The 72,089-nt window shown below is 38.1% G+C and overlaps 4 protein-coding genes across 4 annotated transcripts; 1 reads left to right on the top strand and 3 right to left on the bottom strand.

The window, feature by feature from the left end:
- Positions 1-8,159: 8,159 nt before the first annotated feature.
- On the bottom strand, positions 8,160-13,492 carry LOC134663527 (procathepsin L-like). The gene is made up of 5 exons (XM_063519920.1): positions 13,052-13,492; positions 10,622-10,748; positions 9,223-9,398; positions 8,759-8,863; positions 8,160-8,339 (listed from the first exon to the last, which is right to left on the bottom strand). The coding sequence occupies exons 1-5, from the start codon at positions 13,488-13,490 to the stop codon at positions 8,203-8,205; spliced, it is 984 nt and encodes a 327-aa protein (XP_063375990.1). The 5' UTR covers positions 13,491-13,492; the 3' UTR covers positions 8,160-8,202.
- Positions 13,493-15,701: 2,209 nt separating this feature from the next.
- On the top strand, positions 15,702-20,723 carry LOC134663533 (cathepsin L-like proteinase). Its single transcript, XM_063519928.1, has 5 exons — positions 15,702-16,139; positions 17,509-17,641; positions 17,986-18,164; positions 19,216-19,320; positions 20,583-20,723. Exons 1-5 carry the CDS (start codon positions 15,908-15,910, stop codon positions 20,717-20,719), a joined length of 786 nt encoding a protein of 261 aa, XP_063375998.1. The 5' UTR covers positions 15,702-15,907; the 3' UTR covers positions 20,720-20,723.
- Positions 20,724-23,203: 2,480 nt separating this feature from the next.
- On the bottom strand, positions 23,204-30,031 carry LOC134663397 (procathepsin L-like). The gene is made up of 5 exons (XM_063519761.1): positions 29,590-30,031; positions 27,681-27,816; positions 25,963-26,168; positions 24,843-24,953; positions 23,204-23,340 (listed from the first exon to the last, which is right to left on the bottom strand). Exons 1-5 carry the CDS (start codon positions 30,026-30,028, stop codon positions 23,204-23,206), a joined length of 1,029 nt encoding a protein of 342 aa, XP_063375831.1. The 5' UTR covers positions 30,029-30,031.
- A 12,037-nt stretch (positions 30,032-42,068) lies between these two features.
- LOC134663398 (digestive cysteine proteinase 1-like) lies at positions 42,069-56,943 on the bottom strand. Its single transcript, XM_063519762.1, has 6 exons — positions 56,463-56,943; positions 55,766-55,898; positions 45,549-45,780; positions 43,873-43,939; positions 43,336-43,443; positions 42,069-42,274 (listed from the first exon to the last, which is right to left on the bottom strand). The coding sequence occupies exons 1-6, from the start codon at positions 56,908-56,910 to the stop codon at positions 42,093-42,095; spliced, it is 1,170 nt and encodes a 389-aa protein (XP_063375832.1). The 5' UTR covers positions 56,911-56,943; the 3' UTR covers positions 42,069-42,092.
- Positions 56,944-72,089: the final 15,146 nt, after the last annotated feature.

A 72,089-nucleotide genomic window follows, 5' to 3' on the forward strand; every position in this document is an offset into this window, starting at 1 on the left:
GCCTGGATGGAAGTTATTCGAAAGTTTTTTTACGATTATTAGACAAACGGCCCAATTCGAACATCGTGTGACGACTGTGACGTCTTATAAGTATTGTTCGGATTGGGCCGAAAGGTAGATGTAATATTATTGGCCAACAATGAAAATACGAGTCCACCACCAGGCTACCACTAGTTTCCTTATTACCAAATGAGATACGAATGTCCCAAAAGACCCGTATGTTATTGCCCCCATTGCGGGATTTATTTGGGCCTCATGGCAACATTACTCGCATTATTCCCACATATGTTGCCACGTGGGAAAACAAGTCTAGTAAAGGCAATAAAGGTGTGTCCATTTCTAGATGAGGCTAGGGAAATTTTCCAGTGGTTTTGTGCTGTATGTTCAATTTTGACATAATTTCGTACGTGGCCGAACTATTGTAGCGATATAGGTATGGAATGTGCTTATCTGGTCGAAGTTAATTAATTAAGTAGGATCATATGTAGGTATACAGAAAACAATGTAGTTTAGTCTTATTAAAGAACTCAATAGTACTAATATTCTACTAAGTACTATTAGTGTAACTTTTGCTCTAATTTATATAGTTCGTTTTTTAGCATTAGAAAGAACTTGGAAGAAGATAAGCGATTTTGACATGTCTTTTAATTCAATGTCAGTCAAAAACTCTCTATAAAAATCAGTAACTATTACCAAGAAGAATAGATAGTATAGAGGGGTCCTGTCATTGTCAGTTTTGTAGTCACGGTACATTTACTGCCATCTATCGACACACGATTAAAACTTAAAATAAAATTTAAAATGTATAAATTAATCAAAACATGTTTACGGATAAATTATTTTTATTTTTTATTGTACCATATGGATATGTGTTAAAATTGTTGAATATCAAACGGTGTCGTCAACGCCATCTAGCCGACAATAGGCCAAAGGTATAAATTATAATGGTGCCATCGAGAATGACTTTCTCCACATCCGAGGCACGTTTTTTTCTTAGACTTTATTTATCTTAATACGAAGTTATATATATCTCTGCTATTACTTATGAATGCAGAAGAATATACCTAAATGATCGTATTAGATACATAAATGTTACATATTTGTCGTAGCTTATTTTTAAAATGTGTTTTTCAATTAAAAGACACATAAAGATTGTTTACCTTATTTCTAATGCTAAAAAAAATTAACTATAGAATTTAAATCAAGGAAAGGATGACTCACGTTAGACCGGGCCGTGTCCGGGCCGGAGCTTCCGGCGCATCGTTTTCTATGGAAAGCATCACGTGGTCTGTCATGTCATAGAAAAGTAAGCGCCGGAAGGGCCCGGACACGGCCCGGTCTAACGTAAGTCATCCTTTATTCGGTCTTCTGTCCGTGTCATGTGTAACTACGCACTATATCAAAAACGAATGCACATGGTTAAACTTTGTTTATACGCCATTTTAAATCTCCACGTCAGTCTTGTGCATATGTCTGTTTAGAAGTTTCTGCCGTATTCGAACTTCAAGATATTCACAAGAGACGACACGTACTAGATCCATTCTAGATACGTTATAGTTTAAATATCAACTAGTTCTCTTTTGCAGCGCAATTCGGGCAACCAATGTCACTTTTACGTTAGATAGAGTAAGATTGATGTGAATTGGATCTCTAAGTCATATCCTGTGGAAATCGTTCAAGAGTATCTCCAGAATGCATATGTCAAATTTGACAGGTTAGATCTTAAACATATCGTTATCGTATCTAGTGAGGATGTTAAGTGCAACAACCTTTTTTTGTTTGATTAAAGCATGAAACTTGGCACAGCAGTTCCTTATATCAAAATAAGCCGATTTAGATCGGTAGCCCGAAGGACCCCCCCCTCTGGGGCCAGGGAGGGGGGGTCAAAGAACCGCTCCGCCCGGCTTCATTCTAAAAAATCTAACAGGCCCCGTTTAGCTAATAGGTCATATTTGGTATCAATTTCGGATAAATCAATAACGTAGAATTCATTTCTGTTATTAAAAAATTGCAATTTGTCGAACAAAATTAAAAAAAAATAAAAATAATCTAATTTTTCAAGTGTAATTTTTATGTTTTATTTGGTGCCAAATTAAACTGCCTGGTTTTTCTACATACAAAAAATATGACAATAAAGCCTATTTAATGCAGATTTTAAAAACATAACTTTTATTTACCTTTATTAAAAGAAAATTGCATAAAAAAACTTATACCGTCTCGCGCCGGTGAATATCTTTTTACCGACATCGGCATCGTTATAGACAACATCCGAAGTACACACTCTGGAGACCGATTAAATGTATTGTTTATTGTTGTAGATCCTATTATAAAGATAGAAAAGCGTACATATATTATTATTTATGTGTCGTTCAGTGAAAAAAGGGACCTAGGAAAAAATTATCACAGAGCCTCGCGTTTGTATAGAAGCATACTCGTATTTAATTAGTGCCAACCACTCCAAGGACTCCATGGTCGCTGTTCTCAATGAATAAGAAATAAACTGTAAGTATATATGTCAGTTTCAATCATATTCTGGCCACAGTAGGGTTGTCAGAACAGTTTGGAAACAGTCATTTGCTTTTTGCTTCCATTCCCAAGAAGACAGACTGAGCGTTGAGGGGGCTTTTGACACAGCAACCTTCGAGGCCGTAGAGGAAAGTCTGAAGAGTGAGGGCATCTGACCGGCAATAGCGCAATGGATAGGGAAAATGCTAAAAGGTAGATCCATTACGGCGGAGCTGGGAGGAGTAACAAAGACGATTAGTCCAAGAAGAGGGTTCCCACAAGGGGGGTGCCTGTCCCCCCTGATGTGGTGCCCACTTCTAAACTCAATGGTAAAAGAGCTCAACAGAGGAGGCATGTACATGCAGGCTTACTCTGATGATGGAGTGCTGTTAGAGAGAGGAATGGTTGTCACTGCGATAAAAGATATAATGATAAGAAGTCTCAGACAGGTACTGAGATGGTGTAGAGAGAGAGGGTTGGATCTCAATCCATCGAAAACAAAGCTGGTGCTATTCACTAATAGAAGAATAAAGGAGATGAAACCCATAAAGATACAAAGTATAGAACTAGACATGGTGGAGGAGTTGAAATATCTGGGCGTTACTTTAGACAGTAAACTCAGGTACAAAACTTACATCAAGGAGCAGACGGCTAAAGCTATAAGAACACTGTTCCAATGCAAAAGGGCAATAGGAAAGAACTGGGGACTGAAGCCAGGAATGATCCACTGGATCTACAAGGCGATAATACTACCCAGGGTGCTATATGGAGCCGTGACATGGTGGTATAGAGCTCATATTAAAGAAAACCAAAGAGACCACCTAACCAAAGTCCAGAGATTAGCGTGCCTCATGATGACGAGGGCTATGAGAATGACCCCGACACACGCAATGGAGGTAATGCTAGGCTTGAAGCCACTCTGGATTGAGGTAGAGAAAAGAGCCACCGAACAGTGGTACAGAATGAAAGCATGCAACGAATCGAGAGGAAGCTGCGTAGACAAGAGACACGCGCTGATACAAAGAGAGGCTCTATCAAAACTTGAAATGTTGATGGCCAATAATGACCTTATAAAGAGGCAGGAGATATTTGACAAGAAATATAGAATACACATAGGAGACAGAGATAACTGGAAGGTGGAAGTCGGACACCCGACGACCATCTGCTTCACGGATGGCTCAAGAAGAAGCTCGATGAAACTAGCAGGAGCGGGCATAGTGATCCTCAAACTAGGAGAGAATCAGTACCACTGGGTAGATATGCTAGCGTGTTCCAAGCCGAGGTATGTGCTATAACGCGCTGCGCAAGCATAATCAAGAAGAGCGTAAAACAAGAGGGCGCTGTCGTATTATACACAGACAGCCAGGCAGCACTAAAGGCACTAAAGAAAATATCAGTTACCTCCTCTCTCGTGAGAGAATGTCGAGAGGAGCTCAACTTGATAGGCAAGCAAAGAAGTGTCACGGTGGCATGGGTTCCAGGACACCAGGGAGTAACGGGAAACGAGAAAGCTGACGAGCTGGCGAGGATAAGGGCGGAGACGGAATACATAGGTCCGGAACCGGCTCTGCCTATGTCAGCGGATGTCACGAAGGGAGTCATAGAGAAGGTAAAAGAGATGGAAGCACAGAGAGAATGGGAAGAAGAGACTGGATGCAGACAGTCGAAGATGATGATCAAAGGTATAGAGACCACAGGAGAACCAGGTATCTTCTGAAACTAGGTAAGAGCAGTCTGAGACTATTGACAGGTATCATTACAGGTCACAATACTCTCAACAGACACCTCAAGATAATGGAAATTAGTAGAGATGCCTCCTATCCACATTGTGGTAAGGAGGAGACTAGCTTACACTTACTAGCAGAATGTACTATGTACGCGGCACCGCGATATAATACATTCGGTAGAGACACACTAAAAGAAAACGAACTAAAGGACGTCGAACTCAAAGATGTCCTTTTATTCTGCAGGAAAACAAGAAGATTTGAGGAGAATAGTGTGGGAATGCCGCCGGGACAGTAACCTGAAGCTCCAACTCCAGGGAACTGGGCTGAATGAACGCGACAAGCGATCGACAGCCCGCCTGCTTCTGACCGGGCGTCCCTACACTACATCTTATCACGTTAGTCTATGAATTTACTAGAGTCGGTAGTGCTGCACTCTGGCGGCAGAACATTGCAGTAATATCCCATATTGAGAACAGCGACCATGGAGTCCATGGAGTGGTTGGCACTAACTAAATACGAGTATGCTTCTATACAAACGCGAGGCTCTGTGATAATTTGTTCCAAGGTCCCTTTTTTCACTGAACGACACATAAAAAAATATTTGTACGCTTTTCTATCTTTATAATAGGATCTACAACAATAAACAATACTTTTAATCGGTCTCCAGAGTGTGTACTTCGGATGTTGTCTATATCGATGCCGATGTCAGTAAAAAGATATTCACCGGCGCGAGACGATAAAAGTTTTTTTTATGCAATTTCCTCTAAATAAAGGTATGTAAAAGTTATGTTTTTAAAATCTGCATTAAATAGGCTTTATCATCATATTTTTTTAATGTAGAAAAACCAGGCAGTTTAATTTTGACAATAAATAAGAAACAAAAATTACACTTGAAAAATTTGATACTATGAGTTTTTTTTTAATTTTTTCTACAAATCGCTAAATTTTTATACCAGAAATGAATTCTACGTTATTGATTTATCCGAAATTGATACCAAATATGACCTATTAGCTAAACGGGGCCTGTTAGAATTTTAAGAATGAAGCCGGGCGGAGCGGTACTTTGACCCCCCCCTCTCGGGCCCCAGAGGGGAGGCTCCTTCGGGCTACCGATCGAAATCGGCTTGTTTTGATATAAGGAACAACTGTGCCAAGTTTCATGCTTTAATCAAGAAAAAAAAGGTTCGACCTTTTTTTGTCACTTAGAACCCTAGCTAATCTTGGTTATGTCTAAAAGATGTCTAATAGATGTCTATTTCAAAATCCGAATCGGGCCGTATATCAAAAATCGAATGCACATTGTTAAACTTTGTTTATACGCCATTTTAAATCTGCACGTCAGTCTGTGCATATGCCTGTTTAGAAGTTTGACCAAGTTGGAAGCAGGTTACTGCAACTCTTGTAAGCTACTTCTCATCAACGTGTATTTGAAGCGCTTCCGAACTTAGCAGTTTTGAAGCCGCTAGGACTTGGTAGAGATATTCTTTGGTATTTGGTTTGATATATTCTAGTATCATACTACTTATAATCCAGCTGACTTGGTCAATTACTTAGGCTGGTTTTAGTGTCACGCGGACCATCCGTGCCCCCAAATTGTATGAGAAATCTGTTACTCTATAACGCTCCCTGAACTTAATACATATTGGTCCGGTGCGGAGCGATCCGCAAAGTGACACTAAAACCAGCCTTACCTATGTCTTTGGGATCATCATTTTCCTCGCGTTATCCCGGCATTTTGCCACGGCTCATGGGAGCCTGGGGTCCACTTGATAACTAATCCCGAGAGTTGGCGTAGGCACTAGTTTAGGATACCTATATCTTTAGGATAATATGTAAAATCTCTACCAATAAAACCAATTGGAAACCTCAGAAACTCCTCAACAACTTCTATTTGCGGATTCTAAACCAAACAGTACTGTAAATTATGTTTTGTTTTGATTTCATTATACTAAGCTACCGCATTAGGCGGGCCCGAGACATAAACCGGACTGGCGGGCTTCCCGGGATTTCCCGCGGGACGGCGGGCTTCCGAAACATAATAAAACCGGGAACCGATGACAATGCTGGTTTATGCGATCATTGAACGGCAGAGACAGCAGTGTTTGTGGCTTATATTGGCTACGTTTGAAGTGTTTTTATTCTGTAAACAACAGTGTTGGGCAAAAAGTAATTGAATTACTAATTAACAATTGCAATTACAAAATGTAATTCCAACAAATAATTTCCATTACATGTGGAAAGTAATTAAAATTTTAATTACTAATTACAATTGCAAAATGTAATTAGTAATTAAATTATTAATTACATTTTGTAATTAAAATTTGTAATTTAATTACTTTTTTGAATTACAATTACTTTTATAGAATGCAAGTTTTTGATCAACTTTATTTCCAAAATCAGATGAACATTTTGAATGGTTTTACATTTGACTAAGCAACATTGTCAATGTTAACTTTGGTTGGACTGTAGCAAAGGGAGGGCTGGGACTTAGAATTTCTTTCTTATTAAGTGGTGTCATTAATCGTTAAGATACTATTTTTAAATGATTGTAATGTGTAGATCACGTCAAAATAAGCATCATTTACTGAAAAAACTTTTCTCTAAAATGAAAAATGGCTGAGTTAGACGCCTCCAAAGATTGATGTTTTTAAAGGGAGATGGGACTTAGAAAATTTTTTTTTCTCAAAAAAAAATTCCAAGTCCCAGAAACGGCCCCCCTTTGATAAAGTCCGCTATTTTCAATATTAGAAAAATGTTTTTCAAGTAAGTAAGTAGTCCTATTTTAACGTGTTCTGTACGTTACAATCATTTAAAATATATGTCATAATGACACCACTCGCGATGAAAATTTTCTAAGTCCCACCTCCCTTTAAAAACATCAATCTTTGGAGGCGTCTAACTCAGCCATTTTTTATTTTAGAGAAAAGTTTTTTCAGTAAAAGATGCTTATTTTGACGTGATCTACACATTACAATCATTTAAAAATAGTGTCATAATGACACCACTTTGTCAAAAAAAATTCTAAGTCCCAGCCCCCCCTTTGCTACAGTCCAACCCGAAAGGCACCATAGGTTGGCGCTTACGTCATTGTTAGCGGCGCCCCAATACTAATGCGGTGCTACGCGACGTAAGCGCCGACCGCCATATTCAACGTGGTTTGTCACATAGTACCCTGTAAAGGTATGATTCCAGGGACAAAAAATATGTTATAACGTTATCCAGCGTATAATGGAATTCATAAAAGTTTTTCTTTATAATTACTCCAAGTAAATTTGTTCATATTTGCATATTATTAAAAAGGTAAATGAAAAGTAATTGAGTAATTTAATTACTAATTAATGTAATTACAATTGCAAATTACACAGAAAATTTAATTACATGTAATTAAATTTTATGTAATTCAATTACATTGTAATTCAATTACATGTAATTCAATTAGTAATTAAATTACACGAGTAATTAATTACGCCCAACACTGGTAATAAACAACCTTTGGAGTTACACGAACAGATCCAATTATTTTATTTCATATTTTTTTAGATTATTCAAACAAAAAACTTGTAGTACGAGTATAGGTACTAAGCGACAATATAAAATTATACATATATGTACATATATAGGTAATTAAAGAGATAAATACATATTGTGATACATGTAACATTGCAAATTAAAAAACAACATCGTTACGATTAATATGAAAAATTATGTTTTAGTATACATGTATATATGTAATATATGCTAATGTTGTTTTATTGAACAACCGTAAAGATACAGTCTTCAAATAGGCAAACAAAACAAATGAAATGAGACACACACTCACATGTAAAAATAGCATAGGGAGGCGAACTCCAAATTTAAAATGACACTGACAGTTTCATGTATTTAATATACATACTTAAAAAATGTATATGCATGCATGTATACGATTATTGTTGTGTGTGTGACATCCCTCCAAGCATGAAATACAATATCATTCAACAGTGCAAGACATAGAATATTCGGTTCCCATGGAACACGCGTTGATTCCTCGGACCAGCTTGACGTAGCCCTGGTCTCTGACTTCAGGGCCATAAGAATCTTTGAGGATCCAATACTTGGTACCGTTTTCTGTAATATATCGGATTTTCATGCAGTTATAGTATTTACACATTAGAAAATGACAAAATAGTTATATCATTTCCACAACGAGCTTTAGTGTAGAAATATAAAAACGCCATTTAAAATTCAAAGAAAATTTCAGCTAGCTGGAAAAATGTTGTCTAAACTGAAAAGTGCAGATGTGGAACTTCTTTGCTTCTACTTTCCTTATGCGCACTGCCAAGGAATGGAATTCCTTGCCGGCGTCTATATTTCCGTGTTCTTATAACCCGGCAACCTTCAAATCAAGAGTGAACAGGCACCTTCTGGGCGAGCTCGCTCCATCGTAGCCCACGTCTACGCCTCGGCTAGTCTGTGGCCATGAGTAAGCCCATTCATAATAAAAAAAAAAACTACATTTACCCAAAACAAAATATTTCCATACACACCTACACCATAACCGACTAACAACACAGCATGACAAATATAGTCTTTGCAGTTTTTGGGGTATAGTATCCCCGAGTGATAGGTGGGGAAGTCCGCGGGATCAAGAGCTGAAACAAGAGAAAAAAAATCATACAATTTTGCAAAGCTTAAGTAAAAACAAAATAGATCAGCAGGCATATTATGGATGGTTTTATCCACGTGATAAAATAATCGACTCTTTTTAACACCACGGGATTGAAAGTGACGGACACTGTTTTATCATGCTGCCACGTAGACAAGAACGACCACCATAAGCGTACAGGAAGAATCGTACCATAATTATAATAATAGGTTTGATATGAATTTGTCATGGATGTCATATATTAGAGAAAAAGTGACGAACCCCTCCATTCGTTAAGGTTACAGTGTTATTTGATGAAAATAATTTGATTTATTTTCAAAATTGTCTTTGCTTCTACTTACATACCTACTGACAACGGCCCCTTTTCATATACAAGCTGTTTCAATGTTTCTTCATTCGTCTTATATACTACGAAACCCGTGACTTTGGTCACGACCTTCTTAGGATCCTCGGTACATGTTGATGGCTTTCCTGTGTACGGGTAATCTTTCTCTGGGACAACGCCAATTTTTTTGTGGTAACTGCGGAAAAGGCAAATCTTTTAAATATTATAATAAAGATACTATGAACAAGTAACTTTTTCCTTATGGATAAATATGAATAACAAGTACTTAACTTCATAACTTCGTTAAATTCTCCGAAAAATCGAAAGTTAAAAAAGTTAAATTAAAAGTATTGAATAGTTTTACGGTTTAGACTCACTTGTTTTAAGTCACTCGCGCGACATGTTTCGGAGAGCCTAGGTCTTCTTTCCGTAAAATTTCGTCTCAGAAGAGTTTAAATTCGATTAAAATTTGTACTTAATGATTTTCTGAAAAGGACGATATTGTTATCATTTTGATAATGAGGATTGAGGATCTACCACGGAATATCTTGTTGAACTGATCATTAAGACGACATTCTTACATTATCGCTTTAAATTGAATTATGATTATGATCATAGAGTTTAGTATTCTAGGTCCATGATTATGATTATGAATATTATGATTGTGTTAATCTGTTCAAAGTAAAAAAAAACAGTTGAAATCAGGAGACATAATTATCAATCGAAATACTACAACAACATTGACGATATTATTGCAATTTAATTATCAGAAGCCTTTAGTGTCCCAGTGCTGGGTCACCCCCATTTGTCCAGCCCTCCCGATCCTGTGCAGTCTCTGGACATTCCTTTAAAAACCGGACATGTACTAGTCGGACTTGCCCACCAAGGGTTCCGTACTTTTTAGTATTTGTTGTTAAGCGGCAACAGAAATACATCATATTATGTGAAAATTTGAACTGTCTAGCTATCACGGTTCATGAGATACAGCCTGGTGACTGGCAGAAGGATATACAGACAGACGAACAGTGGAGTCTTAGTAACGGGGTCCCGTTTTTACCCTTTGGGTACGGAAGCCTAAAAACTCTAAAAAGGAGTCTAACTCATCGCTCCATCGCCTACGTGGTCTACCAGATCCCTGTTTTGATGAGTTGGGCGGCGTCGGCATAATTATTTTATTAGGGTTCCGTACCTATCTCTCTATCTCCGAAACTTCTGGGTCTAAAATTCTGAAAAAATACACAAAATAGTCCTTTACCTAAAGATGACAGGAAAACCTATCAGAAATCTAGAGTCAAGTGTGATTTAAGAACAAAAATGCGGTTAACGTTTTTTTAGGGATAATTTTGAAAATTGTGTGATGTACGGAACCCTTGAAACGCGAGTCCGACTCGCACTTGACCAGTTTTATTTTATACTTACGCCGCTACTATGTCTGGATATCCTCCAGCACAATTATTCCCTAGAAATTTTATACAGTCCAAGCCCTGCTGTTCAGAAAAGGCGAGACTCTGGTTGTGCTTGATGGCATATTGGCTTTCAATAGCACCTGCGAATATTTTAACGAGTTAACAAAATATATTGAACGTGATAACAGTTTATTATTAATAAATGTGTACAGTAAACATGATAAAAAAGACTTGTGTGGATTTTTAAGTTGGTTTTTGTAATTCTACGTTGCAGTAAAAATAGTATTTGGGTTAGTAATAATTTGATAACATGTGAAACTTTACTGGCAAAATGTCTTTCTACGAAATTTCAAGTCTCTCAATCAAAAAAAAATCTTATTTATTTTGTTCTCGATAGGTAGAGGTAGACAAAGAGTTCAATATTATGTCTATTTATGCATTTGAAGCAACTTTAAGCTGCATTTTTAAGGGTTGAATTTTAAAAACGCTAACATTCCTGTTTTCTAATATAGTGTATTTCTACAAAGTTTAAGTTCCCTCATTAAAAAAATAATTCCCTGTACAATCCCCGTTATATACATTGATTAATTTAAAGGCCACTATCGCGTACAAAATATAGGTACTCAGTAGTACGTCAATATAGCAATAAAAAATAATTAATACAAAAACGTGACCATCCGAATATCGGGGGGCACGGCAGTGCCCCCGCCAAGTCGAGCGCGAAGCAAACACTGCCGTACCATATTTACTGGAACCATTTCGCCGCATTTTCAGGCCCCTATTTGAGAACCTCTGGATAAGACCAGAACGAAGAAATTTTGGTCATCCAGTAAGCTATAATCACATACTTAAAATCCAAAATTTCAAGTCTGTAGGTCATTTAGTTCCGAAGTTAAGCGAAAGCAAAGTTTCGCATTTATGAAACTCACTCATGATCATCAGAATAGAACTAGTACTTCCCATAAACTCAGAGAGCTGAAATTTGGTACAGAGTTAGGGTTTAATGGCCACATAAAGGGAAAACCTAAAAATATTGCAATATCAGTCACGTTTTAAAGATCTAAGAACTGCATAAGTAAGTTTGTAATCCCATATAAATATATGATATTACAAAGTTACTGTTGCAGTTCCTACAAATAGTAGGTAAAGTAAAGTAAAGGTACTCTACGATGTACGATGTGAGTATGAATGAAGATATGTTTAGTTATGATATGTGTATACATAGTATGGGTATGAGTACCCGAAAAGAAGGACTGCCTACAAAAAGAGATGAGATCCCATCAAAAACATTACATGTAAAAAGGTGCAAGTCTCGCAACGCTTTTACTACAAAAAAGTTTTGAGATGTAATGTGAAACCAAGTCGGTTATTTTAATCAGTGCCAGGGGGTGTTAAAACCGTATCAATAAGATATCTTTAATTTGTAATACGTATAATGACTTGGCCATCGCACGGCTGCATAATGACAAAAGGATCATCGTCACCTATTAAAAATAATTCTAATTGAACACAACGCTAGCGCTAATTGCAGTTTGAGCATTACACATATTTACGAGTACGGTACGAGTAAAGCATTATGTGCGATTGCCAAGTCATTATATGATGATTAGTGACGGATTACTGATTATTATTTAATTATTAGATTTAATGAATGGGCAATACGAAAAACTGTTGCTACTGTACAAGAATCAGAACCGGAAAAAAAGAAAAGAAAGATTTGTAATAATAAAAAAAACTACTCCTAAAAAGAAAAAAAATGTGTTAAATAAGAAAATCTAATAAAATAAATCAATATGCCCACGTTTCTACAAAAAGAAGTGAAATCCCACCAAAACATTCTGTAAAAAACTAGCCAAGTCTCGATGGAGCTGCTTGTTTATCTCTAAAAAGTAATGAAATCTAGACAAAGTCGTGCCAAGTCTAAGGTTCCTTACTGCGATTTCTTTATTATTATAGTTAATGTTGTGTGACTTGGCCGTTGAAGGGTACACAAGGGTACAAAACCAGGTGCTCCATGACACCATTGCACCAATCTGCCATTGCACCAAAAAGAAGTGTTTGTTTCAGGCTCGCCCATACATAAGTATTATTGAAATACGCAGCTTTATCAAGCCTACAATTGACTGGTTATTGAATCAACGTTTTCCAAGTGGCAATTTTCCATCGTCAATGGGTAGCGGTTCTGGCGACAGATTGGTGCAATGGTGTCACGGAGCACCTGGTTTTGTACCCTTGTGTACCCTTCAACGGCCAAGTCACACAACATTAACTATAATAATAAAGAAATCGCAGTAAGGAACCTTAGACTTGGCACGACTTTGTCTAGATTTCATTACTTTTTAGAGATAAACAAGCAGCTCCATCGAGACTTGGCTAGTTTTTTACAGAATGTTTTTGGTGGGATAAAATTATTCGGAAATAAGAAGGAATAAAAATAACTCACCAATAGCGCTAAAGATCCAACAACTACCGCATTCGCCTTGATTTTTGACGTGAGTGACCGCTCCATGATCCCTCCAGTCCCACTGCTCTGGGGCCGTGATCTCCTCGGGACGAAGACGAAGCTCAATCGCTATTTTATCTATATCTTCACCACGCATTTTCATACCATAACCAGCTTTTATTTCTTCGGGTGTCATATCAGCAAACCGTGTCACGTCAAATACGGTTTGCGGAAACATGGCATTGCGTTCATTGATGTCTGCTAAATTTTCAGTGAAAATCGCGAGTCTTTTCAAGTACTCTTCGGGATCGTATGTCTTACCATGTTTCTGAACGAAATTTTTGAAATGGTTGTGGGCATCGCTCAAGTCGTAATATGGTTTTTCGAGGAGTTGTTCAGCACTAATGCCAACCACTAGCAAGAGAAATAACGGGGACATATTGTTTTAGTAGATAAACCAATATGCTATACTCACTGAAGAAGAGTCTTTCTTTTTATACACTTTAACACATGTTGGTATTTAAGTAAATATTTTACCGCTCATTAATTATTAATTTTATTACAAAAATGGCAAGAATTACACATGTTCCTATTAAAAAGGTAAAACTACGCATTTAACAGGCACCAACACGTGTAATGCTTGAAATTCCTATTTAGTTAAATGCGGCAAAAAATTACGTCTAAATTTTGTCTACTGTACCTACTCTTTCTTTTTCTAAGGACTTTTCAGCGATAAAGAGTAAAAACGGGACCCTATGACTAACTGCCGTATTCGAAATTCAAGATATTCACAAGAGACGACACGTACTAGATCCATTCTAGATACATTATAGTTTAGATATCAACTGGTTCTCTTTTGCAGCGCAATTCGGACAACCAATGCTACTTTTATGTTAGATAGAGTAAGATATCTATTAGATGTGAATTAGATCTCTAAGTCATATCCTGTGGAAATCGTTCACGAGTATCTCCAGAATCGCGCAAATGTCAAATTTGACAGGTTAGATCTTAAAGGTATCTTGGTCACGACCAAGATCTAATAGATGTCAATTTCATAATCCGAATCGGGCCCCTATTCTACAAATCATAACATTTCATGAAAATAATGTCTTTAAGTTTATTTTTATTTAAGTAAGTTGCATGAGTTAAATAGACCTTGAGTCTTTGGAAGTCATCGAACAGCAAGCTCATTTAGCGCCAATTGCACAATCGCACTAAGCCGGGGTTAACCGGTTAAATCGTTAACCAAGTGTCAAATTGTACTGGTAACCATGGTAACTCCAAGTTTAACCAGTTAACCCCGGGTTAGTGAATGGTGCAAGAGGCCCTTACGTTTGTGCTATATGTCATTTCAGTTTGGGATGAGTCTCGTCGGCTGACAAATCGGCAACGCTCACATCCGGCTTTGTCATCTGAGGGAACTGTTTCCACAACCACACGATGAACACTGGCTTAGAGGTTATTTAGGGTTCCGTACCCAAAGGGTAAAAACGGGTCCCCTATGACTAAGACTCCGCTGTCCGTCTGTCTGCTGTCTGTCCGTCCGTCTACCGTAATAGTTAGGCAGTTTTTTTCACAGATGATGTATTTCTGTTGCCGCTATAACAACAAATACTAAGAATAATAACAAACATAATTTTTTGCGTAATATTTTCAGCTGTAAACAGACCATAATATTAATTAAATAAAACAAAATTAAATCTAGAAATGAAATTTATATGTCCCATCTCTCTCAACCCGTTGAAGCGAGAGAAGTATCGGATTTAGACTAAGTATACCAGCATTACTGCAGGCTTACAGCGTGACAATGACAATACTGCTGCAATACCTACCTGATGCTGGTTAAATTGTAATAAATGATATTATTTTATCTATCTCGTGTGACAATGGAGACCCAGTTCACTGTAAAATTTACATCCACTCTTCAATCCCGCGCACAGGATGGTCGGAAATTGTGCATTTCGCCGGGAGATTTATTCATACGTCGCCAGTTTTAACAACACCTTACTGGGTATTAGGATTGAGCGCAAACCGAGCGTGGTTTATATAACAGGGCGATTTTAAAATAATATTTGGGTTTAAAATAAAGTACGGCTAGAAACAATCAGCGCTAGCGCTAGATTTTTAAGGCAATTTATAGCTACTATTCGTGATTATTTTCTATTTCACGAACTCAGATTCTGAACCAATGAAATTACTATATAGGTAGAGGACTCAAGATTGCTATTCATATTTTTTGGCAATCGATCGTATCTATTATGCTCTAAAATCTCTGGGTACGATTATTTAAAAAACTTTGCTAGCTAAATCTGCTACACTTCTAAGTTGTCTACCATGTTTTTGATACGTTTTTTGGTAGTAATCAGCACTTCTGCTGAGAAATTCACAGATAATCCCATGGTAATAAGCGTGTAATAAATTTTCTTTTCAAGTAGGTACCCACTTAAGAATTTCAATGCTTGCACGTGTAACTTTGATTGACGCAAATTGTAAGTAACTTAACTTACATTCTTTGCTATGAAATTAGTGCTGAAATATTTTACTTAAGGTAATAAAACAATGGAAAGGGACGTAAATGGACTTGATAAATTTATATAAAAATAAATTATTTTACCAGTCTAGCGTATTGCTTGTCTTTACACTGACATCATGTTCCAACTATTTGTCTTGCTGGTACTCGTAGCTGGCACTACCGCTGTTGAATTATTTGAAAAACCATATTACGACTTGAGCGATGCACACAACCTTTTCGAAAACTTCATTCAAAAACATGGGAAAGTATACAATTCGGAAGAATACTTACAAAGGCTTGAGATTTTCAAGGAATCTTTAGTCGAAATCAATGAACGCAACGCAATGCATGCACAAAGCGTGTTTGAAGTAACCCGTTTTGCAGATTTGACAGTTGAAGAACGACGATCTCTTTTTGGTACTAGTTTAGTTGATGAGGAGCTTGAATTGGTAACTAAGCAACTTGGTCCCAAGGAGATTACGGCTCCTGAGAATTGGGACTGGAGGGACCATGGAGCGGTCACTCACGTAAAAGATCAATTAGGCTGTGGTTCTTGCTGGATTTTTGCTGCTACTGGTGAGTTAACTTTTATTAAATCTAAAAGTGTATGTCGTCTTGCGACCTAAAAGAAGAACTAAGCCTTGTTTGGGATTGGTTTGGATTCTTTACTATGCTTTCCTTTACTGATTATCTACTAGTAAATACATATCAGTGATATAGTGCTAGGTATATGTATATGTGTTCTTCGTTGTGTGTTCTGTTGCAAGTATTTTCTTTATTTATCTTTCGTCTTAAGTTAGGCATTTTTATAATATGAATATAAAAGTAAAATATAAAAACACTTACAAAACAATAAAAAATACATATAAACACATTATAAAAAACCTAACCTAGGGTGCCGCCGGCAGCGGGGCAGGGCCTGCGGGACATCTTGCTCCGCCCAAGTATTTTTATTATTATTTGTATCTCCGTTTTAAAACTCTCGGTTCTTTCGAGCCCGGTCATTTATAAGGCGTGCATGGGGATATGGATCCAACACGTAGAGGCCGTTTGGAGAGATTTGATATCATGTAGAACGCCTGCTGGAACCCATTCACGGGTACATCAATAAATATCCGTGAACCGGTTTCAGCAGGCATTGGAAGCTATTGTAATGAATATGGTCAGAATACTGGTCTATGGTTTAAGTTTGGGTGGAAAAAGACTGGGCTATTGCAAAGAAGTCCGGACACCTGCCATAACACTGTTTGCACAAGTTATCGAGACAGGTGGTGACTCGCCACTCGTTAGATGGGCACCTGATGCGCCATCGTAAAGACGGCCAGGTGCAACACCGACGTGAGCGGCTCAGGGGTGTCGAGAGGTAGTGCTGCGCTTTCTCCGAAGTTACTCGCGGCGTTATGCCCTTTAACACTTCCACCCCTGGAGCATATAGCTCTAACGACTCCTCTCTGGACGGCCAATGAAGGCAAGCCAGAGCTGAGAGTCCTGCGGGTCCCCTTGGGGTCCACTCCGGCCGACGAAGACACGCCGGAGACGGAGACCCTGACCGACTCTCGGGAGCACTCGGGTCCGTGGGGTCGTTACTCCCCAACAGCTCGCCACAAGCTGCCCTGCGGGCTTATTATTATTATTATTTATTAGATATTTAACAGGACGTGTCAATTTAAGGAACCAAATACTAAGGAATATAAAAAAAGCCAAAATAAAGCATGTTAGTACACGTAATTAAAGCCAAAATATTACAACAAGTTTTAAATATTTCTTACATGTTTCACTTGTTTCATGTTGTGATGTAGAAAAAACACGGCTACTTCAATATACTTATTGCGTAGGTATTTTGTAATATAAATTATAAATATCATTTTCACATTGATTACAGATCAATACAGATCATTATACAATGTATGTATATGTAGAAAGTTATTTTTTTTTATGTTTCCAGGAGTTATTGAAGGCCAGTACGCTATCAAACATAAAAAGCTCCTGTCCTTTTCTGAACAGCAGAGCTTAGACTGTATAGTTCGGAAAGGATGGCCGCATAATTGTGCAGGAGGAAATCCTTACATGGTCATGGAGTAAGATAACACTTTTCTGAATACTTATAATAATATATAGTCGGTCAAACAATTTTGTCAGTAGAAAAGGAGTGAAATTAAAATTTTCTGTGGGACGATAACCCTTGGCATCTGACATTTTTAAAATTTGCCACTTTTTTCTACTGACGGAAATAGCTTGACAAACTATAGTTTTAGCTGTTGTTCCTTTAATATCATTTGTGCCTAAAAAAAACAGCCGTGTCACTAAGTTATGATAATTAAGGTAAACGTTCCTCAAATGAATTTCATTGAATGCACTGTACAACTGAAATTTTGAAGTATTTTTAGTTTAAGGCAAACTATTTAAAATATGACTTTCGCAGTTACCACAAGAAATTTGGCGTAGTACTAGAAAAAGATTATCCGTATACAGGAAACGAATCAACGTGCCATGAAGACCACACAAAGGTCGTCACCAAGGTCACGGGATATACGATCTACAAAATTGTAGATGAGGAAACATTAAAACAACTTGTATATGAAACGGGACCTTTGTCAATAGGTACGTAAAACATAACCTTGAAATTATGGGGTCCCTTTGTTTGATTTAATTTTTGAAAGTCATAATGTAATGATTGTCAGAATCATTAGTCATAATGATTTCAGGATTTTCGTAAGGTTATCCTATTGATAGATTAAGTTTAATTGTTTTTTGGCAACCCTGAAAAGTTACGCGTTTCTGAAGAAAACCAAATTATTACTAACGAAAATGTGGACAAACAATACATTATGACTTACAACTAGCAATGTACAAATTGCAGAACATTCCCAAAAAGCGGAAACGTTCTCGAGAATGTTCTCAGAACATTCTGCAACATGGAAATTTATTGTTCCGCCATCTTGGATTTTTTCCAAAAAAAAATTTTGTCATAGGAATCTAGAGGCCTCTATCTCCCGCCATGCCAAATCTCAGCACGCTCGGACCAACTTGAAAAAAATAAAAAATAAAGTCGGCCTTTTTGATTTTTTTTAATGCAGTTCGTGTTGTCTCGGGGCCCTCTGACATTTGGTCAAGCACCCCCCACCTATCACGTACCGTTCAAAAGTTGCCATACAAAATAAAAGTGGCCAGTTTTCCCGCAAATGTAGCGTTTTAAAAAAAAAATTCATAGGTATCTAGGGGACCCCGAGATTCCGTGACCATTTCAGCGCGCTAGGACAAACTTGAAAAAATTAAAAAAAAAGTCGGCCATATTGAAAAACCATGGCTGCGTCAAAAACTGCCAGGGTCCCTCTAATATGACATTTGGTCGAGCACCCCTCACCTAGGTCTGACCGTTTGGCCGGGCCATCATACATTTTTCTGACCGGAAGCGGTAGACCAAAAGACGGAATTTTCTGGGGGTAAGGATACTACACCTAAACTATCGTGAATATTCATGGTATAAACTACGATAAATAAATAAATTCTCGTTCTCGAAATTCTCATGTGGAAAGTTTCGCAACTTTGGAAAGTTCTCGTGCGTGCATTGCTACTTACTACTTTATGGGAAACAATAGACACCCTGAAATTGTATTATAGATAATTTGTAATTTTTTTTATTCTGTTTCAGCTATAGATGACAGCGACTTAGCTTTCCATAAAAAAGGTATATTGTACCCCCAAAAGTGCAAGGATGATATTACGCACGCTCTTTTGCTGGTTGGATATGGAGTAGGTGTGTATGCAACCTTAATTTCAAACTTCTTCAACAAAGTTGAGAGTGATATTTGAAGGACGCGTTACATGTATAGTTTGTAGGTTTCTAATAGAGTCCGACGGCTAATCTTATTGTCTATTGTTAAGAAAACCGCACGTGCTACTTACCTGCAAAATAGGGTCTTAATTATTCTATTTGGCACCTGAGCGCGGGCTAGGCCAACGCTCAAAAAACCAGTGTAGGTGCGCTCTCCGATAACGCGCCTTTGTTACGTATCTCGATGACACATTTTAGACTGGTTCTGTAGCGTTCGACTCGCCGGCACTCAGTAACCGAAGTACCTTACGCATTTTTTATGCAGGTGGTGTGGCACGTGGCACGAGCGGTTTTACTTAACAATAGACAATAGGATTAGCCCTAGGGCTTTATTAGAAACCTACAAACTATACCTAACGTTCGGATATCAACTGCAGCTGAGTGCGTCGTCGTTGTTGCGGCCGCTGTTGAATGCAGTTGACATCCGGACGTCACCTTAAGCAGGCGTGGCTCACTCCGCGAATTCGTCGCTTTGCAAACAGGTAGCTACAAGTACATCCGTTCCCAGCAATTTTGGTGGCTTGCCATAAGCCGCGCGTGGCGCTGTCGCCACCTAGCGGCCATATCTGTCCTGATCGTAACAGACGCGTTTTGCTAGAGAGTGAGTTTTCTGTAACTAGTACTATTATTTATTCTGTGCCTTGTCACATGTCTTATAAATAATTATTCTTAATGCATGAACTGTTGCTACGTTAGGATAGGCTTTATTTTATTTTAAAGGAGAGTAGGTAGTTTATTCAAACGGGGCTCCCACACGTGATTTTTTTAATTGAACGTTATTTGCGTAATGGTAGGAACCCTTCGTGGGCGAGTCCGACTCGCACTTGGCCGGTTTTTTCATTTGTAGTCTGCCTCTTTCGCACTTTGGAAATGTTCGTATACTATTTGTAACCGTCATTCTAGATCTGTGGATTCGAAGCGGCACTTAAATTCTTATAATGCTTTAGATAGCACACAACAATGACCAATTCACACGAAGCGCTTTGCTTCTACTTTCCTTATGCGCACTGCCAAGGAATGGAATTCCTTGCCGGCGTCTATATTTCCGTGTTCTTATAACCCGGCAACCTTCAAATCAAGAGTGAACAGGCACCAGCTCGCTCCATCGTAGGCCACGTCTACGCCTCGGCTAGTCTGTGGCCATGAGTAAGCCCATTCATAATAAAAAAAAAAATCTCTTACAGAAAACGGCACCAAGTATTGGATCCTCAAGAACTCTTTCGGCATTGAGAATGGGGACCAGGGCTACTTTAAGCTGGTGCGGGGGATCAACGCTTGTTCTATTGGAATAACATACGCATTAACCTGTACTGTTGCCTAATTAATAAAAAAATAAAACTAAATTAGAGCTAGTAGAAAGAAAAAATATATAAAAAGAAGAACTATATACAAAATTTTTGTAACGAAGTTTTAAAAATAACACCCTATCCAAAAACTCAGCCAGCGGCATTGATCCCATAACGCTGGCTGCGTTACCACTCTGTACTGTCAGCTATATACGCTGAGCCTAGCCTAAGGTAAGCGCCTGGCCTATCTATGGTCTCTTGAAACGTCGACCAGCCATTAGATGAAACTTACATTATTAATGATTGTATTGTTTAGTTTTAAAATATATTTTTAGGGTTCCGTACCCAAAGGGTAAAACGGGACCTTATTACTAAAACTTCGCTGTCCGTCCGTCCGTCCGTCCGTCTGTCACCAGGCTGTATCTCACGAACCGTGATAGCTAGACAGTTGAATTTTTCACAGATGATGTATTTCTGTTGCCGCTATAACAACAAATACTAAAAACAGAATAAAATAAAGATTTAAATGGGGCTCCCATACAACAAACGTGATTTTTGACCAAAGTTAAGCAACGTCGGGAGTGGTCAGTACTTGGATGGGTGACCGTTTTTTTTTTGCATTATGGTACGGAACCCTTCGTGCGCGAGTCCGACTCGCACTTGCCCGGTTTTTTATAATATGTATGCTAGTTTTAAAGTATTTCGGTATGGGCCGTTAGGGCCTGAAATAAAAAAAATCATTTCATTTATTTAAGGCACAACAGAGACCTGTTGGGTGTTGGGATATTACAAGCATTAAACCTAACTAAAATACTTACATTTAAGAAAAATCTTGTACCTAGACAAACTCATGTAAAAACAGCTCTGAATATTATTTTTTTCATATTTTTAAATCTGTGGTTATCTCCTCATGCATGTTAATTATTGTTTATTATATGTATACCTAGTATAGTAATAGCAGAGATATATATAACTCCGTATAAGATAAATAAAGTCTAAGAAAAAAACGTGCCTCGAACGGCCAAGGAAAAGTCATTCACGAATAGATGGCGCCAATACCTTTGGCCTATTCTCGGCTAGATGGCGTTAACGACACCGTTTGGTATTTAACAATTTTAACACATATCAGTGAAAGAACATGGGTCAGTATGGAACAATAAAAATTAAGAATCATTTATCCGTAAACATATTTTGATTATTTTATACATTTTCAATTTTATTTTAAGTTTTAATCGTGTGTCGATAGATGGCAGTAAATGTACCGTGACTACAAAATTGACAATGACAGGACCCCTCTATACTATCTATTCTTTTTGGTAATAGTATAGGTTTTATATATAAATCTGAATTTCGTCACCTCCATTGCAATAAGGTGAAAAAATGTACGGACTAAAATTTATGAAGTCTACTCAAAGTCTACTTTATCATCACTTCATTGTTTTTATTTAAAAGTACGCACTTACTGATGCGATAATACCTGTGACATAAGTCTCTAAAAATGACTGAAATGATATGAATGAGGAAATGAATGACTGATTGACTAGCACGTTATCTTTTCTCGGATTTGCAAAGTAATATTTTTGGTTTTAACTCTAAAAAATGTTCTTGAAGACCCATATAGGTACGTTTTGAAAGACCTATCCAACGATACCGCTCATTATAAGATTAAAACGAAAAAAAACATCCTAAAATAAATTTTATTCCAGGTTTTATATTATTAATTTGTGCCGTAATTGATTTTTATACTCATATTTAATTACACAAACGGGTCTACCGCGATATAATATAATCAACAAACAACAACAAACAATAAACAATGAAATTATATCGCGGTAGACCCGTTTGTGTAATTAAATATGTGTACAAAACGCGAGAGTTTAAAGTGTTTTATACTCATGCCAAATTTTAGCTGTCTAGCACTACACTAGCGGTCAGCGAGCTAAACCGCGGACTGACAGACGGATAGAGAGTCAGACTGTAAGGGTTTCTACTTAGTTGACGACGAAGGAGTAGGGTTTATATTTATACCTATACAATATTTAAAAGAAATCGATAAATAAATTGATTAAATTACAAGTTAATAAAAAACATTTCTTTTAAAATGTCTTTATTGCATGTAGGTACAATATATAATTTTTGGTCGATTTAAAAGTAAATGGAAAGCGAAAATTTTAAATTTCATAGTTAGGGACTTACTTATTTTCAAAAATAATTTCATTACGTCTAACACCAACTCCATGGTTTGTGAATTGAGGAAGCTGGTGATGAATGGCAATTATGATTAAATTGTTCGATCAATTAGGTGGTGCGGACGCATTGGCATTTTAATCGGACAATTTAATCAGATTGGCGAAAAATTGGCCCCGTCTGGATACGCCTACACATGGACAAACGAATAGAATGTATTGGGATGACAGATACGATGAAAAGTTTCATGATTATTTCCATAAAATATTAAAATTTTGATTGGTGTGTGTTTTTATCAACGATTGCCATCGTTGCCAGCCCCTTTAGGTTGGTTAAGAGACAGTACACGTGGCCGTGTAGGTCATGCCCATGTGGCAGGCCTTTTTACCGCGAGCGAGACGGAAATAGCCCTTTTCTCCCCACTCTGTCCCCCACGAATTCTTCAGAATCCAGTACTTAGTGCCGTCCTCTGTCAAAACACAATTTCAGTTTAAATGGACATTATAAATAGATACTTCAAAAAAAGTGAACGCAAGTGAAAGTAGGTAGGTAAGTAAGATTCAGATTGTATAAAACTGTGTGATTACTATATAAATTAAGGATGACTCACCCTATAGTTCGTTTCTTTTAGCATTAGAAAGAACTCCACAGAAGCAAGCGTGCAGTTTTTATCAGGCTCTTTAATTGTTAATAATTATTGAATTATCTAATGTAGCATGGTCAATACATATAATTTACTTCAAATTATTACCGCTTAAAGTGCCGGATTTGGAACCACAAACTTACTTCTGCGAAGTTCTTTCTAATGCTAAAAAAAACGGACTATAAAAATAGTCTGGGTCCGGGCCGAGGCGTTCAAAACTTCGTATTCTATGACGGATTATCGGTGATCAAGTGGTACGGTGGGTTGCCTCGGCCCAGACCAGGACCGTCCTAGTATATCATCCTTTATAGGGATAATTTGGATATATAATTAATATTTTTTTACATTTCAAACTTTATTAGATTATAAATGGAATTGAACCGGACTACTTTTGTAAGGCCCCTGTACACACTGGGCCAGCGCCGGCCAGTCCAAGAAACGCAGCCATGCGGTAGAATGAGATATTGTCCCCCAGACTGGCCCACGCTGGCCCAGTGTGTATAGGGGCCTTTATGGGGAAGTGGTCACACCCCTTTCCTCTTAACGTGCAACCACGGCGCGGTAATTGCGTTGTAGTACCTATACACAGATAATTATGGTAGGCCACGGTGCCTAGCCAAGATGCCAATCGATTACGCCGTAGCGAACGAAACGCCAATGTCATTCTGTCGCCCTGATATGGAAGAGTGATATATTAAATATATATCCTTTATTCATTTAATATCTTGAGTCAGGTTATTTATAATATGAATATAAAAGTAAACTATGAAAACACTTACAAAACAATAAAAAATATGTATAAACATATTATAAAAAACCTAACCTAGGGTGCCGCCAGCAGCGGGGCATTGGCCCAAGCTGCCGGTGGTCAGTGCCGCAGAGAGAGGGACCGACGGACTATACGCGCCGTGTCCAAGACCACCGCCTTCTGCATCTGGCCCTTGATACAACCACCTAGGGAGAGTCTCTCAAGATTACCGCCTTCTGCATCTGGCCCTTGATCCAACCACCCAGCGAGAGTCTCTCAAGATTACCGCCTTCTGCTTCTGGCCCTTGATACAACCACCTAGGGAGAGTCTCTCAAGATGTTGGTCGAGACTCTTCGCTATTAGACCGTTCACTGAAACCACTATCGGGACAATGATCGTCGAATCAACATCCCACATGGCGTCCATGGCGGTTATCTCGTGAGCCAAGTCTAGGTACTTACTGGACTTGTCCTTCTCGGCTTTATTATTATATTATGATAGATAGAGATTACCGTTTCGTTTGCTACGGTGCAAACGATTGGCATCGTGGCAATATCTAGGCATTCAGATCGTATATACCTATTCCATAGCCAACTAATAGAGCGGTATGATCAGGCTCGTAGCTGCAGTCGAATTGACTGGGGTTGTAGATGCCTTTTGCGTATTCAAACAACTCGGAAGAATCAAAAGCTGTAACCAAATGCACAGTTAGATTAGTTAGGAGTTCACAAACATCTTAACAAGCCAACGTTCCAAAAATATATTTACACGACTCTTACAGGTCAATTCGAACGTGCAGTGTGTACCTGGCACCAAATGGCGACTGAGGTCATAATGCTATCTACTTTACCCTTAAGACAAACCAAGAGTGAAAGAGATGGAGTTATACCTGACTGGCCAAGTGGCCACTTAGTTTTGCTCACTGGGGGCGATTTTTGAATTTCGATCGCTGGATTTCGTGTCTGGAAAACGGCGAAATGCTTATTTTTGAAATGCGAGTGATATTAGAAAAATTTTATCTAGTGGTATTAACCACTCGTTTTCAAATCTATTAGTAGAATTTAAATGCTCAATAGCCTAATTAGTGGTTGATATTCAAAAATTGCCCCTCTAGAGAGCGATGAAATAACCGGTTGGGGGTTGAAAGTGGTCTTGCGGTTGCGTACCTATACGTAAGTTAAACCGAAAAAATGGGCTTGATGTGTGTGACACACAACAGTTTAAATTCGATGTTTCTTTATATTTGCATAACAGGCGCGTTTTGCGGGCGGCGCGTGAGCGGGACGTGTCGCTTTTACATATAAAACGATCACGCCGCGCCTGGAAAACGCGCCTATGTGACGGTACCTTTAGACTTACTGCCCAATTCGAATTTTAAGATACGTTAATTAATAGATTTAGAAACGATATGAATTAGATGTGTCACCGTCAAAAGTGACGTTTTTGTTTGAAGAAACGTCACATTGGACACTGACATATCTAATCCATATCGTAACTATATCTATTAACTGACGTATCTTAACCTCTAGCCGCCCAGAGACCTATGAAAAGGTCTCCTGTTCCATTCTAATTTGAACATTGTGTTGACAAAATACAATTTTATTTTGCTTGGCAAGGTTTGACGTATGGGCGGCTAGAGGTTAAAGTTCGAGTTGGGCTGTTAGACGCATCCTCTGCTTATCAATCCAATGTTACGTACCCACTGCCAAAGGTCCTGTATTGTACAATAACTGCTTTAACGTTTCTTCGTCTTTCGGGATAACAATTTGGAATGAGGTCACGTTAGTTACAGTTGAAATAGTTTGATTCGTATGGTTTGGACATTTATTCCGGTGTTCTCCGCCAGTATAAGGATATTCTTTTTCAGATACTACACCCCATAAAGATGAAATCATAAGATAATAACTGAAAATACGAATATAAAATTTATTTCAACCCCTAGTTGAAACGTAATTCTTAATTTTGAGCCTTTTTAACAAGGTTTATTCAAATAAATATTATTCTTAGGGGTCGTCCAGAAATCATTCCATCCCTTATTCTTGTTCTTATAACCCCTAGTGTAAATTTTATTCGATAGCATTCGAACACAACACTATGAGCCAACTATGAGTGACTATCTGCTGTATTCGAACTTCAAGATATTCACAAGAGACGACACGTACTAGATCCATTCTAGATACGTTATAGTTTAGATATCAACTAGCTCTCTTTTGCAGCGCAATTAGGGCAACCAATGTAACTTTTACGTTAGATAGAGTAAGATATGTGTTAGATGTGAATTGGATCTCTAAGTCATATCCTGTGGAAATCGTTCAAGAGTATCTCCAGAATCGCGCAAATGTCAAATTTGACAGGTTAGATCTTAAACATATCGTTATCGTATCTTGGTGATGTCTAAAAGATGTCCAATAGATGTCTATTTCAAAACCCGAATCGGGCCCTATGTGTGTGTGACAGTAAGCTACGGTACCCCTAGTGTAAATTTCATTCGATGGCGTGACGTGACGTTCGCGTTTGTGTTATGTCTATATTTGTATGAGTGATTGCAGACTACCGAAATCCGTTTTCTACTCCCAGCTATCAGCTGGTAAACGGAAGCAAGGTGGGCAGCACCTACGTTACAAGGATGTGCTTAAGCACCACCTAACTGCCTGCGGTATACCACCTGACAAATGGGAGGAGCTTGCTTCTCAGCGGCCAGAATGGCGTTCTCGCGTTAAGATGAGCGTAAAGAACTTTGAAGACGCTCGTCTCGTTGACCTTGATGCGAATCATCAGATACGTAAATCCCGGCCGAAACCCTCCTATAATTATACTTACAATAATTCTGGACAACTTTACTGCCCCACCTGCGATAGAGTTTTTAAAACTAAGTTCGGCTTTGCCAGCCATATCAGAGCTCACGCTCGTAATTAGCTAGGGTCGCCGTTGCCGTCGTTGCCGATTACGGCATGGATAACTATAACTATATATGTATGGGACGTTTTGGAAACTCAAAATCCCATACAATGTCACTTAACGCAAACGCGTACGTCACGTCACGCCATCGAATGAAATTAGACTAGGGGTACCGTAGCTTACTCCCGCCCACACATACAGGTTTATTTGGATTTCGAGATAATCACAAGATCTAGAGATGATTTAGAGATCAACTAGATCTACATTAGATATCGACTAGACTAGATCTGACTTGGATATCTAAGTCATAACTTGTCGAAATCGTTCAAGAGGACCTCCAGAATCGCGGAAACGTCAAATTTGACATATTTATCTTACAAATATCTTTAAATTATCCATATCGTAACTTGTTGAAGTCTAGTAAAAATCTAATTCATTTTCCGAATCGAGCCGATAGTCACTCATGTAGCGGTTAGCGAGCGAGCGAAGTCAGGGACAAAAAAGAAAATGTAAACTTACACCATAACATCATCAGGCCAGCCTTCCATGCACCTGCTGGGTTGTAGCGTAGATGGAGGCATGCAATCTATTGCCATTTGCTCAGATAGAGAGATCAGCTTCTTGTGCTTAATCGCGTACTGCCCCTCAATATTTCCTGTAAAACAATTCATTTCAATTTTAATTTTTAACAAGCAGCAACGTACTGACATTGTGATAATAGATCGATCTCATCTAGGTCTTCTAAACGCCGCTGCTTGTATCGTTCTACTGTTTAAAAACAGTTGCGCGCCATTCCGTTCTCTGCAACGTAATCTCCTCCCAGGAATCACTCGGTATACCGCAAGTTATTAGGTGAAGCTTGAGGACGTAAGACGCGACTGAAGCCCTCGTATACCTCATATACTGAAAATCCGTTATGGATACCTCCGCACCGCAGGGACAGCGCGGAGGTTATGTCGGACTTTCACCGACTAAAAACCTCTCAGTAGTCCTTCTCAGCGCATTTCGGACGGCTCTGGGATCTCCAGTGAACGCGCCAGTGCCGTCCTAGCGCTATGCCTCTTTGAGGGTCCTCTCTTTTTTTTTTTGGTCGCAGTCCCTAGCTGCGACCGTCTCCGACCCCGAGAACCCCTTTTAGTCGCCTTTTACGACAGGCAGGGGATACCGTAGCCGTATTCTTACGCCCGGGCTACAGGGCGCTGCCCTCGTATACCTACACCTACAACTCAGCCGGCCAGCTCCACTGCGCACCTTGCGATCGCATCTTCAAAACCAAGTTTGGCTTCGCAAGTCACATTAGAGCGTTCCATCTTCCTAATTAAAACATTTGGAGGAGTCGCCATCGTCGGACACGGCGAGGAGGACTTATTAGATCCATCTCAACGTCGGGCCGTGCTCGTTGACATCACCATCCCCCGTGATGAGAATCTCGTGAAAGCCGAGAAGGACAAGCCCAGTAAGTACCTAGACTTGGCTCACGAGATAACCGCCATGTGGGATGTTGAGCAACGTTCATTGTCCCGATAGTCGTTTTAGTGAACGGTCTAATAGCAAAGAGTCTCGACCAGCATCTTGAGAGACTCTCGCTAGGTGGTTGAATCAAGGGTCAGATGCAGAAGGCGGTGATCTTGGACACGGCGCGGATAGTTCGCCGGTTCCTCACTCTGTGACCCTGACCACCGGTAGCTTGGTCCTTGCCCTGCTGCTGGCGGCACCCTAGGTTAGGTTTTTTATAATGTGTTTATGTGTATTTTTTGTTTTGTGTTTTTATATTTTACTTTTATATTCATATCATAAAAACCCTAATCTAAGAAGGATGATGAATAAAGGAGAATGTAATAATTCATTTCAAGTTATCGTTGTTGCCGGATTGCTATCGCGTATTGCTATTTTTCCAATAATCAAAAATCTAAAAAATTCAAACGTAGCAACATCAAATTATGCAAAAATATCTTCCATTATGTCAATATCCAGAGAGGAAAATGAGGACTACCTTTGTATGGACACGCGTCCGTTCCCTTTCCTCTTTACTGTGTGATGTGATATAAATTATTTATCGATATTTTATTGAATTATTGACAAGTACCTAATCTATGTAGGGCAAACCTTGGCTATTCGGTGATACTTGGTTATCCGGTGATAGTCAGTTTTAATGTGTTTTATCCGCGTTACCTGGTTATTATATTACTTGAAACCATATTACACCACATTAGTCACATCCATGGTATCTCTTAAACATTGTTTTAAGCAATAAAATTACCGGGTAACTCGGCTAAAAGACAATAAAACTGACTATCACTGAATAACTACGTATCACCGAATGGCCAAGGTTTGCCCTAAGTACCTGTTATTTGGTTGCAATAGTATATGGTGTACTCTGAAAACAAATAGCTGTGTTTAATATAACATAAAAGGAAATAATGATTACCAATGGCAGTAAACACGTAGCTGGTCTGGCAGTGGCCCTGATCTTTCACGTGCGTGACCGCGTCGTGGTCGCGCCAGTCGAACTGGTCGGGCGCCGTGACCGCCTCGGCGGGGTACTCCAGCCTCATCGCGCGACCATCACTCGCGGCATCAAAGCGCTTAAAACCCAGATATTGTCGTCTTTCTTCTGTAGTCAAATCTGTGAAACGGTTGATTCCGACTTCGTTTTGTGGATTTCTTGCTTTGCGTTCATTGATGCGCTCTAGATTTTGCTTAAAAATTTCAAGTCGCTTCAAGTATTCTTCGGGATTGTATATTTTGTTGTGTTTCTGTACATATTCTTGGAACAGGTTGTGAGCATCGCCAATGTTGTAATATGGTTTAGGTGGTGACTGCGCAGAGGCGGCGATGACCGCCAACAAAGAAATCAGGAGAAACATAGTGTGCTGTGTGGTAAAACACTGCAGTAAAAACGATTGTCATTTCCTATATATGTATATGGACATTCGCTTTAGCCTTCAGGCTCTTTGGAATTAAACTTAGTTATTTTAGACCTAATGTGAAAAAAAAACTGGCCAAGTGCGAGTTGGACTCGCGCACGAAGGGTTTCGTACCATTACACAAAAAACGTTAAAAAAAGCCACGTTTGTTTTATGGGAGCCCCACTTATATATTTATTTTATTTTGTTTTTAATATTTGTTGTTATAGCGGCAATACATAATCTGTGAAAATTTCAACTGTCTAGCTATCAGGGTTCATAAGATATATAGCCTGATGACAGACTGACGGGCAGACTGACAGTGGAGTTTTAGTAATAGGGTCTCGATTTTACCCTTTCCTGCTGACTGTACCTACACGTTTTAAAAGACACTTAAGAATTATAGTCGGAGCCATTCATAAAATACTACGACATAATTTTCTCTTCTTCTTCCTCGCGTTATCCCGGCATTTTGCCACGGCTCGCATAGGAGCCTGGGGTCCGCTTGACAACTAATCCCATGATTTGACGTAGGCACTAGTTTTTATGAAAGCGACTGCCATCTGACCTTCCAACCCAGAGGGGAAACTAGGCCTTATTGGGATTAGTCCGGTTTCCTCACGATGTTTTCCTTCACCGAAAAGCGACTAGTGAATATCAACTGATATTTCGTACATAATTTCCGAAAAACTCATTGGTACGAGCCGGGGTTTGAACCCGCGACCTCCGGATTGCAAGTCGCTCGCTCTTACCGCTAGGCCATCAGCGCTTCAACATAACGACATAATTTTCTATGCCATAAATAAATAGGTGAAGGAAAACATCGTGAGGAAACCTGCATACATCTGCGAAGAAATTCAAAGGTGCATGTATGTGAAGTCCCTAATCGGCATTGGGCTAACGTGGGGACTATAGCCCAAGCCCTCTCACGCATGAGAGGAGGCCTATGCCCAGCAGGAGATGTATATAGGCTGAAATTATTCTTATTATTTATTTTGTTTCATTTTTCTCTTTTTTAAGTGGTATTTTATTTATTATGCAGGCCATGACCAAGCATAACAAATAATTATTGAGTGTTTTCTGTTATTGTACCTAGATGAAGTTTAAAATTTCCTAGTTAAGGATGACTCACGCTAGACCGGGCCGTGGCCGGGCCGGAGCTTGCGGAGCTTCGTTTTCTATGGAGAGCATCACAAGATCACCGGGGCTCGGGCGTGGCACGGTGCGGGCCCGGCCCGGTCAGGTCCCGGAGCCTACTGACAACCCGGAGACTCAATTTTTCTCTTCGGGTGGTATTCTACTTGATTACGATCTTTGTCCAATATGCATTGCGCCTCTTTCTTTCATTAAGCAAATTGTGAGCCGAAAATACACATAGGACCAATATTGGACAGATGGAATACCACCCTCCACAATATGCATGCCCGGCTGTGTCGGAATATATTTGCCAAAATAAGAAGGTTGCAAAACGTCATAAATTTGTTAAATATGATGGTATAGCTAACTCGTTACTTGGTCGGTTTATATTAGGTACTTGGCGTCATAACTCTGACGTGCCGGAGGCATGTGTTTAGGATTGTACCTTTTTGTAGGGTTTGTATGACTTGGGTTGGAATGTGCAGGATTTCGAGGCCGTTACTCAATGTAACACACATGACTATGGGGATTAATTATTATAAATTAATAGGCATTTCACACTATTTCCATAGGCAGCTCTCCCTACATAGTTAACAAAAATATACCAGAAAGAGACTGTGTCAAAGAACAGCATGGTTTCGCTCAATGGAAGAACAGAACCTTAAAGTTAATATGACTAGAAATATTTTAAGGTAGGTATTTTGTTATAATTCTATATTTAAGAGCTTTTGGAGTGTTGGCATTGTTATGCATATTTCTTTATCACTCATTTATATGAATACTTATTATTTTTATGAAAGAATGTCACCTTGAATGATGATTTATTAGTTTAAAGTTATTTTTGATTTATGACTTTTGTATTTTTCACATCGTTCCGTGGTCGTTATCGATTGCCAACTATGTCATCAATGTATTTGTTTTTATAACTTAATAATGGAAGATTACCCAAGAACTCGCCTAGGAACCTTGAAGTAGCTACAAATAAAAAACCCGACCAAGTGCGAGTCGGCCTCGCGTTTCAAGGGTTCCGTACATTAAGTCCGACTCACGCTTGCCTGCATATTTCATATAGGTTTTCCTGTCATCTACAGGTAAAGAACTATTTTATATATTTTTATCAAAATTTTAGACCCCGTAGTTTCAGAGATAAAGGGGGCGGAATGGTCATTTATTGGCTATCTTCTTAAATAACTTCTAAACTCTATAAGGGTTCCGATTTTTTCCTTTTGAGGTATGGAACCCTAAAACGATGATTAAGGTGGTGGTACTGGTGCTCGACGCGGTCCCAGTACCTACATGTCAACTTGAAACTTAAGTCATTGTGGTGTCAATAGAGGTGACAGGCAGGCTGTCATCTATTGGGGTATGTCGAGCAGTAGGTACCACTACCTTACAACTCCTCGAGTGTGTTAGTTGAGCTGTTCAAATCCAATTATGTATTTATTTCATTTATAAGAAGAATTCACTAAGAAGTGGATTACTAAATCCTACCGTTGCCTATAGTTTTAGTTTCGCCATGTCCGTCCGTCTGTCCGTCCACGGCTTTGCTCCATGATCGTTTGTGTTAGAAAGCTGCTTTTTGTATTTGACATTTATTTCTGTTTATTTTTGTACTTAATTCTGTGACAACCTGCTTAAAAACACTAATCAAGAAAATATGAAATAAAATAATTGGATCGGTTCACTCTAAAGGTTGTTTACAGAATAAAAACACTTAAAACGTAGCCACCGTAAGCCACAAACACCGCTGTCTCTGCCGTTTCAATGATCGCAGAGAACTCTCGTTTTTATTACAAAAAGAAATCGAAATGCATTATCTTTGTGTATAATTTGTAGATTAGATACATACATAAATCATACAATAACGCATAATTTCTTTAATGTTATATAGGAAAAACCTATAATTTTTTCACGGAGTCTTTATTTGAAGGTTCGAGTTCTTTTGAGTAGCTCTTAAAAAGGACTACAAAGAACACAACTCGGGAGAAGTTCTTTAAGCGCAAAGTCTTGTAAAAACGAGTTGTACATCAAATTCAGACTTAAAGGACTCGAGTTCCTACAAACACTAGAGGCTCGGACATTGCTCGGACATCACTAGTGTTAATATAATAAACTAGTGTCGGGTGGCCCTGACGCCCCGGCCCCGGAACGGCCCGCGGTCACGGTGGCTCTCCTGACAGCTCCTGTGTCGGCTCGCTCCGGGCCGCCCCGGTCCGGCCACGGCCCGGTCTAGCGTGAGTCATCCTTTAAACCAGCATTGTCATCGGTTCCCGGTTTTGTTATGTTTCGGAAGCCCGCCGTCCCGCGGGAAATCCCGGGAAGCCCGCCAGTCCGGTTTATGTCTCGGGCCCGCCTAATGCGGTAGCTTAGTATAATGAAATCAAAACAAAACATAATTTTAGTACTGTTTGACCAAGTGGTTCGTGTAATATTACACTCGGCGCTGGCTAGCCAGTCCTTTGCTTGAACTTGGCTTGACACGCTGCCGCGTGTCTAGATTTAGAATCCACAAATAGGATTTGTTGAGGAGTTTCTGAGGTTTCCAATTGGTTTTAGTGGTCTCGTTTTGAGAACACTCCCCTATTTACCACAGCCAGGATAGGAATCCTTGGCGTCAACCGTTTATAGTTAGCGAATTTTCGCAAAATTTTAACAATTTCAAAAAATCTCCTCTATATTTTTAACTTTTTATTCGGTACTTTCAAATATTTGGCAAATAACTTTTAGAGCTCTTTCAGCCCATGGACTTATAAGATGGACTGCATTGTCACTTTTTTTGCCATACTAAATTGAACTTTATCACCGAGCTCGAAAGACGTTCGTACCAGACTAGAGAAAACGGTCCACTTGAGATAGCAAAGGTGGGTCGCGGTGTCTCACTCGCACGTGTTGCCAATATTAAAAATATACCATTGTGGTAGTATTTATATCAATATACTACTCAAATTAAATAACTTCTTATATTATTTAAATGCTATATTCAGAGTAAGGTTCTGATATCTTTTAAGAAATTTGTAAATAAGTATGATGTCAATATTATTACCTGATTTAACCAAGCATGTGGACAACAAAAAAAAAACCTTTTATTTTGGTGTGGTAGACATTGTAGAAACTTTGAATGTTAATTGGTATCCCTATCGTCATGACATGTTATCAAAACACGTGAATGCAAAATTTCCTAAAAATGGTGAATAAATGTTGCGTTAAAGGTTGTGGGAGTGAAAGAATTTCTAATTGTGGAATATTGTTTCACCAGGAAGCCACAATTATTACATTTTGCGATAAAAATACAAGACAACAGTGTCAAACTCATTAGGGTGACTATGATGTCGGCACGATGAGAATCAGTGTTACACAATTTTTATTAGGTACTTAAGTAAGTTTATATAAATAGGTATGTATTTATTTCGTCATGTTTAAATTGGTGAAATGAGAGCCAATACAGAATAAATAATTGCCGAAATTGAAGAAAAATAGAACTTTATCGTAATTTACTGACTTTAGGGACGATACCAGAAACGTTACTGGGAATTTACCCTCTTTGGAAAATTTACTAAGAACGGCACATCACTAATTTCTTTACATTTCACGACTCTTCTCTTTTCGCACAGGTGGCCTAGCACCGTGAACACCGAAGTTCGCAAATTACGGGCATCTTTCTCTTTTACTCCTATAAAGGAGTAGTAATTACAGTAACAGAGAAAGATGCTCGCAATTTGCAAACTTCGATGTCTATGGTCCAGTGACAAGCGTCCTAGTTAAAAACGGTAGCAAGCGGGCGTAGCGGACCCACGCGACCCTCAGGCAGTTACGAATTTGCCCTAAGACCGAGTAGGCCCGGGCCTAGGGCGGCCAGATATTTTGGGCGGCAGTCTATATGATGGGTGCTGAGAAAGGGGGGGCGGCTAGAGCTTGCTATGTTGGGCTTGGGGCCGAAGGCGGCAAATACTGTATGTAATTCCTCCACTGTCCTGAGAGCCGACCCCGTTGCGTCTTTGTCGCACTTATAAATTCGTACGTAAGTGTGACAGAGAGGCAACACGTCAAACATGGTTCACAGTAGACCCTCTGGTTCTGTCAGCATATTTGTCTCTCTATCTCTCTCACTCATACCTGTGTTCTTGACAGACGTTACGGCGGACCACCTTCCTGACGATCGACCATGTTCGTGGTCCAATACCTACGCCTATTAGTAACAGCTTTTCTTCTTCACTTGGTCCCTCAATACTGAGGATCGTGACATCATATCCTTCTGTTGAAGACCAGGTTCCTCCATAGGGTTCTCTTCCTCGCCAAGCGCATGGCCTCGTGCAGTTTTAATTGCATAGGTGCCGTAATGTGAACACACCATTTAGAACAACTAAATTAAGTACCTAAGGTTGTGTGAAGCGTTTTACAGAAGAGAAAAAACTAAAGTCCATTCCAATAGAACTTGCTAACTTTGTAAACAAAGGACGTAACTTTGTTTTGTCACTGTTTTTCCTTGAATTTTCACATCATCTCATCAAACACCATTGAAACACATACACTATACACTATTAAAGCGGTCGTTACCGTAAAATACAACAATATATAACTGTATCTTGGATATTTCATTAAAAGTTTAAAATGGTTTCATAAGTTAGGTTATTAGGCGCTGATGTAATGACATTTTTGTTTCTTTTACATCCTACAATTGTCTATGATGGGTAGTGTTGTGACTAAAGTTGGTGATATACTCGTAAAGCCGCTACACACTACGCGACTCACGGTCTGTACCTGCCAACGCGGTTATATACACTACGCGGTAGTTTGACAATTTTAAATTTCAATAAATATGTAAACTCAGATTAATCGTTTTAATTCCTTTTTTTAAAATAACCTTTTCCATTCTTTCGCACCATTTTTAAACATTATTATTAAACTACGGAAAATTATAACTGGTAGTTTTGGACTGTTCATAAATAAAAATCTACCCTACATTTGACAAAATAATGACTGTTGAATGATTGACGCCTTCAATATTATTTTACTCGTTCACTGTTTCTCTTGGCATGTACGCGTATCTTACTTCTTTGTTATTGAATTTAAGAGATATCTGTTTCTCGCTCTCACTTATGGATGCGACGCACCAAGTTCGTGATGCAGTGCGATAGTGTGTTACGGCCTTAAGTAAAGGACTAAGTAAGACTCTTGCCCATCACTAGCAAATTCATCATTCAGAGACAATTTCAATATGGCGGTTTGTTGACATAGTTTGCAAGTTCTATTGGAATGGACTTTATATCCATCCCTTTTTAGGCGAAAAGACAGTATGATTTCTATTACTAATATAACTATGCACGATTAAGAAAAGATCCTGGTCAAACTATATATTTCAATGTTATCCTAATATCCCACATACATAACGCTACGTCTTACGTAGGCGAACAACGCGCGAACGCGGCGCGGCGCCTGACATTCGCGTGCAAATCGCGCCGCACCGCGTTCGCAACGAGATCGCTTACGTAGGACACTTCTATGGGCATCAAAGGATTGATTTCGCCGCGCCGCGCCGCGCCGCGTTCGCGCGTTGTTCGCCTACGTAAGACGTAGCGTAAGACGTATGGTCACCCTAATTAGAAAGAGATACAACGGCCCACCTTGTCTATCTCATGTGGACACACTTTTTGGCCAATGTCCGCCATCCAGTTATGTTTAATGTCCATGTTTCAGCCATATTCGAACAATGAGATACGTCAAATACTGGATATTGAAACGATATGTAATAGAAATGTCAGTGTCAAACAAGTGTCAAAAATGACGTTTTTGTTTGAGGAAATGACAATTTTGACACTTGTTTGACACTGACATATCTAATCCATAACGTTTCAATATCTAGTATTTGACGTATCTCATTGTTCGAATACGGCTGCATGTAATGTTTTCTTAAACTACCTACTGGATTTCACCCATTAGAGAATTAAAATATCATGACACGTTTTATCCCAAAGATAGGTAGGTAAGTCATTGACTAGCTGCCGTATTCGAACTTCAAGATATTCACAAGAGACGACACGTACTAGATCCATTCTAGATACGTTATAGTTCAGATATCAACTAGTTCTCTTACTAACGCAGCGCAATTCGGGCAACCAATGCCACTTTTACGTTAGATAGAATAAGATATCTGTTAGATGTGAATTGGATCTCTAAGTCATATCCTGTGGAAATCTTTCAAGAGTATCTCCAGAATCGCGCAAATGTCGAATTTGACAGGTTAGATCTTAAACATATCGTTATCGTATCTTGGTGATGTCTAAAAGATGCCTAATAGATGTCTATTTCAAAACCCGAATCGGGCCCAAAGTCAGCTAGACTATAAGCAGTATTTTCAAACCAAATACTAAAGAATATATCTACCAAGTCCTAGGCACCAAAACTGTGACCAAAACTATACTAAGTTCGGAAGCGCTTCACACACACGCCTGGCCCCAATTTCACCACGGAGACAGGTGCGACAATTGTAAAACATCACTGTTGCTGACGTCACAGGCATCCATGGGCTACAGTTACCGCTTACCATCGGGCGGGCCGTATTCCCGTTTGCCACCATCATTGTATTATTAGAAAAAACTTTATTATATCGGAAAAAAACGCATTTATGCGTTAGAGGGAGCAAGTGATATTACTATCTCATTCTACCGCATGGCAGCGTCCCTTGGAATGGCCGGCGTTGGCCCATCGTGTAGTGGAACCATTAAACAGGCATATGCACAAGACTGACGTGCATATTTAAAATGTCGTATAAGCAAAGTTTAACCATGTCACACCATGTGTATTCGATTTTTGATATAAGTACCTTAGTGCGAGTTACACATGACATGGACAGAAGGCAGAATAACTCGACTTGCATCCTTGATTTAAATTCCATAAATTAGAGCAAAAGTTGCACTAATAGGTAGTAGCAGAATATTAGATCAGTCAGCAGCAGTTAAGTCGGCGAGGTGTTCTAAATAGACATGCCACGAATATTCGGCAACTATTCGGTATTCGGCCTATTCGGCCACTTTGCCGAATATTCGGTATTCGGCCGAATGTTGCCTACTATTTGGCCGAATACCGAATATCTGTTGCACCTACCTAAACCAAAAACTAGGTATATTTAATATTTAAAATGTATTTTTGGAAAGTAGTTTTAGACACGATGGTACGTTTTTGAGCATTTGTTGATTCCAAAATATTTTATTTTTATCATGGGTCTGATTTGATTGACTCTAACTACATTCATTAATTCTGTTCAACATGGTTCAACATAAAAATATATCTTAGCAAACGTTGTGCTTTGTTGGCGAACAATTTTCATAATAATCGTGTCTCAAAATGTTCGCATATCATGTCGAATATTCGGTCGCTGAATATTCGGTATTCGGTATTCGGCCAAATTCACTATTCGCAAGCTCTAGTTCTAAATGATCTTGACGCGACTTTATCGTTAAGAGAAGAAGAGCGTGTCAAGGAGTACTATTATTTATTCTGTGATCAAGGTAATTTTGAACTAATTTGAACACCTCGCCCGCTTAGCAACTTCTGCTGCTGACTGTACTATTGACTTCCTTAATAAGAATAAAGAATAAAAATAAGAATAATTTATTGAGAATAACCTTATTTCTAATGTTACATTGAACGTGAACTTTTACTTTTTACGTACATTGTTACGTGCGCCTGAACTAGGAATATAATCCTGTATCTCAGGCAAAGAGATAATATTCTAATTTAAAGAACAATAAACAAATTAAAATCATGAACATTCAGATATAAATATGTAGGTATTGCATTATCTTACACATAGTAACCAAGTATTGCTGTGTCAGGGGTCCATATTGGGTTGCATACATGTTTAGGTCATATCTTTGATAGTAGGGTCAGTAAGGTCATTTAGCATGCACTTTAGTCTCAGGCGATGCCGCTTGGCACGATTGTTCCTTAGGTCAAACAAAGTTGATCTGGCCCGGTAGACAGGAGATCGTACCATGCAGACCCCCCAAAAAGGGGGGGTGAAAGGGTCGGCTCCCCAGGTCCAATCTATGCTATAGTCCTTCCTAGTCTTAGCAACTAGGTCAAGTTATATATCATTTTCGTATAAATTAGGGACGAGGAATTCATTTTTGAAAGAATTATTATGCCTTTCCATACAAAAAAAAATGATTTTCGTATAAAACATGAAAATGTTATGTAATTTTTTGTGACAATTTTGGATGGTACAATCACAGTGTGACGTTTTGCACTAAATAAAAAATTGGACGATGTAGCCCATGTATTCTTTATTCTGGAAAATATCACTTTAAAGTAGGCATTGATACATTTTTTTGTAGTAAAAAAATAATTTATAGCGCGTGGCGGTAACGATTTCCATACAAATGGAACTATGCCCAAAGTCAAAGATTAAAAATGTTTACTAAAACACTGAATTTGGCATTTTAAAAGTTTAAATATAATGTTTGAATATTTTTTCCATGCGTTTTAGCCCTTTTTTGGTACAAATTTGTTGTTTTTATTTTTCTTCCATACAAACTTTCTCCCCCCGATTTCCCCCCTTAAGGGTAGATATTTTTAAATTTGTTTTTATAACTAACTTATACCTTTTGTAATTAATCGATGTTCAAACTTTCAGGTTAAAATGTTCAGTAGTTTGGGATCTACATGTGTTTGAGCTAAAGACATTTTATTTCATAATATCGCATACATTATAATATCTAACAAAACTCTGCTTACTTCCAGACATCATACAATCTAAACCCCTGAAGATATAAAGCTGAAATTTTCAACATCAATTAAATGCAACAGGTTTAAGTTTAAGATAAAATAAAATTTTATAAAATCAACGCTTAAGGGGGGCAAATAGGGGGGAGAAAGTTTGTATGGAAGAAAAATATAAACAACAAATTTGTACCAAAAAAGGGCAAAAACGCATGGAAAAATTATTAAAATATTATATATAAACTTTTAAAATGTCAAATTCAGTGTTTTAGTAAACATTTTTAAACTTTGATTTTGGGCATAGTTCCATTTGTATGGAAATCGTTACCGCCACGCACTATAATTTATTTTTTTATTAGATAAAAATGTATGAATGCCTACTTTAAAGTGATATTTTCCAAAATAAAGAATATATAGGCTACATCGTCCAATTTTTTATCTAGTGCAAATCGCCACACTATGATTGTAAGATCCAAAATTCTCACAAATAATTACATAACATTTTCATGTTTTGTACAAAAATTATTTTTTTTGTATGGAAAGGCATAATAATTATTTCAAAAATGAATTCCTCGTCCCTAATTTATACGAAAATGATATATAACTTGCCCTAGTTGCTAAGACTAAGAAGGAATATAACATAGATTGGACCTGGGAGCCGACCCTTTCACCCCCCCTCCCTTTTTGGGGGGTCTGCATGGTACGATCTCCTGGCTACCGGGCCAGATCAACTTTGTTTGACCTAAGGAACAATCGTGCCAAGCGGCATCGCCTGAGACTAAACTGCATGCACTTCCATACATTTGTGTTCCTTACTAACCCTACTATTGATGCGCATAACAACTTGTGTCATAATCATCATTGCGCATACAAATGAAAAGTCATATTATATTGTGTCATACATTTTTAGCCATAAGATTTGATGACATACTCAGCAGTTGTTATATATTTTTTGTGCATATAGGTTTTGATTATAATGAATCAAAGGTCATACCACCTAAAAGCATATTTGTCGATACTTATAATGTTTTTACGTATAACGTTTTGTAGCATAATAATTTTCAACCATAATGGTTTACATAAATAATTTAAGAAACTAATTTTAGCCTCTCAACAACTCCTCGAAAAATAGCTTTTTCCTAATCTCCGTCCAAACACTTAATTCGACGGAGCCCCGCTCACGCGGGGCTCCTATTTCTGCGTAGTTTGCCCTTCGGGCATCTAAAGAAACCTAACGAACCTAACCTACCCTACCTATTATGATTAGTTTTTTTTTATAAAACCGTTATTCCTACTGGAGGGGGCTCCTCTCCTTTGATCTCCTCTTTTATACGGTCTTTGTGTCGTTATGATTATGTCTTTTAAGACTAAAGTAATATTTGCTTCATAGGTTGCTCACATCAACCATACATATTTATTATTCATGCTTTGTAACATCTATTATTATGACCACTAAATATATGACTTAATTTTTTATGTCTATATTAACACTATGCACTGCAATACTTCGAACGAAAAACCATTATGGATATCAAGCAGATGACTTAAAATGTTATGCAAATTAAATTAATGACTATAAAAATTATGACATAACTCATTTATGACAAAAACCCAGTTATGCTCAGGAATAATTCTGACTAAAGATTTTTATGACTTACAATTTTATGCATAAAGTGTTATGACAATTAAAAATATGACAAAAGTTGTTATGCGACCAGAGGGAGTCCCCTGTGGTCAGTGTCTATAATATATATAAAGTAGGTCGATCGTGTTTATTTCATTATTAAGTTGTTATTAGTTTACCTTAAAAATAATTACGAGGCAAGATAATAGGATTACGATAATAGGATTAATAAGACTAAACTACGTTGTTTTCCGTATGCATATGATCCTACTTAATTAATTTATTTCAACCAGATATGCACATTTCATACCTATATCGCGACAATAGTTCGGCCACGCACGAAATCATCAAAAAACTTTCGAATAACTTCCATCCAGGCCGCTTATCACCAGGTGGGCTGTACCCTTGTACGCCAGTGTCAGGTTGTTAGGTTCAATGGGGGAAGGATAAAGAAAGGTAAATTCAACATCTTTAATCAGTATTGTATGAATACAGAAACAAAAACTTTAGATGCGAGTTGTATTGTTTGAATGTCTATAGCAGACGTCACACCGTATGCGTGGAGTGCGCTGTGACGTACGGTTTTTTATGTTGAGCCACAGTGGTCATAGCAGTGTATTGTACGCCTATACCACACGCTCCCACTCCTCGTAGAATGCGGAAGTAGCCATGTTCTCCCCAATAAGGGCCAAAGGAGTTCTTGACAAGCCAATACGGGGTACCGTTTTCTGTAAAAATTAATAAGATTTTAATATCTAAAGAAGCGATTTACACTATTTTCACATTATTCTCCACCATCACCGCATACTAGCTTAGGTATTGTCATTTGTCATGCCACAAGAGAATTTTGGGCCACCTATATACCGTTAGTATTCATGATCACACGTCACACCATCGGTTAATATTACCATAATATTACAACGTCACTATTATGGTCACGTAGGTATGTTAAATTGATGTATCGAAAACAGGGACATTTAACTTGCAAGATGGAGAGAGAAATTCAAACGGACAAGCGTAACAAGCTAACAAGGCTGGCAAACCCATTGCGCGCCGCGCCGAGTTAAATATGTATAAAAATCTTTTCTCAAAAAATGAGTAGGTATACAAGCGTTTTCACATTGTCCGGTCCGATAGCGGATGTAGGATTCCATAGTTCGTAGCTTTGTAACAGAGCCCGGCAGCTAATCCTATTGTCTACCTATTGTTAAGTAAAACCGCACGTGCTATTTACCTGCAAATAAGGGTCATACTTAGGTAGGGTTAGGTAGGGTGGTTAGGGTTCTATTTGGCACCTGAGCGCGGGCTAGTCCAACGCTCAAAAAACCAGTGTAGGTGCGCTCTCCGATAACGCGCCTTTGTTACGCATCTCGATGACACATTTTAGACTGGTTCTGTACCTAGTGTTCGACTCGCCGGCACTCAGTAACCGAAGCACGCAGGTTTTTATGCAGGTGTTTTGTGGCACGTGGCACGAGCGATTTTACTTAACAATAGACAATTAATAGGATTAGCTCGGGCTCTATTAGAAACCTACGAACTATGCATGCGCGTAGTCAGGCCGCGGGGGCGTCCGGGGGTCGTCTTTAGCGGTCACGCAAACTAAAATAAACATTATGCCTAAACATACGCACACAAACAAATATTATAGGTCCGACAGCTGGCGGGGTGCTCCGACATAGCTGAATTTATCTGAAGCCCCTTTTCGATATCGGGTGTCGGAAGGCGCCTATGAGAACAGCTGCAGGAGAGGCCATATGATATAATTGGTAATTTGCATGATAATTACCTATACCGTATCCAACTAACAGCACAGCGTGGTTCATGCTGTAGTTAGTACACTTGTGTGGGTGAACGATGCCGTTCTGGTAGCCATCCAAGTCCTCCATATCGAGAACTAAAACAAGAGTTCATACTTTTAGGATTTCGTGTCAAAGAAATTGTCTCAATCAACCCGCAAAGGATGAGTCACGTTATAGTTCTTTTTTTTAGCATTAGAAAGAACTCCACAGAAGCAAGCGTGCAGTTTTTATCAGGCTTTTTAATTGTTGATAATTATTGAATTATCTAATCTAGCATGGTCATTTGGTCAATACATATAATTTACTTCAAATTATTACCGCTAAAAGTGCCGGATTTAGAAGCACAAGCTTACTTCTGCGAAGTTCTTTCTAATGCTAAAAAAAATGGACTATAGACCAGGCCCTGCGCGGGCCCAGGCGTCCGACATGTCATTTTCTATGACGGCTGGTCGATTTCGATTACGTGTTGTTTTCCATAGAATTCGAAACGCCGGAAGCTCCGGCCCGAGCCTGGCTCGGTCTACCGTGAGTCATCCTTAAGGGGCTTCCTGTGGTTTTCATCGATTTATGACAAGTTTTGAGTCGTATCCACTACATTTGCAATACAGATAGTTTTATAAGACAAACGGCTATCGGTTCTTCAATCTTTTAGGCACTGGTCCCACCACGAGCTAGTAAGCTATGAGCTATCGGCTATAAACACGAACAAAAGATAAGCACTCCCGTGTAAATAAAAGAGACACGGCGATATTTATAGCTCACCGCTGGGCGAGTAACTATAAATATCGCCGTGTCTCTTCTATTTAGATGGGAGTGCTTATCTTTTGTTCGTGTTTATAGCCGATAGCTCATAGCTTACTAGCTCGCGGTGGGACCAGTGCCTTATCTCCGGATCTATATCTGAATCCCTAAAATCTTTTGTCCTATCTTTGCATTCCCTAATATTGTTTGTCAAAATGATCAGTTGTCCTAACACTCGTATACCCTAATTTTGGTTTCCCTATTATCGAATGGACGATTTTTTTTTGTCCTAATATGTTCTTCCCTAATGACACTTTCCGTATTGAATATTTATCCTAATGTTATGTAGCATAATTCCTTTTTTGCCTAATTATTGTTAGTCCTAAAAATTATTTATCCTAACCATCATGTTACCTAATTTTACTTAGCCTATCGTTGCTTGAGCTAACATTCGTATGCCCTAATTTTGATTTCCCTATTGCGTTTCGTTTTTACAATGGTCGCAGTTCTAACCTAACCTAACCCACTTTTGTGGCAGCAGTTCGTTTTTGCGAGGATCACAGTTCTAACCTAACCTAACCCACTTTTGTGGCAACAGTTCGTTTTTACAATGGTCGCAGTTCTAACCTAACCTAACCCACTTTTGTGGCAGCAGTTCGTTTTTGCGAGGGTCACGGTTCTAACCTAACCTAACCCACTTTTGTGGCAACAGTTCGTTACCATTCATTATGGAAAGTAATTGTTATGATAAATTGATCAATAGGAAAAGTAACTGTTATGACAATTGATCATTAGGGCAATAGCCATTATGTCAAAACAGTTAGAACATGTGATGTTATGACAAACATTGTTAGGGATTTCGAAGAATATGGTAAAAAACATTAGGGATCTTGATGGTTATGGTACAAATGTTTAGGACAAATTAGTCTTAGGCTAACCATTACATTATGGAAAATAATCTTTATGACAATTGACCGTAGTTATGCAGAAAACGACCAACTCAATTTTTTTACCAATGCAGAAAGCGACCAAAGCTACCGAGTTAGGGTGTAAGTTACTTTGACAAAAATAAAAAGTTGGTCGCTTTCTACAGAACTACGGTCAATTCATCGTTAGGACATGTGCCCATTAGGACAAACCAGTTAGGGCAAGTGACTTTAGGACAAACGTTGTTAGGGATTCAGAAGGACACCCCTTATCTCCATTCTTGTCTACCGGATTTTGAAAGAACTGAATAGGTAGAGGTACTAATTTTTTATGTTTTTTTAAACGTTGTAAAAAAAACATCTATTTCGTAACTAGCTTGCTGTTAAGGATCTTACATATACGAAATCTACCTACATATGGGTTTGTCTCTGACGTCTGGAAAAACGTGTCTAAGATTTTAATTTTAAACTAATCAACACGAAAGTTACGTCCAGAAAACCTGTTTTTGGCCTAAACTGAATCAAAATTGAACAATTTCAATTCGCTTACGGGTTGACAAAGGCCCAGTTTCGTGCAATAGTTGTTTCAATGACTCTTCATCCGTTTGAATGACTTTGACCGAAGTAACGACTATTCCTGTATATTGCATTCTTGCCTCCCTTTCCTTGCAATATACGTTCTTTGTAAGGCCAATATACGGATAATCGTCCTCCAACCTTACTATGTAGGGTGATTTATCCAAAAAGTTAGTAAACTGGTAGTGCCTGTAAAAAACAAGAAACAAATAACATTAATAAACAATATATGTAATAATAAAATAACATGGGTATCTATTTGTACCATAGGTACCGTATTACATAACAGCAAACTTCACCAAAGGGCCTCTACGTTTTGGATCTGTATCCCCACGCACGCCTATCAAATGACCGGGATGTGTACCCGTGAGTTTATAAGAGAGACAAATAACAAATAAAATGAAAAAGCGGCCAAGTGCGAGTTGAACTCTCCCATGAAGGGTTCCGTAGCAGTAAGTAACATAATAAAATTGCGGTTTACGATTTATGACGTATTAAAAAAAACTACTTATTAGATCTCGTTCAAACCAATTTTCGGTAGAAGTTTGCATGGTAATGTGCATCATATATTTTTTTTAGTTTTATCATTCTCTTATTTTAGAAGTTACAAGGGGTGGGGGGACACACACATTTTGGCACTGGTCCCACCGCGAGCTAGTAAGCTATGAGCTATCGGCTATAAACACGAACAAAAGATAAGCACTCCCGTGTAAATAAAAGAGACACGGCAATATTTATAGTTACTCGCCCAGCGGTGAGCTATAAATATCGCCGTGTCTCTTTTATTTACACGGGAGTGCTTATCTTTTGTTCGTGTTTATAGCCGATAGCTCATAGGCATACCTTACTAGCTCGCGGTGGGACCAGAGCCTAAAAGATTGAAGAACCGATAGCCGTTTGTCTTATAAAACTATCTGTATTGCAAATGTAGTGGATACGACTCAAAACTTGTCATAAATCGATGAAAACCACAGGAAGCCCCTTAAGGATGACTCACGGTAGACCGGGCCGGGGTCGGGTCGGGGGGGTGTTTGGGGTTTTTAGAATTGTCTCGATGAGTATTAGTTGCCTGTGGAAAAAAAAGTACAGTCGGCGATAAAAGCTTGTACCAAAATTGAAATTTTTGCCAAAAACTTATTTGTGTGAAAATCTTAATGCGTCTACAGAATACATCTACTTACCAAGTTTCAACAGTGTGAGGAATGGAACGTTTTCCCCGCTCTATGCCATAGACTGCGCCGGCTGTCTTGTCTTGGACACCATAACATAACTGTATTACGTGTGTTAAATAAAAAGCTAATTAATTAATTTAGGCTCTTTATTTCAATATATAATAATTGGCGACGAGATATAAGTACCTCGTGTGCACGATTTGTGTAATAAAATTAAAATCTACAAGTGGTTTCAACTTTAAGTGGTATATTTGTAACACTTTAAGTATGGTAATGGCTGCCACGCGTACAGGTTATTTCACTACAATAAATTAATGTCGGACTCAGAATATCAAGATGCAGATTTGATGGAAGAGGAAAATCCAGAAGAAAGGTGGAATATTATACAAGAAGTGAAAAGCGGAAAAATAAGCTCCATCTACAAATGCAAAAAACCAGAACTTATACAAATTTTAAAAGACGAGAGTTTAGAACCTAATGAACCTCAAACCGTGGACCAGTTACGAAAACAATTGAGTGATCACTTCAAGAATAAAAGAAAACTACAACAAAAAGTGCGTACCTCCACAATGACCGCGCTAGGCGAGTTGAAATCATTTGATGGAGAAAAGTGGGAAGTGTTTGAACAACAGTTTGAATGTTTTATCTTAGTTAATGATATAACTGATGACAAAAAAGTGCCTTTATTAATCACTAAATTAACGGCCAAAGTTTTCGAAACACTGACTTACTTATGTTCTCCTAAACAACCGAAGAATTTTACATATGAAGAATTAAAAAAAAAACTACAAGATAAATATGTAAAAACGCTATCAACAACATTGGAAAGAGCGGAATTTAGGAAAAGAAACCAGCTACCAAATGAGAAAATCCAAGATTATGCCCTAGAGTTGAGAAAACTCGCAGGAAAATGTAATTTCAAAGACATTGATGATCAAATTAAAGAAAAATTCATGGAAGGTCATCTAAATTGATCAAGTTCGAGTTGATGAAGAGTCCCTCTGAAATAACTTTGGAAAAATGCATTGAATTAGCAAGAACAGTGGAGGCAGCTTTACTTCACACAAAGAACTCCGGAGAAGTCACCGAAATGTTTTATAACCGAGGGAAATCAAAGCCCACTTACAAAACCAAAAAAACGGATAACAATAACAAACCGAGAGCACAATGTTACTGTTGCGGGAAGAACAATCACATTAAAGCGGAATGTACTCTAAAAAAGAAATTTTGTTCAGAATGCGGAGTTCAAGGACATGTATACAAGATGTGCCCTAAAAAACTAGACAAGTTAATGTGTTAGAAACAAATACCTCAGCAGGGAATGACGACTGTGAGGATGTAGAAAATTCAGTGCAAGATTTGTTTGAAGGATATACAACATATACTGTTAATAGTGTGAGTAGGATACCACCTGAATACTTAACTGTTAGTGTAAATGATCATGATTTGCCTTTTCAAATTGACACAGGCTCAGAGGTGACAGTGATGTCAATAACAGATAAAAATAAATATCTGAGTAGTTTTGAGCTACAAGAATGTAAAACCTTGTTTAAAAATTTTGACCAAACTATATCTAAACCAATAGGAATTGTGACAAATGTAACAGTTACGGGTCAATTTCACCAAACGAGCATTTTTGTCTAATTTCCATGGAATTTTGAAATACCAACATGACACAAAAAAAAATATGCTGAGAATTTGTTAAAAAATATAATAAATATTAATTTTCTTATGGGATAAAAATATTAATAAAACTATAAAAGTTATTTAAATTTAAAATTTTGGTCAGGGCACGGGAATTAGTGTGCCCATGGAAATTAGATTTTACTAGGACGGAAATTAGAACACGGCACGGGAATTGTTTTCTTAACTTATTTTGGTACTTAAAACTATTATTTATGTATATTTTAATCTACAATAATATACTGCAACCATACTGAAGTGGCATCGGACATATTTACCTTCTTTAATTTTAGTTTCGAACGACAAATCTACGAAAGTATGTTACACTAAAAACTACGTATATGACTAATCCTTTCCTTTATTTTAATGGCAACTAATCTCTCTTTCTTAGTAAAATGTACATATTTCAAAACAATACTTTGAGTAGTTTCGTAAACTTGTCCGCCTTTACATACAAAACTATTCATTAAAAAGTGTCATTATGTATCTGCATGTAGATAGGTACAAGGTGTATGGTCTTATAGGAAATGATACTAAGAAATAAATAGGGGCACAGTGAGAAGAAGTTATTGTGTAAGTTAATCTGAAGAAATCGAATATGCTGCCTTCATAAATTAATAACCCAAAAAATTGTTTGAACACATATGAGGTAAGGTGGGGTAAGACTATCACCGGGGTAAGACTATCACTTGTATAGAATCCTCATACTGTTAGTCTTGCCCCGATCAAAATAAACTAAGTTAGTCTTACCCCGCCTTACTTTACACATAGGTATACGGGGTGTCCCTGCCCTGCGGGAAAATCTTCAAAGCGTAGGTTGGTTAAGTAATTTCTCAAAAATATCATAATCTTCCTAAAAAAAACTTACTTACAAAATACCCCCTGGCACTGACTAAAATAACCGACTTGGTTTCACATTACATCCCAAAACTTTTTTGTAGTAGAGTAGAAGAACTGCGTTGCGAGATTTGCATCTTTTTACATGAATTGAAATGATCCCATCTCTTTTTGTAGGCTGTCCTTCTTTTCGGGTAAACATACCCATACCATACTGATACTATGTATATACATATCATAATACATCTTTATTCATACTCACATCGTCCATCGTAGTGTACCTTTATTTTCCCTACTAATTGTAAGAACTAAAAGGTAACGTTGTTATCGCATATATTTCTATAGGATTACAAACTTAATTATGCAGTTATCTTTAGAACGTGACTAATATTGCAGTATTATTAGATTTTTATTAGCTTAAAAAGCTAAAACCTAATTACGTTTCAAATTTGGAACTTGTGGGTATGCTACTTCCTTAAAATAATATTGATTGAGAGTGATTGTGCCAGTGACAAAGCTAAGGGATTGTAAAGTGTATTAATTCTTAGACTACATGCTCAAATTAAATGTTATTTAGATAGAATGTTATTGAGATTTGATGGTACGGCCGTGCCACTTTGTTTTGCTCGACTTTGCGGCGGCACTGCCGTGCCCCCAGATCCTTTGTCCTTCTTCAGGCCTCAAACTATCTCCATGCCAAATATGTATTATCAAGATGATATTGTTTCAGCGGCTTAAGCGTGATGAGATAACAGACAGACAGACAGAGATACTTTCGCATTTATAATATAGTAAGAATAGGATATATTTATTTTTTCTTGTACCTATTAGAAAAGCTAATTTATAACAACTAATCTATTAAACGAGCAATTCTTGTATATATTTCGGGGATCTCGGAAACAGCTCTAACGATTTCGATGAAATTTGATCATATATGGGCGTTTTCTGGGATGAAAAATCGATCTAGCTAGGTGTCTCTGAGAAAACGCGCATTTTTGAGTTTTTAGGTACGTATATGTTTTCCGAGCAAAGCTCGGTCTCCCAGATATTTAAATTTTATACGGCTTACGCTGTCAGCTGTCAAATTTACAAAATAAAACCATTGTAAATTTGATTCATTTTGTTTCATGTAACCTTAGGTACGGGTATTATAATATGTAATAATTCCAAAAATAGTTTTATGTTTATATAATATTTTAATATTATAATATGATAAATGAATAAGGTAAGGTGGCGCAAGACTAACAGTATGAGGATTCCATACAAGTGATAGTCTTACCCTAGTGTCGTCTTACCCCACCTTACCTTACGTATTAAAATTGCCCGGGTTATTCGGGTCCACCCTGTAAGTATGTACTATAGTACTTATACTAAAAAACCGTTCATAGATTTTTGTGCATTCTCTGAGATTTCCTTAAATGTAAAATAGAAAGATATACGTCATATTATTATTACATATAATATATATTCAATGCCAATATATATATATGTAATAATAATATGACGTAAACATTGCCAATTAACTTACAGTGCCCCCAATTAAAAATTTGTTGACAATAAATGTAATACTTTCTAATTCCCGTGCCACTTAATCAGCTGTTTTAGGTAAATATTCTATGGGAATTAGGGCACGGAAATTAGAATTCGTAATAAAAAAATTCGCCAAAAATTTAAATCGTGTTTAACCAAACTGTTATGTTATCGCTTACATAAAGATACATAAAGGGCTCCTAAATATGACAATTGTTTTTGAAAAGCTATGTGGGAAATAAAATTTATAAGGGGCATCGAAATTAGAAAAAAATTGTCGCCCACCCGGATTCCGAAATACTTATGCGATTTGCTCGAACACGCCGCGGCTTGACGTACATCCGCTTGCTTTGAGAATCAGCCGAATATTGCCAGTACAGGTGAGGCGGGACACGAGGCGGTTCAGATACAGACGTCGGCTGTGAGAGCCCTTTGAGTTTTGCCGACGAAATTTTACTCGCGCGCTCGGACAAAATTTAAACTTCGATCACGAGTTATTTACCACAATGAAGTTAATAGTGTATGTGCTCAGTGATAGTAAATATCATCTAGTTTAAGTATTTGACACTAAATTAGTGATACTAATGTAGAATTTTTCGTAGGATTTTTCATTATGCTCAAAAGTAGATTCCGGACAGGGCACGGGAGTAGTAATTTGAGCCTTTAGGTATTTTTAAGTGTACTATAAAAACCAATTAATCAGTGAATTCATATGGAACCCGGTGTGAAAGTGTGGCTTCTATATGTAAAAAAAAAATGGTAAGTATTATTTGATGCTAACCCGCGATTTTCATCACGGACAGAAAAAAAATCGTGTTCAGAAATTGACCCTTACATGTAATAATATCACTAATAAATTAAGTGTATTTATTGTGAAAGATGACTATCCTAGACTCATTGGTAGGGACTGGCTTCATGCATTTAAATTGTGGCCTCCAAAGTGGGTAGACAATGTTGATAAAAAAACTTACATGCTTCAAAATGTTTCAGATGCAGAACAATTAATCAGAGACCAGTTTGCAGAAATATTCAAGCCGGGATGGGGGAATTTCAAAGGTGAATTGATCAATTTAAAATTGAAGCCTAACGCTCAACCCAGGTGTCTGCCAGTCAGGCGAGTACCCTATGCACTTCGTGAAAAGGTAAATAACGAAATCACTAGATTATTAAAAAACGGTAGGATTACTGCAGTTGAACACAGTGAATGGGGTACTCCAGTAGTGCCTATAATAAAACCGGATGGTTCAGTCAGGCTATGTGGCGACTACAAGCTAACAGTAAATCCTAGTATGGAAATTGATCACTTCCCATTACCTCATATTGATGATATTTTAAATTCTCTAAAAAATGGCGAATATTACTGTGAGCTGGATTTAAAAGAGGCATATTTGCAGGCCCCACTCAGTGAGGATAGCAAAGATTGTACAACTATTGTTACCGAATCTGGAACATACAAATATAATTACTTGCCTTATGGGGTAAGTTCCGGCCCTGGGGCTTTCCAACGTTTAAGGACTAAAAAATTAGCCAATGTTCCCAGCACCATAGTGTTTATAGATAATATTTACATAAAGGGGGATTCATTACAACATATGTTTGAAACATTGTGTCAAGTCTTAAAAAAGTTGCAGGAATGTGAATTCAAATTAAAACCACAAAAATGCAAATTCTTCACTACTAGCCTAGATGTGTTTGGGTACCGTGTAAACAAAAATGGTATCAGTGTGATTCAGTCCAATATTGAACCACTATTAAATGCAAAAGCTCCGACTAATCTGACCATGCTGAAATCATTCTTGGGTAAAATAAATTATTACTCTCGATTTTTACAACACATGGCCACAACACTAGCACCTTTGTATGACTGTACTAAAAAAGACAAATTTATCTGGACATCAGAGTGTGATGAAGCTTTTACAAAAATTAAAAGTAAATTAGCTTCGGCTAATAACCTTAGACATTATGATCCTAAACTGCCACTGATCTTGACTTGTGATGCTTCAGATACTGGTCTTGCAGTAGTACTGTCAAATAGAGATGCCCAGGGTGTTGTAAAACCTATAGCATTTGCTAGTAAAAAATTAAATGATGTTGAAAGAAAGTATTGTACCATTGATAAGGAAGCGATGGCAGTGATTTTTGGAATTACCAAATTTTACAATTATGTCTACGGCCGTTTCTTTGAGTTAGAGACAGATAATGCAGCGCTGACGCGAATTTTTGGACCAACAAAAAGTATTCCAAAAATGGCTGCCAAACGATTGCAACATTATGCAATATTTTTATCAGCGTTTAATTACAAAATAAGGCATATTAAAACCAGTATAAATCCTGCTGATTTTCTGTCAAGGTCAGTGACTGATCTCAATCATAAAAATAATGATATTAATATTCATCCTGTATTTGTAAACGCCAGTTGTAGTGTACTAAGCTATACTAATGACTCCAAAATGAAGACTTTAGATTGGAAAACAATTCAAACAGAATCAAAAAAGGACACAGTTTTGTCAAAATTAATAAGATACTTAACAGATGGGTGGCCAGAAAAAAAGGAGTTAGATAAAGAAGTTTTACCATTTTATAGCAGAAGAAATGAGTTATCGATGGACAGGGGTTGCTTATTTTGGGGATATCGAATATTAATACCCTACACTATTCGTGAATCGGTTTTACTCGAATTGCATAAAAGTCATTTTGGAATCATTAGAATGAAAGAAATAGCACGCTCATACTTTTGGTGGCCTAATCTTGACTCTGAAATAGAAAATATTACAAAAAAATGTATAATTTGTTTGCAAAACAGTAAAACACCATCAAAAACACAGAAACCGTGGCCTCCTTCAGTGTGGCACAGAATTCATGCAGATTTTCTGGGACCATTTTATAATAAAATGTTTCTGGTCATAGTAGACAGTTATTCGAAATGGCCAGAAATATATGAGATGGCTAATATCACTAGTTCTCGCACCATAGAGGTTTTTGAAAGTGTATTCACTAGGTTTGGATATCCAGTGCATTTGGTAACAGACAACGGTCCTACATTTACCAGTCAAGAATTTAAAGACTTTTGCATAACTAAACATATTAAGCATACATTTTCACCGCCATATCATCCTGCGACCAATGGTGCGGCTGAAAGGTTTGTGGAAGCGTTCAAATCTGCTATAACTAAAATTAAAGAGAGTGGACTTAATTTAAGATCTTCAGTGAATTTATTCATGTTTGACTATAGAAGTACACCACAGCGCACTACAGGAGTCTCACCTGCTCGCCTTATGTTAAGCCGAGAATTAAGAAATAGGTTTAGTTTATTGCGCCCTCCGGTGTCAGAAGTGGTGCAGGAGAGAGTGGAAAAAAGGGACCAAGGGAAAAGGGATGTCAGTTTTGAAATAGGTCAGAAAGTAATGGTAAGAGACTACAGAAAGGACAGCAGGCCATGGGTTCAAGGATTAGTTATTGAAGAGTCAATACCAGGAACTACCTACGTGGTAGATGTAGAAGGGCTTAAGTGGAAGCGCCACATCAATCAGATGTTAAGTTGTGCTGATGAACTAGAGGAGTTATGTTAGCTTTAAGCTTCTTTAATTAAGAATCTATTTTTAAGTTAATTCTAAAATAAGCGAAGGAGAGTGTGAGGAATGGAACGTTTTCCCCGCTCTATGCCATAGACTGCGCCGGCTGTCTTGTCTTGGACACCATAACATAACTGTATTACGTGTGTTAAATAAAAAGCTAATTAATTAATTTAGGCTCTTTATTTCAATATATAATAAACAGTATAGTTCTTATAGTTTCGGAAAAAAGTGGCTGTGACATACACGGACAAACACACAGATATACGGACAGACATGACGAATCCATAAGGGTTCTGTTTTTTGCCATTTGGCTATGGAACCCTAAAAAAGCATGTTACTCGTAATAAATAAATATAATGCGAGAGATCACCGTAAATAGTTTAAACATACACATTTATATTAATAAATAATCCTACATTTAAATTTAAAAATCACTGTCTTAGGTGAGACTTGAACTCACGGACTCTGGATCGATACTCCAGCGCTCTGCCATCTGAGCCAGAGGCCGTGAGTTCAATTCTCACCCATGACAGTAATTATTCCACTTTGAAAATGTATTCTAAGTTTAATAGCATCGTTTGCAGACGGACAGTAAGTAGAAGCGCTGGTGGCCTAGCGGTAAGGGCCCCCCCACATCTGGCGTCTTTCGAGCGTCGGCGTCTACAATTCTATGGCCGCTGCTCGACGCAACGTCGACGCAGTGTCGACGCAACTGTGCAGCGACGTCATTTTCCATAGCGCTGACCAGACGCCGACAGACGCCGACGCTCGAAAGACGCTAGATGTGGGGCCTAAGAGCGTGCGACTTTCAATCTGGAGGTCGCGGGTTCGAAACCCGGCTCGTACCAATGTGTTTTTCGGAATTTATGTACGAAATATCATTTTATATTTACCAGGCGCTTTTCGGTGAAGGAAAACATCGTGAGGAAACCGGACTGATCCCAATAAGGCCTAGTTTACCCTCTGAGTTGGAGGGTCAGATGGCAGTCGCTTTTGTAAAAACTAGTACCTATGCCAATTCTTGGGATTAGTTGCCAAGCGGACCCCAGGCTCCCATGAGCCGTGGCAAAATGCCGGGACAACGCGAGGGAGATGATGATGATGAGCATCGTTTGCAGACGTTTCTGCTTGTTATAAATTAAAATAACCCTACAGACATCTCAAACCATTCAATCGGTGTTTTATGTACCTACCTACTTAACTGAAGAAAATGAAACTATCTAAATCTGTTAACGTTGATTTTGTATATGTAGCGTTAACTAAAAATGTTAATTTTCTATGACAGGTGATCACGTGATGCTTTCCATAGAAAATGAAGCGCCGGATGCTCCGGCCCGGACCCGGCCCGGTCTTACGTCAGTCGTCCTTTATACTTACATCATGCTGCGGTGAGGCCACCCTCCGGCGCAGTTGTCATTACAAGAGAGCGGCTTGACGCAGTCCACACTCTGTTGCTCCGAAAATGATAACAACTCCTTGTATTTAATTGCATATTGCCCTTCAATATTGCCTGTGAAAAAGTACCACAAAATAAGAACTACGAAAGGTTCTCTCGCCTAAAGTACGACGGATAAGGAACAAGTAAAAATTATTTAAAATAATTGTATAGTTTTTTTTTTCTCTCTCAATGATATCTGGCAGACAGAGTTTTGCTCGGAAAACATAATTATGAAAACTCGAAAATGCGCGTTTTCCCAGATATAAGACCTGAAATTTTGCAAGCATTTATAAATCGGATGACAATGCAATATGATAGAGCTGATCTGATGATGGAGACCGGAGGTAGACATAGGAACTTTGTGATAAAACAACGAAACCTAATTGTGTTTGGGATTTTTAGAATTGTCTCGATGAGTATTATTAGTTGCCTGTGGAAAGAAAAATACAGTCAGCGATAAAAGCTTGTACCAAAAATCCATTTATTTCTAAAACTTATTTAACCATATTACTACTTTCATGTGTAATACCTATGTAGATGGAATCCTTGTCCTCCTTTCAAGAAAAAGGAGGTTCTGTAATCGACTGTGACTATTTTTCGTCCAAAAAAAAATACAAATAAAAACAAAACCCTCACCAATCGCACTAAAAATCCAACAGCTGCCACATTGTCCTTGATCCTTTACTTCAGTGACCGCGTTGTGTACCCGCCAGTCCCACTCGTCAGGAGCCGTGATGGCTTCAGGAGGGTACTCCAGTGTGGTCATCAGACCTTCCAGCGTCTCGTCAAAGGGTAACGACCCGAAGTAACGCTGCTTCTCCTCGGCCGTCAGATCCGAATAACGGTCGAGTCCGTACTCGACTTGTGGATATTTAGCGTTGCGTTCTCTGATGTGTTCTAAGCTTTTCTTAAAAATCTCTAGCCGCTTCGGGTACTCTTCGGGATTTCTTACTTTCCCGTGTGCCTGAAGGTACTCGTTGTAGAGTTTGCGTATGTCAAAGTCATCCAAGTCAAGTTGTCCTCTATCTGGGAGTTTCAAAGCAGTGGCTGTGCCAAATATTATCAAGAAAGTCAGACAAAACATGATGTTACCTGGTAGTGCGATGTGCGATAAGGATTGGTCTGGCTTGTTGCTTTTTATACAACTGAAGTCATAAATACTTTTAATATTAACAGCTTGATAATATTATAGTTTATGACTATGTTTGTAGTAAAGAATTCAGGGTAATTGTTTTTAATAGCTTTTGGAAGCCTGGCATTTTTATATACATGTATTTTATCACTCGTTTAAATGAATTTTATTTTTATGACAGTATGTGACCTTCAATGATGATTTAAGTATAATGTTAAAGTATTTCAATTTATTACTTTCGCAGGCTTGACATCGCCATCGTTCTATGGTTATCATAGTTTGATATATGTACCTAGATACAGGACCCCTATTCGACAAGCGACGTTTGACGTATCGTGTTGATCTCCCGTTGATATGGGAAAAATCATAAGTTCTCGAATACGTACAATGTCAAAATTTGACATTAACAATCCACAGTTAGGGTGACAAGCAAACCAAACCGAACCACCCTTAGCTTAGAGTTGAGTTTTGGTTGTACCAAATGATATTATCCACCGTTGATGGAGTCAACACTCAGTATGCAATAAAATCAACTGTTGATTTGACGTGGATGCGAAATCTGACAGTTGTAAGTGTCGAATTTGGCCCAAGATGTAGTGCGTAATTATTTTCCTTCGTATTTTCACGGAAAGATACGAACGTTTCTATTGCTATTTCAGTCAGTCACGGTACAAAAAATTCTGAGGTTGACTGAAGTAGCATGACAAACACGAATGTTTCCGTGAAAATACGAAGAAAAACAATTATGCAATGGAACAAATTTATTTCATAATTAAAATAATACATAAACTAAGAATAAAACTAATTAAAAACTAAACTTAAATATAAAAATATAAACTAAATAGGTATAAAAAAAAAATTGCCTACTGAATCCCGTCCCGGGCTGCCCCCGACGCAAAGGTGCCCATCACGCTCGCTGCGTTGCCGCGTTGGACTGCGATGGACAACCTTTGCATCAGGAAAAACCCGGAGCGGGGGTCAAGGCCTCTTTCAAACAGGCGACGACCCAGCTCCCGGAGAAAGGACATACCCTCGGCGCACCAGCAGCCTGAGGTCTCGACAGCGAGAGGGACGAATAAGTACCCGCTTAGCGCCGAGTATTTAGCTTATGCAATACATCTGTATCTATGCCTGATAGGTACAGTAGTCATCAAATATATCGAAGCGGCAAAGGTGCTTAAATATCTGAACACGCCTCTATTGTCAAGCCGTTAGACTGCGTGTTCAGATATTTTTGAGTACCCTTGCAGCTCTGATATATCTGATGGCGACACAGTATAATGTTCGTATCAAAAAAAAACAATAGGGCGAGTAGGAGGTATATATAAAAAAAAAGATGAAAATTGGTGAAACAAATTCATAAAGAAACTAAGTAGTTAGTTAATTGGTAAAAAGCGATCTCTTTCAACCTAATTCAAACTATTCGCTATAAAAATATTTTAATAAATAATTTAACTATAAGATAAGATTCGATTTCTAGCTCCTAACTAGATTCCTGTCTCGTTACGTGTGTAATTTTATATCTATCATAAAAGCTTTCAAAATTAACTTAGCTTATTCCATATTATAAATTGTAACAAGGAACTTTTTCACTCTGCACTCGACTAGAAAACCCGAGCTTTTGAGAAACTTTACATTTTCACACTAGATTTTACCTCCTTGAGGTATTTTTTACAACTATACGTATGCACTCATTTTCTAATGCAAAATTTAATTTGTGCTTTATGCGTGTCGGGATAGGGTTACGTTTTGGTTGCCTAATGTTTTTGGACGGTTGTTGTGTAAGTTTGTTTAGGTAAACAGGCGCCAATGTTGGGCTATTCGTATTCAAATGAGACGAGTCTTGTTATTATCATCGCTACCAAGTGTATCGCCATACTGCCCGATTCGAATTTTAAGATACGTCAATTAATAGATCTAGAAACGACATGGATTAGATCAATTAGATGTGTCAGGCCCACTTGCACCATTCCACTAACCGGGGTTAACCGGTTAAACCTAGAGTTACCATGGTTACCAGTACAATTTGACACTAGGTTAACGGTTTAACCGCTTAACCCCGGGTTAGTGAGATGGTGCAAGTGGGCCTCAGTGTCAAAAGTGGCGTTTTTGTTTGAAGAAACGTCACATTTGACATTGACATATCTAATCCATTTCGTTTCTAGATCTATTAAGTCAAACTAGATTCTACTCTATTCTAGAACTAGATTTAGTTTCTAGATCTATTAACTGACGTATCTTAAAGTTCAAATCGGGCCGTCACTTTTACCAGCTTGGATGACTCACGCTAGAACGGTCCGGGTCCGGGCCGAGGCGTTTGACACTTCGTTTTCTATAGAAAATATCACGTGATCACCGATGCTCGGAAGTGTCTTTCTATAGAAAACGAAGCGACCGACATCGCCTTGGCTCAAACTCCTTAGAGGATATAACCAATGGAGACGCCATGTCTAAAATTTTCGGTACAAAATGGTCTGCCGTTTTTTGCGGGGGAGGGGCACATCAAATGTATAGGTACGTTATGTCAGATAAACGTCAGTCCGTACATATGGTTGACATGTGGTTGACCATTGGCCGCCTATTTTCGACAGAGGGGAACGCCTGTTAATGGCGGCTCCATTGTTAATTACTCCGAGTCAAACTCGGACCGTTCTAGTGTGGTCTCGAAATTGATCAGTAAAATTAACAACCATAATACTAAGTACGGTATACTAACTATGAAATTGGCGCCCTTAGGGGCTATTCATAAATTAAGTCATTTCAAATTGGAGGGGGGGGGGGGGGGTCTGGACAATGGATGATGGTAAGCATGACGTAGGAGGAAACGGGGTCATTCGAAGCATGATTTTTGGATGATTTTAAAAATCGATGACGTAATTTACCGCGCCGGAGCCATATACATTTTTTGATATTTTTATACATTGTCATTTTAAGTTTAATCGTGTGTCGATAGATGGCAGTAAATTTGCTGTGACTACCTTTACTACGACAGTAACCCTCTATACTATCTATTCTCTTTGGTTAGGTTAGAGGCAATGCTTTCAACGACATTAGGAATAAGACGCGACCAAAGAGATACGGCGGGGAAATGCAGCAGACTTGATGCACGATGCAAGTTTGCAACTTGTAAATTATGCAAGCTAAGAACCCGTAACTTGTCGTTAGCAGACCATGTGTTAAGAAGTCTGCAGCTGGGGGGTTAACCACTTGAGAGTCACAAGAACATATAGCCGGCGACATAATATCGATATTACGCTTTCATTTTAAAATCAATCTAAAGGGCTTATTACATCCATCCTTGCGAATAGATCCGATGTTGGATGTCTAAACTTCCATTGCGACTTTAAAAATAAGACAAGGAAATAAAAAATATATAGTTTAAAAAAGTATTTAATAACTAATACATAGATGTAAAATGACCTGAATGTCCTGTTGTTAAATGCATTGGCTCCAAGGTTGCGATCCTAGTTAGCTGTGACACCTCTCCACCCAGTCAAAGAATAAATAATAGTACTAAATAGGTACAGAAGACTCACTCTCTAACAAAACGCGTCTGTCACGATCAGCACAGATATGGCCGCTAGGTGGCGACAGCGCCACGCGCGGCTTATGGCAAACCCCAAAATTGTAGGTTTAGGTACCTGTAGCAAAGCGACGACATCGCGGAGTGAGCCACGCCTGACCCAGTATATTTACAGCCTCTACGCTTACACCGACGTACCGCCACCGACACACCACCACGGTCAGCCACAACACTATTAGTGTTGGTGTTGCTGATAACGATATTTGTGCCGGGCACTGGATTTGCTTCCACTAGACCGCTCTGGCGATCCCCTGCAACGACAAAGATAAGATATTTAAGATAAGATGTCGGCTATCAAAATCGCTGCAGACTTTTCTTGGTCTAATTCTAAGTATTTTGTTGCTGGAAAACAAAATCGCAATTTTCCTACTGCGTAGAAAAATACCTAAATTTTCATTATACAGGGTGTTTGGTACATCGTTTGCCAAATTAAAACGACAGATAGGTTGAGTCATTTGCTATCTTCTCATGCCTAGAAAAACAAAATTGGTCATAGTTTTTACTACTACTTGCTGCGTTGGATTGCGATGGACAACCTTTGCATCAGGGAAAACCCGGAGCGGGGGTCAAGGCCCCTTTCAAGCAAGCAACGACCCAGCACCCGGAGTAAGTGCCTTTTATATCTATGGCTGTATTATTACTAGTTTTCTTTGCTATAAATTTAAATACAAAGAAACTAGAGCGAGTAAAATCTTTGTATGTAAAATTTCTACTCGTCTTGCCAAGATGACAACCGTACGCCAAACGAAAAGAAAAAAAAATATGACAGATGTTACGAAAAGTCACGTGACTAGTTTCATACATTATTGGCATTTGGCAACGATTGTCTTCTTGGCTAGGAACCCTTGACTCACTGTAAGTAAAGGCCGATAGCCGACTTGATTTCCTCTCGGATATGACTTTTCCCGCCCCGTTGATCGATGGCTTGTTTAAAAGCCTCGCTATTATAGCATCTGATTAGCATTGTCACTGGATGATTCATACCTTTTTTTATTGCAATCTTTATCTTGACCACTGGTGGAATAACGCGGTAATGATTAGAGTTAGACCAAGAAAAGTCTGCAGCGATTTTGATAGCCCACGCAGTGCAAGTGTTACTTATTAATACCTCATAATTTCATAGAAGTTTGACGTTTAAAATTACACCTTTGCACTGCGTAGGTTATCAAAATCGCTGCCGACTTTTCTTGGTCGAACTCTATGTAGTTATTAACCCTTAAATGCATGATTTTTTCTTTTTGGTTGAAATTAATATATGTATCGCATAATTGTTTGCCGATTCTAGGAAAAATAGTAAAAATAAATATAACTTCGATTTTCACTGCGAAATCAGTGTTAGAAGTTTAATTGGCTAAATCAAATTTATGTAAATATGTAATTTTCAGTAATAGATATATGTTGAATAATTTTACGGTTTAGAATTAACTTTTAAATATTTTGAATGATAAATTTAATTAAAAACGTTTCCGAGAAAATACGATGGGAAACAATTATGCACTATATTTGTATCAATTTGAATCTAAAATTGCAGAAATGTCAGGGTGAATTTGCTGAATTTGCGTAAGTAGGTATTCTGATTGAATTAGCAGAATATGAATTTGATCCGAATTTGTTACAGGTATGATCTGTCAGTATCAAAAGTGACTTTTCTGGTTAAAAAATGTCACTTTTTGCATTGACAGATCATAACAAATCCAGATTAAATTACACCATACGCTCTAGGAAGTGTACCTTAAAAACAATGACCCCTGCCGCGTCTGCATGTTTGTGTGTATGTATATCCCACCAAAAACATAAATGTAAAAAAGGAGAGCCAAGTTCAATACAAAAATTATGCTTGGCTGTGGGGCTCGCCGCAAAAAGAATGGAGATCTAAATGAGTGCCACTGCCAAGTTCTATGCAAAATCCAAATATGTATTTATAGGAACAAAATAACATTATAAACAAGTATTAAACTCTATTTCTTTGCTTTATTGGATACCTATAACAATTGCTGTTATTTAAAAAAATGTGAGATCTTAAAGTAGGTTAGATTTGACTTGGCCAGTTTTCATTACATCAATCATTTTATATATATTGTAATTCTGATAAAATCTGGCCAAGCCAAATCTAACCTACTTTAAGATCTCACATTTTTTAAATAACAGCAATTGTTATAGGTATCCAATAAAGCAAAGAAATAGAGTTTAATACTTGTTTATAATGTTATTTTGTTCCTATAAATACATATTTGGATTTTGCATAGAACTTGGCAGTGGCACTCATTTAGATCTCCATTCTTTTTGCGGCGAGCCCCACAGCCAAGCATAATTTTTGTATTGAACTTGGCTCTCCTTTTTTACATTTATGTTTTTGGTGGGATATCAATACTTTTTGTAAAGAAAACTAGGCAGGTATTGAGATTTAATGTTTTTCCTTGTGTTTCCGCTGTATGGTTTTTACTTCTGTTCTTTGTATAATTATGTGGTGCCGCGCGCCGCGGACGACACACCGTTGGCCGGTTGTTTAGAGCGTATTACAAGTTTTTTGTATGGGGACACCACTTATTTTTTGACTAAACTTTATTTTAATATAGCAAATATAATAATACATATATTGGGGTAGTTTCAAATATCTGCTTGTAACGGTTCCAACGCTACAATAAAAAAATATTTTTTTGTATGGAGACCCCCCCCCCCTATTTTTTAACTTTTTTTTATTTTTAGATTTTTTCCTACGCTTACACACAATAACCGAGCTGGATTCCAAACTTCATCCTTCTAGGTCATCTGGAAGTAGGTTAGGTTTAGGTACTTATATGTCAGTCCCAATAAAAAATGGTTTTTTTGTATGGGGACCCCCCCTATTTATAAACTTTATTTTATTTTTAGATTTTTTCCTACGGTTACACACAATAACCGAGCTGGATTCCAAATTTCATCCTTCTAGGTCATCTGGAAGTAGGTTAGGTTTAGGTACTTATATGTCAGTCCCAATAAAAAATGGTTTTTTTGTATGGGGACCCCCCTATTTTTTCACTTTGTTTTATTTTTAGATTTTTTCCTACGGTTACACACAATAACCAAGCTGGATTCCAAATTTCATCCTTCTAGGTCATCTGGAAGTAGGTTAGGTTTAGGTACTATAAGTCATAAGTCAGTCTTAAAATTTACGACTTTTGACCTTCATACCTTTATAACCGTTTGAGCTAGCTTCATGAAATTTGGGCTTCTAGATATCCTTATGGATATAATTAAACACACGTAGTTTTATGTGTTTACGTCAAAGATGTTTTGAGTTATAGAAGGGTCAAAAGTGGCACCAAGTGGTTCGTGTAATATTACACTCGGCGCTGGCTAGCCAGTTCCTTTGCTTGAACTTGGCTTGACACGCTGCCGCGTGTCTAGATTCGCGATAAACTCAATAACTATTACTGAACGGATTCTCATGCCGTTTTCACCTATCAATAGAGTGATTCTTGAAGAAGGTTGAAGAGTATAATTTGTTAAGGTTTTGTGTAACCCGTGAAGCCGGCGGGGCGAATTGCTAGTTAGGTTAATAAAACTATAGACAAAAAACCAGCCAAGTGCGAGTCGGACTCGCGTTCCAAGGGTTCCGTCCATTACACAATTTTTAAAAATGTATTTTTTTATGTGAAACGTGAGTGAAATCTCTTTAAAAAATCCGTAGGGGTCGGATCAAAAACTAAGTAATTAAGTCCGACTCACGCTTGACTCTACATTTCTAATAGGTTTTCCTGTCATCTATAGTTATAGACCTATTTGATTATTTTTTTTTAATTTTAGACCCAGTAGTTTCGGAGATAAAGGGGGGGGATGGTCATTTTTTGCCTATTCTCTTGAATTACTTCTAAACTGTTTATTCGAAAATGATAAAAAAAAATATATTTGAGATCCTTACAATAAGCTCTTTCATTTGATATGTAACATGATATAGTTTGAAAAACTTTATTTTTTAATTTTCTCATTTACCCCCCAAAAGTAAAAAGTGTTTAAAATTCATTTGTTTACGTTACATATCCGTATTTGGGTCACAAACTTACATATGTGTACCAAATTTCAACTTAATTGGTCCAGTAGTTCCGGAGAAAATCGGCTGGATAGACAGACAGACAGACGCACGAGTGATCCTATATAAGGGTTCCGTTTTTTTCCTTTTGAGGTACGGAACCCTAAAAAATGCAAATATAAATCCAATTAGCAGTGTTCAAATCAGATAAAGAAACAAATAAAAAGAGCAACATAACACAAAAAAAAATAAAGAAAATGGGTATTAGACTACTCTTTTTACGACATTAAAGATTTTTTTGATCTACCGAATAATTTATAAATGTAATAATGTAATGTAAGCATCTACTTTAATGATTTAATTGAATAATTATTGACATTGTACCTATCCTGATATTTTAATTAATTTGTAATTTTTTTTTTTTATTATTGAATGTTATTTATATAAAAATTGAATACCTATTGCCTAATAACTTGACATGTAATATTTAAAATATTATAAATAGATGACTATCGGCGCGATTCGGGAAATGAATTAGACATTCACTAGATATGAAATAGTAACGATATGTGATGTTCCACGGCAATAGGTACCTTATGGCCGCAATAATATTGGAGCGGCGTTAATAATAGCGTATGCGCCAACCGCCATAGGGTACCTTTTTCTGTGGAACGTCACATATCGTTACTATTTGATATCTAGTGAATGTCTAATTCATTTCCCGAATCGCGCCGACAAAACAAACTCCGCAAACACGTTACAACTTGAATCTGAAACTGCGAAAAGTTGACATAAAATCTGCTGCACTGATCGCCTGTACGGCACTTCAGTATGTGAGCGGGACATCGCTATATACATGCATATCACTATCTCGTTCACACATTGGATCGGCGTGTGAATCTGCATCAGTGTGATAATGCGTGAAAAACAAAAAGCGGATTTAACTGGCGATAAAACAGCCGGGAGCGGTTTAGTTGCGCAGGAGATTCCGGGTCGTGGTCTCCGGAGCCAGTGTAAGATGAACTCTATTATCTGAGGGACTACCGCGAACATCGAAACTAAAACCTCGCTATCTGCCTTTCGATCGGCTCTCTGAGACTCAATAAGCGTGTGTCTGCTCCAACCTAAAATAAGTGAAAAAATGAGTAGTGATTGTGTGTATGAGTGTGTAAGTGAGAAAATGTCATGCATTAAGAAAGGGACAACATGGTTTGTGATGTCACAGTGAGAGTTGTATTGACCGCGCTGGTGGCCTAGGGGTAAGAGCGTGCGACTTTCAATCCGAAGGTCGCGGGTTCAAACCCCGGCTCGTACCAATGAGTTTTTCGGAACTTATGTACGAAATATCATTTGATATTTTCCAGTCGCTTTTCGGTGAAGGCAAACATCGTGAGGAAACCGGACTAATCCCAATAAGGCCTAGTTTCCCCTCTGGGTTGGAAGGTCAGATGGCAGTCGCTTTCGGAAAAACTAGTGCCTATGTCAAATCGTGGGATTAGATGTCAAGCGGACCCCAGGCTCCCATGAGCCGTGGCAAATGCCGGGATAACGCCAGGACGAAAAAAAAGTGAGAGTTGTATTGACCGTGACCTTTAGATAATTATCTAGTTTCTCATCAGGATAGTAGATGTATAGGAAGATGACTCATATAGACAAAAGGTTTGTCGTTCTTCCTTAGACGATTGGACTGCAGCGCGACTGCAACTAGTATGGGAACTGCACGGTGCACGCCGACTGCATGCCAACTGCAACGTCGGCGTGCAGTTCCCATACTCCGGCCCGAAAAGAATGTAACACACCTAATATCAATACGTGAGTGATCTGTTTGTAAGAAATTTAATATGTCTGCCTGCCGTATTCGAACTTCAGGATATTCACAAGAGACGACACGTACTAGGTCCATTCTAGATACGTTATAGTTTAAATATCAACTAGTTCTCTTTTGCAGCGCAATTCGGGCAACCAATGTCACTTTTACGTTAGATAGAGTAAGGTATCTATTAGATGTGAATTGGATCTCTAAGTCATATCCTGTGGAAATCGTTCAAGAGTACCTACCTCCAAATGTCAAATTTGACAGGTTAGATCTTAAACGAAGTTCTTAGAAGTCAGCTCGTCCGAATCAGTGCGGTACCGCACCGACTGGACCTAACCATTTGCTTCGTCCTGCAACACCGACGACGCTGCTGTATGTGTCCCGATTACACTACCTTACGAAGGTCGAGGAGATCGTGAAGTATGTACGAGCCAAGTCCGGATTCATCCTGAGGGTCGTGAAGTTGGAATCTCGACACAATGTGAATTTTAATTCTTTTGTGCTGAGCGTTCCGACTGAACAACTAGCGACCTTCACCAAGGAGGAGTTTTGGCCGAAGGGTGTCAAGTTCCGGCGGTTCCGCGGCCGGCTCCCTGACACTGCGGGGTTGCGAACTGCATCGCAGCCATAATTTTGTTTTTTAGTTTTAAGATATATTTTGTATTAATATGTATGCTAGTTTTAAGGTATTTATCTATGGGCCAATAGTTGCCTGAAAATAAATGTTTTCATTTTCATTTCATTTCATTATCATTTCATTAAACATATCGTTATCGTATCTTGGCTGTGTCTAAAAGATATCTAATAGATGTCTATTTCAAAATCCGAATCGGGCCATGTGTCTAGCAATGCACGCACGAGAACTTTCCAAAGTTGCGAAACTTTCCACATGAGAATTTCTCGGTAACTTCTGAGAATGTTCTCGAGAACGAGAATTAATTTATTTATCGTAGTTTTTACCATGAATATTCACGATAGTTTAGGTGTAGTATCCTTACCCCCAGAAAATTCCGACTTTTGGTCTACCGCTTCCGGTCAGAAAATTGTATGACGGCCCGGCCAAACGGTCAGACCTAGGTGGGGGGTGCTCGACCAAATGTCATAGAGGGACCCTGGCAGTTTTTGAAGCGGCCATGTTTTTTTCAATATGGCCGAATTTTTTTTAATTTTTTCAAGTTTGTCCTAGCGCGCTGAAATTTTGGTCAGTGAATCTCGGGGTCCCCTAGATACCTATGAAAAATTTTTTTTCTGGTAAAATGCTACAATTGCGAGAAAACTGGCCACTTTTATTTTGTATGGCAACTTTTAAACGGTGCGTGATAGGTGGGGGGTGTTCGACCAAATGTCATAGAGGGCCCCGAGACAAAACAAACTGCATAAAAAAAACAAAATGGCCGACTTTGTTTTTAATTTTTTTAAGTTGGTCCGAGCGCGCTCAGATTTGGCATGGCGGGAGATAGACGACTCTAGATTCCTATGTAAAAAATTTTTTTTGTAAAAAATCCAAGATGGCGGAACAATAAATTTCCATGTTGCAGAATGTTCTGAAAACATTCTCGAGAATGTTTCCGCTTTTTGGGAATGTTCTGCAATTTGTACATTGCTACGTGTCTCACGGAAATTTTGTTATTAAAATATTAAAATGCATTAATAACTTATCTTTTATTTTAAATCAGTGCAACTGCTTTTAAAATAATCGAGCGCTATTATAAATATTTTTATACCCCAAGAAAGTTAAAACATATGTACTTTTGGAAATAGACACTTTTTACTTTTACTTAATATATTTATAGTTGGTCAAGCAGATCTTGACAGTAGAAAAAGGCGGCAAATTTGAAAAATGTAGGCGCTAAGGGTTACCGTCTCATAGAAAATTTGAATTTCGCGCCTTTTTCTACTGACAAGATTTGCTTGACCGTCTATAATTTCACGAGTGATCAACTCGCGTGTGCTGGGCCAGCGATGGCAACAACGCCCCGGAATTAAGCGCTGAAATCTGGCAACACTACAGTTAAACTACTGCTCGCACATCCGGGGCTATTCCGTATGTGATTCGGAAATATTGTCGTTCATTCATATTTTCTTTATAAAAATGGCTTCCAATAAATTTATTATGATTTCACTAATGTAATAGAGCATGCGTTGTTCGGTTGTTGTTTTTATTTTAGTAAAGTATAGTTTGTCAAAGGACTGTCTCATTTCAATCATAGACAGAGATAATCATACTATCTTTGTCTAACACTAGTACTAGCACCCAAAAGAAAAGGATGAGTATAGTTTTCCTGGTTCTTACATTACTGACTGACAAATTGGTTTGACCAACTTGCTGTACTTTACAAATAGTCTCGTGACTATTATTTATTAACATTTGCATTATCGGGTGTTGAGTAAAGAAAGATTTAATAAACGCTCTTTTTAGGTTTATGCTCATTCAAGTTTTTTTAAGTGGGTAATATTGATTGATATATTGACACAATGAACTAAAATGGAAGTGTGCACGTGCAGCAAATAGACCGCGGCCCAGGACAAAGTATCAAACGACAAAATTTATTTTATTTTTTTACATGTTTCGGTGGCTATTCCATTCCTCAACCCACCAAGGGAGCGGCAGCTGACGTCCATGAGGGTTCATCATACATAGCCGTTAACCACTATACGAGTTACCACCCGGGAGGCGATTGGTCATGAAAATCTGTTCATGGCTCGCGGTCTATAATGAAGAATTTACTCTTGAAACGCATTTAACCTTTCTTTAGTCAACATTCGGCAATCCATCGTCCAGCTGTCACTTTACTGTGTCCTTACACACTCTTGATATTAACGAAATCAGATAAAGAGATTTTTCAAAAGAAGAACCGAACGGACTGGTGAATATTATTATGTCAAGAAATCACAGTTTTCCGGAATAATCCCACAACGCCTTGTCATATCATAATCATGTTAACATCATGGTAATAACTTAACATATTTGTTATGTTATGTGGTTATGTGTATGTGAGTTGTGTGTCATTTTATATTTAATTTAACTATTATTTAATTTATACTCAAAGCAAACCATGAAATACCTGTCTATTGAATCACAGTCAACTTAATCAAGGTTCAGAATAGACCCTCTATAGTCAAGTGTCGGAAGTGGCGCCATCTGCGCTCAGCTGGTATCTGTTTCCAACATGCTGCGTTCAAATTTTATAAATCTCATTATGAATTTAAATTTATTCATTGTTAGGACTCGTAGTTTCACTCGTGCTTATTGATAATGCTAAAAAAAAACTCAAAAATGCGCGTTTTCCCAGAGATAAGACCTAAGCTAGATCGATTTTTCGCCCCCGAAAACCCCCATATACCAAATTTCATCGGAATCGTTAGAGCCGTTTCTGAGATCCCTGAAATATATTTGGATATACAGTACCTACAATTATACATATACAAGACTTTCTCGTTTAAATGTATAAGATTTTTGACCTGAGCGCCTGTAAAAATTTAAATACCTTAAAATATGTACATCGATATGAATGTTTGCTACTAATATTACGCAGGCGTCTTCATTAAATTAATTAGTGTTCATTTATGTTATTCCTGCGGTTCCTTATATGTAGTTGTGTTTGCTCAGAGCTTAAAAAGGTCAACCACGGCGTTGCATGAACAAGAGATTTCCTTTGGCGGGATTGGTCCGTCGGAAATCGTTCAAGAGTATCTCCAGCACCATCCGCTATTAATTTAACTTTATTTTGTAACATGTTACAAAGACTATATTATTTGTGTAATAATTACCTCACCATACTGTAGAATATTTTATCGCTTTAATGATAACGACATTGTAGTGTTATTAAAAAAGCTTAAATTGTCTACTCGACTACAGTTAATGTTCCTTAAAATTTGGTTAATTTGTAAAAAAAAGTTGTAATTTGGATCTTCTTGCATGGCATTAAGGTTGATATTTGAGGTGGATAATTTCGTGAAGACTTGATACTTAAAGAATTCAAACTATGCCCGAGGGAACTACTTTTATGGCCACTTTAAGGATAATTACAGTTTTACAGCATTGAGTTACACTTCATTGCATTTTAGTATAATTTGACGATCACTTCAGGAATACCTATGTTATGATTTCAACAAAAAAAAAATAAGCATTCTTTATTTAAATCTGAAATATGAAATACAATCGTTTAATTAAAGATATACAAAATATGTTCATACCCCGGCTCGTACCAATGATATTTTCGGAACTTATCTACAAAATATCATTCCAGGTTGCTTACCAGTTGGTTTTCGGTGGAGGAAAATATTGTGAGGAAACCGATAAGGCGTAGTTTCCCCTCTGGCTTGGAAGGTCAGATGGCAGTCATTAGCGTAAAAAACTAGGGCCTGTAGTACGTCAATTCTTGGGATTAGTTGTCAAGCGGACCCCAGGCGCCCATGAGCCATGGCGTGGCAAAATGCCGGGGGGCCAAGGAAGTTATACAGAATATTTTTAACATTGCCAAACTCGTCATAGGTAACAATTACGTACGAAAAAGTTCCTATTCGCGTTTACAAGAAAATGAACACAGAAAACCGTTAAAAGGACATATCGTACCCTGTCGTTTTAACGTCATGTGACGGCATATACGCGTCGCCGCACGGTACCCACTGCCGTATTCGAACTTCAAGATATTCACAAGAGACGACACGTACTAGATCCATTCTAGATACGTTATAGTTTAAATATCAACTAGTTCTCTTTTGCAGCGCAATTCGGGCAACCAATGTCACTTTTACGTTAGATAGAGTAACATATCTATTAGATGTGAATTGGATCTCTAAGTCATGACTTAGAAATCCTGAGGAAATCGTTCAAGAGTATCTCCAGAATTGCGCAAATGTCAATTTTGACAGGTTAGATCTTAATGGGTCACTGATAACAGTCCGCCGGACGGTATCGGCCTGTCAGTTAGAACAAAATTTTGACAGTTCCGAACAACTGACAGGCCGATACCGTCCGGCGGACTGTTAATCAGTGGGCCCCTTTAAACATATCGTTTTCGTATCTTGGTGATGTCTAAAAGATATCTATTTCAAAATCCGAATCGGGCCCCCGGACACATTATTACGACAAAGTGCTACAGCGCCAGTTATAAGCGTATTTAAGCACCCAGAAGTGTGTAAAAGGGTTTTGTTGTATATAAATGTTGCTTGTCGCTTTCTTTGATGTTTCCTTTGAACGTCAAGCGTGGAGCGGTGTTATTTTATATTTTTACCTTTAGGCAAATTGTCGCTCAAACGAATAAATGTTTATTGGGGGAACAGTACAAATTCATCTTAAAATTACATAACGCACTTTACAGTGGAATTGGCAGTGTCTCTCCTAGGATAAGGATACATGACTAATTTAATGTTAATTTGTTTATCCTTGGCAGAGTGCATTTCTTGTACATTGTGCATTGCTTGGTACGTTGTGTAAATAAAAAACCGGGCAGATACGAGTCGGACTCGCGCACGAAGGGTTCCGTAACATAATGCAAAAAAAAAAGCAAAAAAAAAAACGGTCACCCATCCAAGTACTGACCACTCCCGACGTTGCTTAACTTTGGTCAAAAATCACGTTTGTTGTATGGGAGCCCCACTTAAATCTTTGTTTTATTCTGTTTTTATGTATTTGTTGTTATAGCGGCAACAGAAATACATCATCTGTGAAAATTTCAACTGTCTAGCTATCACGGTTCGTGAGATACAGCCTGGTGACA

This window comes from Cydia fagiglandana, chromosome 4 (genome assembly GCF_963556715.1).
Source record: "Cydia fagiglandana chromosome 4, ilCydFagi1.1, whole genome shotgun sequence".
NCBI lineage: Eukaryota > Metazoa > Arthropoda > Insecta > Lepidoptera > Tortricidae > Cydia > Cydia fagiglandana.

Bases quoted from the DNA above. Each gene is read 5' to 3' on its own strand.
- LOC134663527 (XM_063519920.1), bottom strand. From the start codon at position 13,490: ATGTCCCCGTTATTTCTCTTGCTAGTGGTTGGCATTAGTGCTGAACAA. The intron at 9,399-10,621 runs GTAAGTATAAAA...CCTTTTCCGCAG, and splicing joins TATCCAGACATAGTAGCGGC to TTACCACAAAAAAATTGGCG. The intron at 8,340-8,758 runs GTGTGTATGGAA...GATATATTACAG, and splicing joins GTTAGTCGGTTATGGTGTAG to AAAACGGTACCAAGTATTGG.
- LOC134663533 (XM_063519928.1), top strand. From the start codon at position 15,908: ATGCATGCACAAAGCGTGTTTGAAGTAACCCGTTTTGCAGATTTGACA. The intron at 16,140-17,508 runs GTGAGTTAACTT...TTATGTTTCCAG, and splicing joins CTGGATTTTTGCTGCTACTG to GAGTTATTGAAGGCCAGTAC. The intron at 17,642-17,985 runs GTAAGATAACAC...TGACTTTCGCAG, and splicing joins AATCCTTACATGGTCATGGA to TTACCACAAGAAATTTGGCG.
- LOC134663397 (XM_063519761.1), bottom strand. From the start codon at position 30,028: ATGTTTCTCCTGATTTCTTTGTTGGCGGTCATCGCCGCCTCTGCGCAG. The intron at 27,817-29,589 runs GTAATCATTATT...ATTGTTTTACAG, and splicing joins CTACGTGTTTACTGCCATTG to GAAATATTGAGGGGCAGTAC. The intron at 24,954-25,962 runs GTACGTAACATT...ATTTGGTTACAG, and splicing joins TACAGGACCTTTGGCAGTGG to CTTTTGATTCTTCCGAGTTG.
- LOC134663398 (XM_063519762.1), bottom strand. From the start codon at position 56,910: ATGTTTTGTCTGACTTTCTTGATAATATTTGGCACAGCCACTGCTTTG. The intron at 43,940-45,548 runs GTTCAATTTTGA...TTGCAAATGTAG, and splicing joins CCCGTAAGCGAATTGAAATT to TGGATACGACTCAAAACTTG. The intron at 43,444-43,872 runs GTAGACCGAGCC...CTCTTGTTTTAG, and splicing joins CCCCTTAAGGATGACTCACG to TTCTCGATATGGAGGACTTG.